The sequence below is a fragment of the Tamandua tetradactyla genome, chromosome 1 (genome assembly GCF_023851605.1).
Source record: "Tamandua tetradactyla isolate mTamTet1 chromosome 1, mTamTet1.pri, whole genome shotgun sequence".
NCBI lineage: Eukaryota > Metazoa > Chordata > Mammalia > Pilosa > Myrmecophagidae > Tamandua > Tamandua tetradactyla.
Genome location: NC_135327.1, coordinates 99,326,262 through 99,398,350, shown reverse-complemented (window position 1 = coordinate 99,398,350; position 72,089 = coordinate 99,326,262). Strand labels below are relative to the sequence as shown.

The following is a 72,089-nucleotide window of genomic DNA, read 5'->3' as shown; positions in this document are numbered from 1 at the left end:
CCATGGGTATTTGAACCACTTCCTCATGTAACTTACTTGTGCCTTCAGGACCTGCTCTGGTCCTATCTCATATATACCATTTCCATTTTACAATAGAGTGCTGCTGCACACACCCAACTTAATGGCTTGGTGGGTCAGACAATACCCAGCTCGTGATAGGCAACTCAGGTCTCATGGTAACTTGGTGGCCCATGGTTAAGCATTCAGTCTCTACTAAGGCCCAGTAGCAGGCCAAAAGCTGTTTCTCAAAAGGAGAGTAGTTATCTGCAGCAGATGATAAAGCTTTGCTCCAAAATACTAAGGGTCTGCATTGTGATTCTCATGTAGCGGCCTGTCAAAGGCTCCAAACGGCATCTCTGTTTGCCACTGACATTTCCAGCACCATTGGATCTGCTGGATCATGCTGCCCAAGTGGCATAGCAGATTGTACAGCAGCCTGGACCTGTTGCTGAGCCTCCTCTTGTTCAGGTCCCCACTCAAAATTAGCAGCTTTTCTGGTCACTCAATAATTGGGCCAGAGTAGCACACCCAAATGAGGCATATGTTGTCACCAAAATCCAAAGACACCAAGTAGGCATTGTGTTGAGAAGGGATATCTCAACATGCCCCACACCACTGCACACCTAGAAATTTCACTGAGGTGAAAAGCCCCTGCATTTTTGTTGGATTTATCTCCCTTCCTCTGACACACAAATGCCTTACCAGTAAGTCTAGAGTAGTTGCTACTTCTTGCTCACTAGATCCAATCAACATGATATCAATATAATGGACCAGTGTGATGTCTTGTGGGAGCGAGAAACGATCAAGATCCCTGCGGACAAGATTATGACATAGGGCTGGAGAGTTGATATACCCCTGAGTTGAAAGCAAACTGTTTTTAGTGGTCCTTACTAATAGCTATTGAGAAGAAAGAATTTGCTAGATCAATAGCTGCATACCAGGTGCCAGAGGATATATTAATTTACTCAAGGAAAGATACCACATCTGGAACAGCAGCTGCAATTGGAGTTACGACCTGGTTGAGCTTATGATAATCCACTGTCATCCTCCAAGACCCATCTGTTTTCTGCACAGACCAAATAGAAGAGTTGAATGGGGATGTGGTGGGAATTACCATCCTTCAAGTCCTCTAAAGTGGCAGTAATCTCTGCAATCCCTCCAGGAATCCAGCATTGCTTCTGATTTACTACTTTGCTCAGTAGGGGCAGTTCTAGTGGCTTCTACTTGGCCTTTCCCACCATAATAGCCCTCGCTGACCGAGTTAGAGAGCCAATGTGGGATTCTGCCAGTTACTCAGTATGTCTATTCCAATTATACATTCTGGATCTGGGGAAATGACTACAGAATGGGTCCAGGGGCCCACTGGACCCACTGTGAGATGGACCTGAGCTAAAACTCCATTGATCACCTGGCCTCCATAAGCCCCCACTCTGACTGGTGGATAAGAGTGATGTTTTGGGTCCCCTGGAATTAATGTCACTTCTGAACCAGGGTCTAATAATCCCCAAAATATCTGATCATTTCCTTTTCCCCAATGCACAGTTATCCTGGTAAAAGGCCTACAGTCTCCTTGGGGAAGGCTTGGAGGAAGATTAACAGTATAGATTTGTGGCAGTGTAACAGGTTCTCCCCCAAAGGGACCTGGCCTCCCCTTCATTCAAGGGGCTCTGGGTCTATAAACTCTCTCAAGTCTGAAAATTGATTAAGGGGCCATGACTCTGTGTTTTTGTAATTCAGGTTAGACTTCTGTTCACTTGACCTAGAACTCTTTTGTTTATACAGTTCAAACAAGAATTTAGTAGACCGCCCTTCTATTGTATTTCTAGGTACTCCATGATTTACTAGCCAATGCCACAAATTTCTGTGAGTCATATAATTTTGACTCCTGCTTTGAGTTTGCTGTCTATTATAATGGCCACGTCTACCCTGTCTTTGGCAATTAACTGCTGCCACCTGGCTTCTGCCAACTTGGGATCCAGTCATCCCCATTGTGTTTAAGGATTTCAGCTCTATGACAGCAGTTCCTACAGTAATATCTGACCTACAGAGAAGTGCAACTACAGAGCTCTTCAGGGATGAATGTGCTAATCTCACAAATTTATTTCCTACTCTTCTGGTAAAATGTGCATCCTCTGGACATTCCAGGGTGTAAGAGCAGGCTTTGCATAATAAGTTGACTCTAACATTCCAATCTCTCTAAGCCTGTGGGTCCCCTCATCTACATTATACCAGAGCAGTTCCGCATTTCAACCTCAAGTAATGTTGACCACCTTTTGATCCATGTTTTAACCAGCCATCCAAACAAACTGTTAATACCTTTTCTAACCCCTTGAGCTATAACATTGAATGCAGAATCTATGCTTAGTGGGCCCATATCAATAAATTCAGCCTGATCCAGCCTTATATTCCTCCCACCATTATCCCATTCCCTTAAAATCCATTGCCACACATATTCCCCTGATTTCTGTCTATATAAATTGGAAAACTCACACAGTTCTTTTTGAGTATAATGTACCTCCTCATGTGTGATACTTTGTACCTCACCTTTAGGGGCCTGTTGGGACTTTAGTCTAGTTATAGGTCTGGAAGAAATGAAGGGTGGTGGGGGTGAGCCATGAAAAGAATTAGAAATATCTTCCAGGCCATTTGCTTCAGATCATTCATTTGCAGTTACATCTGGTGAAACAGAATGAATCACTCTAGGGCTAATCCCTTCAGGAGGTTGGGTGGCCAGCTTCTCAAGGCAGGCTGGAGGTGGGGTGGCTATGTCCTCAGGCCAGACTATTAAAGGGTTATCTAGAGAAGACTTAGCATGACCTAGGGTTTCAACCTCACACTTTATTTTTCTTCGCACATTTATGTTTGAAAATTTTTATAGAAAATAATTATTGGGAGCCAAAATGTGCCAAGTAATACAAGGAAAACCATTGTGGGTATGTGACTGTCTACTGCGATGACGTAAGTGGGCTAGTAATAGACACATCTGTCCACTGCAGCCTCTGGAAAGAAGGCCATTCTAACTTGATTTGATATTTCTCAACACAACGTCTGGTTATGTCACCCCTCGTTTATAGGCTTTCCATTGCCTACAGGAAAAATTTCAAAACTCCTCAGTAAGATATAGACAATCATTCATTTTCACAAAATCATTCATTTCCCAGTGCAGCCTTACCTCCAAATGCATCTGTCTCCCTCCATGTCACATTCCTCCATTCCCAATAACTTCTCTCCACCGAATTGGCATTTATGTGGAAATGCTCTCAGGGGGATTATATCTCTACATCTTTGCTCCCTATGTAATAATTCCCCTTCCCCTTCACCTCAGCCTGTCAAACTATTAGCCCTTTAAAACCCTAATCCACAGATATCTGTTTCTCTGAAGTCTTTCTTGAAGCACCTAAGCAGAGCAGAGTCTTCCCTTTATGTTACCACTTTGCCTTATAGTTGCAAAGATTTGCTTCTTCATCAGTTTTAAATGAAAAATGCCCAAGCAATACATAAACCTTTCTTAAAAATGAAAATGTTTCCAGTGCCTGGAGCATCTTTGGTTGCTTTGAGCACTACTCCTTATCCAGGTTCTTTTCCTTCCTATATGTCTAGAGGTAACCACTCTTTTTTCTGTCCGGTGTGTGTCCCCAGAGACTTTCCCTCCAAAATTATATGTCTTAGAGATCCATGTATGTAATAATATGAGGAAGTAGATCATTCCTGTTAACTATTGCAAAGAATTCCACAGTAGGTGTACACCAACATTTTATTTAACTATTATTATATTGATGGGTATATGGGTTGCTTCTGATTTTTTGCTACCCCAACAATGCTACATTAACCATTTGGTATCTGCTCCCTTGACCGTATGTGTGTGCATTTCCCTTGCTAGCTACTGAAAATTAGAATTCCTAAATCATAGTATACATGGGAGTTTCTTGTATTTATATTTCAGCTAACTAGATTGCAAACTGTTGCATTTGTTTTTGTCACCTTAAGTTTAGCACAGGGCCTGTTACATACCTCTCTTGTGACCCTACAATTCTACTCCAAGTACTACAGGGCTCAGTAAATAGAGAATTAATCAGTGAGTGAGCAGATGAATAAGTCAGTGAATCACTTTAAAGACACTGGATTTGGCTCAATTCTTCCTAATAGGAGATTTCCTGCCCCAAATTTGAAAACTAGTAAGGATCAATTGGATGAAAAACAACTCTGAAATGATGCCATAAGTGAAGTATACATGAAATACATATTAATAGATAATTTTAAGGAAATGAAATGGTGAAGCTGCAGCTCTCAGGGGCAAGACCCATGACCCAGTATCTAACAAGATAAGGATGACAGAACCCAGCTGTGGAAAGTACAATGTGTAAAGCAACAAGTGGCCATGAGGTGGGTGCTCAATGTCCCTGGCTGTATCCTGCTACCTGGAACACCACCTCTGTTCTTTGTGGCTCTAATGCTGGTCAAGAGTTCCAAGAACAAATGGGCATGAATGGCTATTTTCTCAAATGTTCTCTGATTTTTTCACTCCTCCCGGTTATATTGTAAACATTTTAAAACAATATTTTACCCAAGAGAATGCTGATGGAAGCAGTTGATTCTTGGTGTAAGAACTACTTCAGGGCTGAAAACAGCATGCAGGAAGAGGGCACAGGGGATGTGTGGGTACAGCCAGGTGCAGAGGGGTTAGCTTGGTTTCTGCAACAGAAAGGAGTTGGGAGAAAGGCTGAGATGCCCCTGACCTGGGGAATTAGGTATCCAGTTTATGAGCTCAAGCCCTTTTCCATTAACTCAGCATTATTGACATGTTCAGCCAGATGAGTCTTTGTTGTGGGGCTATACGTTTAGCAGCACCCCACCTCAGCTTATTAGTGCCAGCAGCATACGCCCAGCACTGACAACTCAAGATGCCGCAAGGCACTGCCAAATGTCCCTGGGAGGCAAACTCACCCCAACTGAGAACCACTGCATTAACTCTATTTTACTGATGCCTTTAAGAAGCAAGCACAACTTTGACCTTATTAGTTTATCGTTGGCCTGGTATATCTCAGTTTACAAGGGAAATTTTACTATGGTTTTCTCAACAATATGTGGATGACAGTGTTTTCCATGCTTATTAACAACAACAACCACAACTGACAATATTTGTGTGATAATTTTGTGCCCGACTCTGTGTCGATGTTTGTTTTTAACTTTTTAATTGGAAAATATAACATATATACAATGCAAAGAACCTGGGCTACAAAGCTTGACTTCCCTCTCCTTCCAAACTCCAATCTTCTCCTGGTTCCTCCTATTTGGCAAATCCAACCAAGAGCCAGAAAGCAAGGGAGGTGGGGCCATACCATCTATAAATTTACCTCCCAGGACACAAAGCAGGGCAGAGAAGGTGAAGAATTGTTGGGAGGGGTGGGAATGGAGGACAACCAGCAGAAATAGATGCATATGGGATATGGGAGGACAGATGTTGGCATGGGGAGGAAGTGGGCAAGAGACTTCTGTTTGATAAGGAATTAAGAACAGATGAATGTGGACATCCAAAGGTCTCTGGAATTGAAGGGAGTAAGAATTAAAGAGAGCAAGAGACCCTGGCAGTAAGAGAAAATCAGAGATGACTTTTTTCTCATGGACACATAATTATCAAGATTTAACTTTTATGCTCAGAAAGGAGTTTCCTGGAAATCCTGAATTGAAGAAAATTCAACTGAAGAAAATTTAATTGAACCCTTTGCATGTGTCATCTGTGTCTTGCTAGACATTGAAAGCTACAGATTCTCTACACTGTAGTTTTATCTTTCCTGGCAGGGACTTTGCAGGAGTGTTAATGCCTAACAGTGTTGCAGGCTGAGCTGCTTCACTTTAGTGACTGATAAGCTGGCTGAATTTGGGATTCAAAGTCAATGGCTTTTTCAAGTATTCTGGAACAAAGCTGCTTTATAAGTACCAAGCCACAGCCAGCCCATTCCCTTCCCTTCCCTTCTCTTCCCTTCCCTTCCTTTTATTTTCCCAAATCCTTGATATGTTGACTATTTTTTATTGTGTTAAAACAATATCTGCTGGACAAGTTCTCTATAGGTGTACTTCTTTGCAGCATTTCTCTTTTATGTCTTTAACCAGTCGCTCAGAAGCCAATAATTGACCACTGCTGTTTTCTATGCTTTTTGTGATGTTTTCTCCTCCCTGAGGGAATAGTGCAGAATATGCAGACAATCGAATGGAGGAAGTTCAAGCAGTAGAAGAAAATACTGGGGACAAAATACATATCAGTTAATATTTCAGGGATATATAAAGCTATGTGCTTATTCACAGGCTGTATTGTTAGTGGGACAGTGAAGGATTATGATGGAAAACATACGGTCCAGGCCTTTGTGAGGCCGTATTCAGTACCCCCCCCACCACCACTGCAGCCAAATGAGACTTCTCTCTCTCCAAGTCTGCATACTGCACCTTCTCTTTATGGTGTTTGCTCTGCCTTGGATACCACTCATCCCATCTCTCCTGTCAAACTTCTACCATTCCTTCATGGCCCAGCTTGAAAGCCCTCTTCCTGTGAAGTGTTTTTCAATCCCTGCAGTCAAAACATTGTGCCTCCATGATCCCACTCTGTCCTCTGGTCTCATGTCATGGTTATTAGTGTCCGTGTTTTCTCTCCACCACAGTTCATAGCTTCCTGAGACTAAGTCCCATCCTGTGGATAATAGTCTCATCTCTGATGAGATAAGAGATGAGATAAGAGATGATGAGATAAGAGTATCTTTCTGAGTCCTTTAGTTGCAAGCAACACAACTCTGATCAGCTTAAGCAAAAAGTGGCATTTATTGGAAGAAACCAGAGATATCAGAGAATTAACAGAACATTTGGGCCACAAGACTCTGGCAGGGCAGCTTTAGTACCCACAGCAGCCCAAAGGGCCTCCTCTTCAGGGGCCTCTGGGAACATGGCTCCATTCCTACAACACCCTGCCTGTGTGTTGCTGGGAAGAACTTCAGTAGCCCGTTTTAGGCCAGGTGACCCATGGGTCAGCCATTCTCATGGCCAGGGAAGAGTCATATAGTGGAGAAGGGGTTGGAGCTACCTCTTAGTATTCAGGGCTCCAGCCACAAGAGGGAGAACTTTTGAGACTTTAACAGCTACTCTAAAACATGTTCCCTGCGAAGTAATTAAAGGTGAGTCAAAAAGAGTCACAACAAATGCCAAATGGGCATTGAGGCTCAGCTTAGGAGTCATCACCGTCCCTAGAGCAGATTACATCTAAGCTCTCCCACCATGGAAGGCAGGACAGTGTCAAGTGAGAGTCTAGGGCTTACAATCAGACAGACTGGCAGCCTAGTCATTAAGAAATGCACTATTCTTGGAGTATCAGGTAAGACAATCCTGTGAACACTGGCATTTGCGTATACTAGTTTTTTTGATTATCTTATTCTTTTAATTATTTTGTACATGTGTACTTACTTTGTACATGAATTTACACTGACAGGTGGTGTGCAGTGCAGAGTAGCACAAGAAGGTCTTAGGTAGATCCTCTAATTTCTAGGTCTGTGACTTGGGTAAGTCATCCAATTTCTCTGAGTTCTAATTTTCTCATGTGCAAAAAAGGGATAATGAAATATCTACCTCAAAGAGTTGTTGTGATGGTTTAATTTTGATGTCTGTAGTTTCTTTTAAAAGGCATAGTATGTCTTATAATCCCACATGTGCATAGATGCCCATTGATTGAAAAAAACATAATAACTAAAGGGTACATGAACTTGGTCATACTTTTTAAAGAACTTTTATTTGAAAAATAATAGTACATATATGTATCAGTTATTACATTCAATATGTTGAACAGTGTGTGGGGGCCTGGTGAATTCTCAGATATCATTTAATAATCTAAGACCTCTGGGATATTTGAGGGTCACAGCCTAAGTGTAATTGCCTTATACAACTTACATTGTTTATTCATGTTATTCTTTGTAGGGGAAAGTTTTCCCCTTTCCCATCTTTCCCTCAGGGCACATAAATTAGGAATTTCTCCTAAGGTTGAAGTAAACCCTCCCAGCACCTATGGAAGCTTCTATCCTTCTTTCCAGCGGTAACTCCTTCCTCACACCCTTTGGCTCTGCTACCTCCTGACCCTGGGCTACCTCCCTTCCTCTTACTATCGCTCTCTCTGAGCTGCCCATCTGTAAGCAATGATGCATATCCCATGTGCTAAGCTTTCTGAGGTAGGGTCTGTGTGCCCTACGGGTCACCTGCAGTTTTGTGGATGATCTGCCCTTTGATTTCAACCCCAAGTCCAACTGCATACTCCACTAAACCCTCATAAAACTGTTACTTGATCCCCAGCTCACTCCTGCATCCTGGTGTTATAGCAGACATCGATGGTGGCTCATGTATATCTCCTTGGCACTCATCTCTATGCCCTGAAACTGGTGACTCTCTGCTCAAGGACATTTCAGCCTGTAGATGTCCCTGAAGCAGCACTCAACCACATTGTACAGGAGTTGGTGGACAAATACTCCAACTTCTCATCACTTAGTTGGGATAAATCTGAGGTGTGTTTGCTACTGTCTCCCAGAGCTTCCCCATGAACTGAGCCCAGTTACCTACTGTGTACCTGCCTGACAGCATATACTTCATTTCCTTCCCTTTCTTACCTTGCTTCCACATGGCCCTGTTGGTATTTCCTGGGATCACCTCCCAAGCAAACCACCTACATTCAAATCCTTGTTTCAGGGTTGACCTTTGGGAAGACCAAACCAAGACAAGGGATGTGCTCAATTAGCTCCCTCAAAACCACATTATCATCCGTATTTGTCAAAATGATTATTTTTTATGCAAAAATATTTTCAGATTTAACCATTAACTTAGGAACAGAGCAAATCTAATGAAAGGGAGTTAAGTTCAAAATAATAAAAAAAGGAGGAACTAGCTGATTCATAATGTGTAGTAGAAATGAATAATAAAACCAGACATTTTCTTTCAGTGTTAGAAGCTCTAACTAACTCCCTCATTTTACAGAAAAGGAGATGGAGTGAGAGGTCCCATGGCTTTTCCATGACAAACCCAAAACTCATCCAGAGTCTCCCAGGTCTATGTCCTGCCTGCTGCCCAGACCTCAGGCCACTAGTATTGCCAGCATTGCCTGCCCTGGGCGGAACACTCCTTCCTCTGTACATCTCCTTCAGCTCTGCCAGCAGAGACCTGTGCCTGGTGCTGGGAGCATGCACTGTTTCAGTGGAGTGTACCAGCTAGGATCAGGTTGCTTGACTCTTACTAGGGGCCTGGAAGTGGCAGGACCACAATAATGCTCTCCACTTCTCCGTCAGCCCACATCCCAAAGACCACCCTACTGGTTTCTCTTTTCATTCGTGGGCTGCCTGCCCCCACCCCACAGCTGAAACTCCCAGGCCCTGACTTCCATCTTCATCTTCCCCCACCCCCTACCTCCAATCCAAAAGCTTTTAGGGGAAGCTTGCTTTCAATAGAACTCTCTTTAAAGATGCTTATCTTTATATCCCCTGAAGATTTGATGGGTTATTTAATGGGGAATTATTTAATCATTTTTTGTAGACATTTCTCTGTAAATTCATCTAGCCTAGGGAGAGTGTGCACTTTTAACCCTTTTTTGGCTTGTTCAGAACTTTATGATTTTTCCTTCCAGCTTGTTCTCTTCCTGTCTTCCACACAATGAGTAAAAGAAAATATATACATTCTTCATCTGTCATCTGTCACTCAAAAGAAGAATAAATGTGCATTCACTGTTTGTTCTGTGAAACAACAGGGATATTTGATAGTTGGCATTTTATTGGCCCCAGAGGAAAGTTGATCACCTAATTTGATTTGAGTATTTTTATTTGTTGTGTTCTTTTTGTGTTTCACCTACATGCAGAGAAGGGATAAATGAAAAATTCATGTAAATTATTAAGACTAGCATAGAATTATCTCTCAAGGCAAGGTTTCTCACATTTTGGGCCAGATAATTCTTTGTCCTGGGGGCTGTTTTGGGCCTTATATGATGTGTAGCAGCCTCCCTGGCCTCTACCACTAGATGTCAGTAGCACCCCCTTTCCCCATTAGTTTTGACCACTAAAATGTCTCTACACAGAGCCAAATTCCCCTAGGGGGACAAAATTGTCCCTGGTTGAAAACCAGTACCTTAGGACCATCTGATATTGATTGTTCTGATCACAAAACAACCCTTTGTTCCTTCTCAACTTTTCCCTAGTAAGACTAGACATTAATCAAGGATTGCCCCTTACTGATTATATTAGTCAAGGTTCTCTAGGGAAACAGAACCAACAGGAGGTATCTGTAAAAATGAAATTTTATGAAAGTGCCTCATGCAACTGTGGGGATGTACAAGTCCAAATTCCATATGGTAGGCCGCAAGCTGGAAGCTCTGGTGAAGGTCCAATGAAGGTCTTCGGTGAATTCCCCAAGAGAGGCAGGCTGGCCGAAGTAGAGACAGAAGTTCTCTTTTCTGACTGCTGAAGTCTATCACAGTCCATCCCTTGTCAACTTGACAGCTATATACATCACAATAAACCATACTTAATCTCTAAAAAGAACACAATAACAGATATATTTTCACCTAACAGTGCTCAACTGCCCTGAGTACAACCAGAAATGCACTAAATCTCTCAGAATATTGTGCAAGTCCTTGGGTAATATTCACTCTTAAACTTGTTATCCTATAACTTAAATACTACCACATGAACAATATAACTTATGTCATATGATAAGGGGATAAGATAGAGAAGAAAAGAAAGATATTTTCTTTCTGTGCAAATATACACACTCTCATAACAAAGCAAGGAAGAAATATTCATACAATAGCAGTTCTCATTTCTGTAACTGGTCCATGGTCAGGGTTCATATTTATCACTACCTTCTTCCACTACCCATTCCATGTTCCCTTTACCCTCAGCAAGGGCCTCAGATGGCTGTGATTCTTTGCCTAGTGGGGTGACCCAAACCTTCATTCCTGAAGTTTGTGGGCCATTGGTAGTCCTATCTGGATTGGGTTGTTGCAAGTTTCCATTGATTTTAATCACAGGGTATAGTAGTATTAAGAGATGTCCTAGGGGATCTCCTGTATTACAGAAAAACACTTCTTTACCTCCATTGTGTAGTTGCAGTCCTATTTCCCCTTGAGAGTTAGGATCAATCACCCCAGCCAGTACAGTAGTCCCCTTCTTTGCCTCTTGATTCAGAAGCATGAGAAGCCCAAAGTGCCAGGTGACAGCTTAGCTTCCAGTTCAATGTACTCATTGTTGTGTCTCCTGGTGGAAGCACTCCTGCTTTTGAAACTAATACCTGTAGACCAGCAGAGTTTAAGGTTGCAGGGACAATAAGCAAAAATTTTCTAGTGGATCACTAGGGGTAACAGTAAGTGGTGCTGCTTACATTTCTACCCCTTGAGTCATGGGCCTATGGATCTTGGCTAAGGGAGAAACAGCACCATAGAAAGCATACTGATTCAGGACATACTCAGCCTTCTAGAGAACATTGCCCCAGCTTTGCAAGGTATTGCTACCTAATTGGCACCATAATTGCTTTTCAAAAGGACATTCCACCATACTATTAATCCAGCTGCTTCAGGATGATGGGGATCATAAGACCAGAGACTTCCATGAGTGCACCCATTCCTGTACTTCATTTGCTGTGAAGTTGGTTCTGTGATCAGAAGCAATGCTGTGTAAAATACATAATGGTGGATAAGGCATTCTTTAAGTCCATGGATGATAGTTTTAGCAGAAGCATTGTGTGCAGGGAAGGAAAAAAACATATCCAGATTAAGTGTCTATTCCAATTAGAACAAATTGCTGCACCTTCCGTGATGGAAGTGGTCCAATGTAGTCAACCTGCCACCAGGTAGTAGGCTGATCACCTTGAGGAAAGGCGCCATATCAAGTGTTGAGTGTGGAAGTCTGCTGCTGGCAGATTGGACATCAGCAGTGGTGGTGGCCAGGTTGGCCTTGGTAAGTAGAAGTCATGTTGCTGAGCCCATACATAACCTCCATCCTACCATGTCCTACCATTACCACTTTATTCTTTTTTAAAAAATTTTTTTAAACATAACATACAAACATGAACATTCTTACCATATGACATGACCACTTTATTCTTGAGCTTATTGAATAATAACAGGAGTGGCTAGGGAAAGAGGCTGACAGGTATGCACAGAAGAGGTTATCTTATCCACTTGATTATTAAAACCTTCCTCTGCTGAAGTCACCCTCTGGTGAGCATTCACATAGGACACAAATATCTTCATGTCTTTTGCCAAGTCAGAAAAGTCTATCCACATACCTCTTCCCCAGACCTCTTTGTTGCCAATTTTCCATCATGCTCCTTCCAAGTCCCTGACCATCCAGTCAAACCAGTAGCAACAGCCCATGAATTTGTATACAAATGTACCTCTGGACAGTTCTCCTTCCAAGCAAAATGAACAACCAGGTGTATTGCCTGAAGTTCTATCCACTGAGAGGATTTTTCCTCACTATTGTCCTTCAGGGACATCCTGGAATGAGGTTGTAATGCTGCGACTGTCCAGTTTCAAGTGGTCCCTGCATATTGTGCAGAACCATCTGTAAAACAGGCCCAAGTTTTCTCTCCCTTAGTCAACTGGCTGTAAGGAACACCCCAAGAGGCCATAGCTCTGGGCTGTGAAAGAGAAGGTAATGTGGCAGGAGTGGGTGTCATGGGGATTTGGTCCACTTTTTCATGTAACTTACTTGTGCCTTCAGGACCTGCTCAAGTCCTATCTTATATATGCCACTTTCATTTTATGATGAGGATCAGACAATACCCAGCTCATGATATGCAACTCAGTTCTCATAGTAACTTGGTGGCCCATGGTTGAGCATTCAGTATCTACTAAGGCTCAGTAGCAGGCCAAAAGCTCTTTCTTAAAAAGAGAGCAGAGGATGGCAAGACTTTATTCCAGAAAGTCTTCAGTTGCAATTGTCCTACAGGGGACTGCCGAAGGCTCCAGACAGCATCCCTATTTGCCACTGACACTTCTAGCACCACTGGATCTGCTGGATCATATGGCCCAAGCAGCAAAGCAGCTTGCACAGCAACCTGAAGCTGTTACAGAGCTCTTCTTCTTCCAGTCTCCACTGAAAACTAGCAGGTTTTCTGGGCACTTAGAAAATTGGCCAGAGTAGTACACCCAGATGAGGAATACATTGTCTCCAAAATCCAAAGAGGCCAATTAGGCACTGTGCCTCTTTCTTGGTCTTAGGAGAGGCTAGATGCAACAGCTTATTCTTCACTTTAGAAGGGATGTCTCCACATGCCCCACACCACTGGATTACCTAGACATTTCAGTGAGGTAGAAGGACCCTGTATTTTTGTTGAATTTATCTCCCATCCTCTGGCATGAAAATGCCTTACCAGTAAGTCTAGTATAGTTGCTACTTCTAGCTCACTAGGTTCAATCAACATGATATCAACAATACAATGGACCAATGTCTGATTACTTTTTCAACTTTTTTTTAACAGTTGCTGAATGGGGTAATGCTGACTTTCACAGCTTCAGAGCTCTAACTCTGACTCTCAGGTATCCAATAGTTTCAGGGAATGACCAGGTTATATACAAATAGCTAATATCTCAGAGTTTAGAAATATTAGTTACAACTCCTAAATATATGTGACTGCTGTAAGAGCTTACAACCTAAGAACCTTTACAATAGGCCCCAACCTGATAAACCGTGCTCTCGACTTTAATTCTCTATTTGTATATTATTGTTAGTCCATATGACTGAGGTATGATATAATATTTGTATTTTTGTTTCTGACATTTCCTTCAACATACTGTCCTTAAGGTTCATTCATCTAATTGCATGACTCACAACTACATTCCTTAATGCAGCTGCTCAGTAGTCCACTGTATGTAAACGCCAAACTGCCCTCTTCCATTTCTCAGTGGTTGTACCCTTAGGCCACGTCCATCCATTGCGAATCACCAAAACTGCTGCCATAAACACCTGTGTGCAAATGTTCATTCATGTCCCCACTCTCAGTCCCTCCAGGTATATACCTAGCAATGGGGTTCCTGATCTTATGACAACTGCACTTCTAGCCTCCTGTGGAACCACCACACTGCCCTCCAGAGGAGCTGCACCTCTCAGCTTCCCTACTAACAGTGAATAGATACATCTCTTTCTCCACATTTTCTCTAGTACTTATTTCTCTCTGTTCATTTTTAAACAGTTTTATTCATACATCATACAATCCAACTGTTCTAGTTTGCTAGCTGCCGGAATGCAACACACCAGAGACGGATTGGCTTTTAATAAAAGGGGATTTATTTTGTTGGTTCTTCAGAGGAAAGGCAGCTAACTTTCCACTGAGGCTCTTTTCTTACGTGGAAGGCACAGGATGGTCTCTGCCGGTCTTCTCTCCAGGACCCTGGGTTCCAACAACTTTCCCCCGGGGTGACTTCTCCAAAGGCCTGGGCTGAGCTGCAAGTGCTGAGATGAGGAATGCTGAGCTGCTAGACTGTGCTACATTGCGTTCTCTCATTTAAGCACAAGCCAATTAAGTTAAACGTCACTCATTGCAGCAGACGCCTCCTAGCCGACTGCGGATGTAATTAGCAACAGATGAGATTCACCTACCATTGGCTCATGTCCACAGCAACAGAACTAGGTGCTTTCACCTGGCCAAGTTGACAACTGAATCTAACTACCACACCAACCTAAGTAAATAGCCATGCCTTCACCACTATAATATATAGGAAGACATTTCCTTTTCTTCCACCAAGAATCCATACCACTCTCCATATCCCACACTTGTTGACATTTAATTTTGGCATAATACCTTTGTTATATTCAGTGGAAGCATATTCCAGTGTTATTGTTGACTATAGACCTTAGCTTGCACTGATTATATTTTTTAAATATACCATCCCATTTTCAACACCCTTCACTGTTGATATGCATTTGATCTCCCTCATGTGAGAACGTTTCTATATTTGTACATTTAATCACATCATTGACCACTCTAGATTTTTTCAAAGTTATACAGTCAAGTCTTTGTTTTATCTTTACTTCTGGTGTCATACATGCCCCTAACCTTCCTCTTTCAACCATATTCACACTCATCTTTGTTCAGTGTACTTACGATATTGTGCTGCCATGAGATAGTATTGAGCTATCCTTGTCTGGATCTGTATAATCAATCCTGTTGAACAGTCTGTACTCCATTAGCATCAAATGCCCAATCTTCACCTTTTTTCTATCTCCTGAAATCCTGTGCTCTCAACTTTAACTCTCAAGGTTCACTCATTAATATTAGTTCATGTTAGTGAGACCATGCAATTTTGTCCTTTTGTTTCTGGCTAATTTCACTCAGCATAATGTCTTCAAGTTCATCCACGTTGTTACATGCTTCATGAGTTTATTCTGTCTTAAAGCTACAATTACAGTGTAATATTTCATCATGTGTCCATCATGTATATACCACAGCTTGTTTATCGACTCGTCCATTTATGGGCATTTGGGTTATTTCCATCTCTTGGCAATCGTGAATAATGCTGCAATAAATATCAATGCACAAATGTCCATTTGTGTCCTTGCCTTCAGTCCCTCTGAATATATACCTAGTAATGGGATTGCTGAATCATATGGCAATTCTACACCTAGTTCCTGAGGAAATGCCAAACCGTCTCTGAGAGTGATTATACCATTTGACATTCCCACCAACAGTAGATAAGTGTGCCTCTTTCTCCACATCCTCGCTTGCACTTGTCATTTTCTGTTTTTCCTATAATTCCCATTCTAGTGGGTATAAGGTAATATTTCATTGTGGTTTTGATTTGCATTTCACTAATAGCCAGTGAAGGTGAACATCTTTTCTTGTGCTTTTTAGCCACTTGTATTTCCTCTTCTGAAAGTTCATGTCTTTTGCCCAATTTTTTTTAATTATTATGATTTTATATTAACTCTTTTTTAACTTATGATCATTCCATTCTACATATATAATTAGTAACTCACAATATCATCACATAGTTGCATATTCATCATCATGATAATTTCTTAGAACATTTGTATCAATTCAGAAAAAGAAATAAAAAGACAACAGAAAAAAATTCATGCATACCGTACCCTTTGCTCTTCCCTTTCATTGATCACAAGCATTTCAATCTAAATTTATTTTATCATTTGTTCCCCCTACTATTTATTTTTAGTCCATATGTTTTACTCATCTCTTGATAAGGTAGATAAAAGGAGCATCAGACACAAGGCTTTCACCATCACACAGTCACATTGTGAAAGCTATATCATTATACAATCATCTTCAAGAAATACGGCTACTGGAACACAGCTCTACATTTTCAGGCAATTTCTTCCAGCTTCTCCATTACATCTTGACTAACAGGGTGATATCTATTTAATGTGTGAGTATAACGTCCAGAATAACCTCTCAACTCTGTTTGGAATCTCTCAGCCATTGACACTTTATTTTGTCTCATTTCACTCTTCCCCTTTTTGGTCTAGAAGGTTTTCTCAATCCTTTGTTGCTGAGTCCCAGCTCATTCTAGAATTTCTGTCCCACATTGCCAGGAAGGTCCACACCCCTGGGAATCATGTCCCACATAGAGAGGGGGAGGATGGTGAGTTTGCTTGTTGTGTTGGCTGGAGAGAGAGGCCACATCTGAGCAACAAAAGAGGTTCTCTTGGGGGTGACTCTTAGACCTAATTTTAAGTAGGCTTGACCTATCCTTTGTGGGCTTAGGTTTCATATGAACAACCCCCAAGATTGGAGACTCAGCCTATTGCTTTGGTTGTCCCTACTGCTTGTGAGAATATCAGGAATTCTCCACTTGGGGAAGTTCAATTTTCCCCCTTTATCACCATTCCTCCAAGGAGACTTTTTTTGCCCAATTTTTAATTGGGTTGTTTATCTTTTTGTTGTTGAGTTGAAGAATCTTTTTATATATTCTGGATATTAAACACTTATCTTAAAAAACTTATGTGGTTATCAAATATTGCCTCCCATTACCTAAGCTTCATTTTTACTTTCCTGACAAAGTTCTTCGATGAACAAAAGTGTTTGATTTTGAAGAGATCCCATTCATCTATTTCTTTTTTCATTGTTCCTGTTTTGGGTGTAAGGTATAGGAAACCACCTCCTATTACAAGATTTATATTTCCCTACATGTTCTTCTAACACTTTTATGGTCTTAGCTCTAATGTTTAGGACTTTGATACATTTTGAGCTAATTTTTATATAGTGTGTGAAATATGGATCCTCTTTCAATTTCTGCATATGGATATCCAGTTCTCCAAACACCATTCATTGAAGAGACTGCTCTGTCCCAGATAGATTGGCTTGACTGCCTTGTCAAAGATCAATTGTCCATAGATTAGATGATCTAGTTCTGAACACTCAATTTGATTCTATTTGTCAGTTTATCTATTTTTATGCCAGTACTATGCTATTTTGACCACTGTAGCTTTAAGTCCAGGAAGTCTGAGTCTCCCACTTCATTTTTCTTTCTCAAGATATTTTTAACTATTCAGGGCACTCTGCCCTTTCAAATAAACTTAATTATTGTTTTTTCTATTTCTACAAAGTAAATTGTTGGGATTTTAATTGGTATTGCATTGAATCTTTAAATCAATTGAGTAGAATTGATGTTGTAACTATATTCTGTCTTCTAATCCATGAAAATGGTGTGCTCTTCCATTTATTTCAGTCTTCCAAAATCATGATCTTCCATGATTTCGTTTAGCAATTTCTTTTAGTTTTCTGTGTACAGATCTTTTGTATCCTTAGTTAAATTTATTCTTAAATATCTGATTCTTTTCATTGCTATTATAAATGGATTTTCTTCCCGAAATCCTCCTCAGATTGCTCATTCCTACTGAATAGAAACAGTATTGATTTTTGAGTGTTGATCTTGTACCCTGCCACTTTACTGTACTTGTTTATTAGCTTTAGTAGCTTTGCTGAAGATTTTTTGGGATTTTTGACATATAGTATCATATCATCTGCAAACAGTGAGAGTTTTATTTCTTCCTTTCCAATTTGGATGACTTCTTTTTTTTTTTCTTGTCTAATTGCTCTGCCTAGAACTTCCAGGACAATGTTGAATAACAATGGTGACAGTGGGCATCCTTGTCTTGTTCTTGGTCTTGGAGTGAAAGCTTTCAGTCTTTCCTCATTGAGGACAATGTTAGCTATGGGTTTTTCATATGTTCCCTTTACATGTTGAGAAAGTTCCCTCCTATTCCTCTCCTTTGAAGTGTTTTCATCAAGAAAGAATGTTGAATTTTATCAAATTACTTTTCTTCATCAATTGAGATGATCATGTGGTTTTTCTGCTTTGAGTTATTAATATGGAATATTACATTAATTAATTTTCTTGTGTTGAGCCAGCCTTACATACCTGGAATAAATCCCACTTGTTGATATTGTATAATTCTGTTAAGGTGCTGCTGGATTTATTTGCAAGCATTTTGTTGAGGATTTTTACATCTATATTCATTAAAGAGATTAGTCTCTAATTTCCTTTTCTTGTAGTATCTTTACCTGGCTTTGGTATAGGGTGATGTTGGCTTCAGAGAATGAGTTAGGTAACTTTCTATCCCCTTCAAGTGTTTTGAGGAGTTTGAGCAGGATTGGTACTAATTCTTTCTTGAATGCTTGGTAGAATTCACATGTGAATTCTTGGATTTTTCTTTTTTGGGAGCTTCTTGATGACTGATTCAATCTCTTTACTTGTGATTGGTTTGTTGAAGTCATCTAGTTCTTCTCATATCAATGTTGGTTGTTCATGCCTTTCTAGGAAGTTGTCCATGCCTTTCTAGGAAGTTACCCATTTCATCTATATCATCTCATTTATTAACATATAGTTGCTCATAGTATCCTCTCATTACCTCCATTATTTCTGTGGGGTCAGTGGTTATGTTCCCTCTTCTATTTCTGATTTTATTTATTTGCATCTTCTTTCTTTTGTTTGTCAGCACTGAGGGCCCATTGATTTTATTGATTTTCTCAAAGAACTAGCTTCTGGTTTTGTTGATTTTCTCTTTTGTCTTCATATTCTCAATTTCATTTATTTCTGCTCTGATCTTCATAATTTCTTCCCTTTTGATTGCTTTGGGTATAGTTTGCTGTTCTTTCTCTAGTTCTTCCAAGTGAACAGTCAATTCTCCATTATTACTCTTTCTTTTTTCTTCAGTATAGGCATTTAAGGCAATAAATTTCCCTCTCAGTACCACTTTTGCTGCATCCCATAAATTTTGATATGTTGTGCTTTCATTTTCATTTGCCTTGAGATATTTACTGATTACTCTTGTAATTTCTTCCTTGGCTCATTGGTTGTTTAAAAGTATGTTCTTTAGCCTCCATATATTTGTGAATTTTTTTACTCTTTGCCTGTTAATGATTTCCAACTTTATTCCATTTTGGTCTGAGAAAGTGTTTTGTATAATTTCAGTCTTTTAAAATTTATTGAGACTTGTCTTGTGACCCAGCATATGTCTATCCTTGAGAATGATCCATGAGCATGTAAGAAAAATGTGTATCCTGCTGTTGTGGGGTGTAATGTCCTGTAAGTGTCTGTTAAGTCTAGTTCATTTATCATTTTATTCTAAATCTGTGTTTCCTTATTGATCCTCTAGGCATTGAAGAAAGTGGGGAATTGAAGTCTCCAACTATTATAGTAGAGGTGTCTACATCTCCCTTCAGTGTTGTCAGTGTTTGCCTCATGTATTTGGAGCACTCTGGCTCAGGGCATAAATATTTATGATCATTATATCTTCTTGTTGAATTGTTTGTTTTATTAATATGTAGTGTCCTTCTTTGTCTCATTTCATTGTTTTCATTTGAAGTCTAATTTGTCAGATATTAGTATAGCTACCCTGATCTTTTCTGGTTGTTGTTTGTGTGAAATATCTTTTCCCAACCTTTCACTTTCAACCTATTTTTGTCCTTGGGTCTAAAGTGAGTCTCATGTAGACAGCATATAGATGGGTCCTGTTTTTTAATCCATTCTGCCAGTTGATTGGGGAGTTTAATCTCTCATTGTGGAAGATGCTCCCTTATTGATCATAGATGTAATCAGCCATGGATACTATTAACTAACTGATGATTTAAGTCTATGACATGTCCTGAAAAAATGGTTAGGCCAGTGCTTACTTGACCAGACAACTGGGTGCTATCACCTGGCCAAGTTGAAACATGAACCTAATCATCACACTGGTTATCAGACATATCTGAATTCCCCTATAAATTAATATATAAATGGTCTAGTTTATAAATCAAACTATTGTTAGTTTCACTTAAGTGAATACATCACCCAGGAATACACCGTGGGTAAAATATTTTTTAAATTTTCTGAATCTGTAAAGCTGAAATTCAAAACCTGTGCTGAAGAAATTTGACTGAAAGTCCTGAATTAGCAACATAGGCTTGATCTTCTTACATACTGAATAGTAAGAGGGGGATCTAGGGAGTGAAACAAAGAATGATGACAGACATCTAAATTAAACATTAGATAAATCTATGTGACTCAATATGTATTTCCATAACACTAGCTTTTATATGAATGGTAAGTAGGGGGATGATTTCCATCATGTGGAAACTGTATTGGTTCATGTGAGATATTTTCCAAGGCCAGGTTGCTGAAAGAGAGTGGAGAGGGCCAATGGACTTGAAACTACCAACAGAAAGGAAAGAGCATGTAGTGAGGCTGTAGGACTAGAATAAATACTTTCAACTTTACTATATCATATTATAACCATTTTCCTAAACATTGGGTAAGTTTTAAATGGATTAACTGTTGGTGTAGGCCTTATAATGTATAAGCTGATGGAGCATGCTCTGGTGTTTTCTGTGATGGAACCAGGTAGAATTAGTACAGCCATACTCCATGAGGTACAGCTTGAGGGCACATGGGATGGCTTTATATGGTAAGAGAACAGTCAAGTATTCAAGAAAGAGCTACCAATGATAGCTTCCACTTGTGGAACACTTCCTATGTGCCAGCACAACAATTCTGCAAGCTAGGAGTCATTATCCCTGTTTTCTAGGAAATGGAGTCTCAAAAGGGTTAAGATAAATTTCCCCAAAATCTATACTCTGATTTACAATGTCTTCAATATCTGCTGACCATGTACTATAGAAGATGTGTATGTGTATATGTAACTGATGTGAATAGGTAAAAAGGTTGAAAAAAACATCTAAGCAGGAAATGTCATGGCAGATGAATAAACCTGGTGGTGTCAACTCCTAAGGGACCTGGTACACCATGAATAGAGTATTGACTTTCCTACTTTCTTCTGTCATACTGACTTTGAAGATTGGGCTTTAAATAAAGTTCAAGATAGCTGGCTCCCAGAAATTCACTCCTAGATGACAAAACAAACATAAGACATGATACTGTCTGAGCAGTTGGTGCAGGAAGCATGGACTCATCACTGAGGAAAAAAGGGCTTCTATGGGAAAAGGCAAGTTCATGTCTGTACCTGGTACATGTATTTTATGATGTTGACAGCTCCTGGTATGACTCTTACATGCTTTACTAAGCATCTTGTGTTTCCAATATTATGATACAGGTGGTGACAATCTGTGGCCAAGATGCTGCCTGGAGGTGACAACAGGCATAACAGAGAAGTTTCAGACAGTTCAGTGAGTATATCTGTTTTTTCAGATAAAGGGGTTGTCATCCATTTCAATATTTAAATGAATTCCTTCTGATGCCTGAAACGATCACTGAGAGTGAACTCTTGATTAGCTGACATTCTGTTAACCTGAATTCTCTACTAACTGTCACTTCTGCACATCTGTTGCCCAAAAATGACTGATGGTTATGATGAAGAACCTGTAGAATTTCAGGGGAGCCTTATAAATCATCCAAAAATGTTTAAATGAGCTTCAGAAACATTTTAGTGCTTAAGTCATTTTTTCTGGGTTCAAACTGTTTGAAAATTGGTATTTTTGGTATTAAAAAATATATACGGTGATTCTCTTTAAGTTACTCAATGGCAGAAAAGACCTGTCCAATGGTTAGGTTTATTTTAACTTGTCTATCCAAATATCCTGATATAAGCCCTAAAGCTCTACTCTTATAACCATGAAGATCATATTAAAGAATAGTAATAGTAAAATAAATGGTGATTCCTATCTTTTTGAAGGGTTATCTTGTCTCATCTTCACTACATAAAGAGGGATAAAAAACAAATACTGTTGAGGGGCTGGCGCTGCTCAGCCTGTAGCGTTGTGACAAAATGTAGAATGTGAAGGGCTAATCTATGGGTTGGGGCTTCACACATCCATCTAAGTAATTATGCATTATGTATATTGATTTTTACAAAAATGAGGCCTCTCTAGCATGTGGGCGTAGGATAGAGAGTCATCAAGAACCATTGTATCATTGACAAAGAAGAATAAGGAGCAGCAGTCTCCTCTCTCAGTGTTTGAAAGCATAATCCTGGCTCATTCCCTTATTTTTTTCCTTTATCAAGACTGGCAAATAAATGAATGCAATAAAATCTGCCACCTCAGGTCATTTGAGTCCATTTGCTATTTCTAGGCCTACCCAGTGGATTGAGGAGTAAACTAGGAATGTCCACAGGGGACCAATTTTTCTCTTTTGCCATGTAAATTTGTGGTATGGACAAAATCTTAATACTCCAGCCAAAAGACTTGTCTTGTAAGAGCTTTGGTTTTCTCCTCTTAAGAGAGGTGTACAATTATCCTTTCTGAAAGGAGAGTTCAGAGAAATAACAAACAATAAATTGTTCAGGACCTTAAGCACTAATCACGAAAAATGACAAACATTTTTCATGATTAGTGCTTAATCATGAAAAATAAAGAAATCCACTTTTAAGCATGCAGTTTTGGCAAATCAGCAGCAAAGTGCCACACTTTTGTTTTATTGTTTAAATAATGAAGGTCGTAGGTGCTCTGATAATGCAAAATAGAGGCATTTTCTTTAGCAGAACATTCCTAGAAAAAATATATTGAAAAATACTAGCTGAATCTGGATCAGAGAACAATCATACTTTACCCTGTGTCTCCTACTGCAGTTATAAAACCTGAAAGAATGTGTGGAGAAGCTAGTTAAGGACTCAGGAAAGGAAATAGTGCAGGCAGATGCTGAAGACCAGAATTCAAAGAATTCTAGAAGAAGATCTCTGCTTGTTCTTCTAGGAGCAAGAAAGGAGACTTCTAAGGCCCAGAGAATGGGAGAAATTCTGCTTTTATTTTTGTTTATTTTCTCTGTTCTTTTCAACTTCCATCCCCAATAATGACTCAAAGTGCTAAAAACTCCTTTTTCTACAATTGGAGGTGCTGTGGTCCTGAGATGGTTGGGCAATTTTCCATTACTCTTTTTTTTTTTTTTTGCATGGGCAGGCACCAGGAAATGAACCCGGGTCTCTGGCATGGCAAGTGAGAATTCTGCCTGCTAAGCCACTGTGGCCCGCCCTCCATTTACATTTTAAATATCCGTGTTTCTTTTGTTGCTTTGTCCCAAATATGAAAGTAGGCATGAGAAGTTTGGAGCAGAGCAGGGTAACTAAAGTCACAACCTTCTGGCTAGAGGACTAAAAAGGGAAGCCCAGGATACTAAGCAGAGAGATCACACAGCTAGAGGAACTTGTGAACGTGAGCCAAACTCACTGAGCTTACCCATGAAGCTGTACATATATAGATTTGATGTTAATTAGGAGCACAGAGACTTTGAGAACTGAATTAAGGAATGGACCACTGCCAGGTGTCAGACTGGTACATCAATAAATACAATTTCAGATGTAGTACAATCAGTGATGAAAGATGTCATCAGACTCAGGTTCTTTTCATTTCTCTTAGCTCTTGGCTTCAAAATGAGTCTCCTTTTTCTCATGTCACAAGATTGCAGCCAATGGAAATAGAAGCTCCAAGCTTTCTTATTTACATTCAGCAAGAGAGTTAACCTATCCTTCAACCATATGAATGCAATTTATTCTTTTTTTCAGGAGAACACATGGTCTACCCTTGTGCGGGTTTGAAATGATGTATGGACCTAGAAAAGCCGTGTTTTAATCCTAATCCCATTTTGTAAAGGCAGACGCTTCTTCTAATCCCTATTCAGTATTGTATGTTTGAAACTGTAATCATATCATCTCCCTGGAGATGTGATTTAATCAAGAGTGGTTGTTAAGCTGGATTAGGTAATGACATGTCTCCACCCATTTGAGTGAGTTGAGAAGTTTCTGGAGTCCTATAGAAGAAGACACATTTTGGAGAATGGGAGATTCAGAGAGAGCAGAGAATGCTGCAGCACCATGAAGCAGAGAGTACACGAGCCAGTGACCTTTGGAGATGAAGAAGGAGAATGCCTCCTGGGGAGCTTCATGAAACTGGAAGCCAGGAGAAGAAGCTAGCAGATGATGTCGTGTCCGCCATGTGCCCTTCCAGATGAGAGAGGAACCCTGACCGTGTTCACCATGTGCCTTTCTAGATGAGAGAGAAACTGTGACTGTGTTTACCTGTGCCTTCTCACTTGAGAGAGAAACCCTGAACGTCATCGGCCTCGTTGAACCAAGGTATCTTTCCCTGGATGCCTTTGATTGGACATTTCTATACACTTGTTGTAATTAGGGCATTTTCTCAGCCTTAGAACTTTAAACTAGCAACTTACTTAATCCCCCTTTTTAAAAGTCATTCTGTTTCTGGTATATTGCATTCTGGCAGCTAGCAAAGTAGAACAGCCCTCAACTAATAACAATTGCCAGAGGGAGTCATGGGTTGACTGGCTTGTACTAATCAACAGAGGGGAAACGTACCCCAGTGTTTTCATCCATAAGATAGAAACAGCAGTGATTTTGGAGTGGCCCAGACTAAGACCTACATTCTAATCCTGGTTATTTTGCTTACTAGCTATTTTGAAGATGATTATTTTCCATTGAAAACACATTTTTACAAGTTATGTATGTGAAGCATGTGATAGCTGGTAGGCATTCAATAAATAGTAATGTCATAATTACAACCATCCCAGCACCAGGTCTTTCAGCTGCCAAGATTAGAAAGCATTGTAGTGATGGAAACAAATACCAAGAAGAAGAAATGATGTGGCATGTATGGTAGAACTTGAAGGGGAAAATAAAATATTTCAAATTCATTACTTTCTAAGGTAAAATTTAAGAAGCCAAATAAGATATTTTTAGTCCATTAGTCTCTGCAAATTTGAGCAAATCTAGTTTACAAAACAGCTTACATAAATTGTTTTTTTTTACTAATATGTAAATAAATACATTAGTAGGGATATCTTGAAAGTATAGTGAGTCACAAAACTCTTCTTAAATAAGGAGATTAGAATCTTATTTCTTACCCATAATGGAATAAATAAATAAATAAAATGTCTACAACAGTAGTTTCCAACCTTGGCTGCTCATTAGAATCATCTTGGAAGTTTTTAACAGCCCCAAATGCCAAGTCTTATATTAGATCAGAATGGGAGTTAGGTGGCTACAATGAACAGTCAAGGTTGAAGACCAGGGCTCTAGAGATATGTGGTGCTTTCTGCTGACCAAATGTAGTAATAGGAATGGATCACAGTTTTAAACAGTTTCTTTTGAAGCCGTTGGGATGATATGTATTCTGTAAACTACTGATGACCTCAAACCACACCCTATTGGGGGCCTCAAAGACAATGCAGCTAGAGAGTGAGTTTTTAGGTGACTTGAGAGAGCTGAATTAAGATATTTCTAGTTCAGGTGATTAATTTAATATTTTCTGGCCAACAGGTATTCCATCACTTCTTCTACAACCCTTCTCTATGTGTCACCCATGAGTGAATTTCACTTTGCCAGATTTGAAGGCAGTGGCCATCCTGAGAGATGGAAAGATTATGCAGAATAAAACCAAAGGCCCCAAGATTCAAATAAGCATGTGCAAGAACAAAGAAACATTCATTTCAACAACATCAAAGAAATAGAGGGTGGAAAGTTAGGAGTCATCAGCATTTATTTTCAAAATTGAGAACCTCATTTGCATATTTTTTCTGGAGAAAATGTGTATCTTGACTTCAATATGCCAAAATAATTCAGGTCTGCCCTTTTTATTGTGAATTTAAATAATGACATCATTGGCATGTCATTTCTAACTTTCTCACTTTCACATATTTTCTGGAAGCCCATTTTTAAATTGATCAAATTTATGCCTTCTTGAATTTATACTGTTAATGTATTTTAATCAATGGTTCTTAAAGAGTTCTACTGAATTGTAGTAGTAGTTTAATTGCCTTAAATTTATCTACTGTAATAGATATATAAAGCAAGGAAGGAATAAATAGTTTATTTTTTTCTGCCAAATTCTCACAATGTTCTAATGAATAAGGTTTTTACTGTAAAAATCTCATTCCTTTAGAATTGCCCAAAACATTGCAAAATGATTTATATAGAGAAAAGATGAACATTGTCAATGGATCCTGAGAAAATACCGTGGGTTGTAAGAAGAAACTTAAAGGTACATTTTCTCATTATGAAACAGAAAAGTTATCTGAGAATCAGAAAAGAGTCATGATGGATATGAAGTCTACTGGGGAAAAATTTGATGGAAAACTTGATATTTATATAAGTCTCAAAGTACCATCCCACTTATTTATTACTTTTTCCAAGGGGAAATATAGCAGCTTCAGAGTGGCAACACCTAAACCATGTCAACAGAGTTAGCATCACCAGAAATGAGACAAATATACATCATGTGCAACATGGCCATGCACTGAGAGGGCACAGCGCCATTTCCATGGTGTTCCTGACAAACAGGCAAATCCATAAACTCAAATTCAGAGCCATTCTACAAAATAATTGATCTGCTTAAAAATTATTAAGTTCATGAAAGATTAAAGGAGTCTAAAGAGACATGACAACTAAATGGAATGTCTGATCCTGGACTGGATTTTGAACAGAAAAACACTTTACCTTTTGCTATAAATGACATTAGTTGAAAAATTGGTGAAATTTAAATATTATAGGTTAGAGAATGTGTAGTATAAATGTGATAATGATTGTGGTAATTTGTACTATAATTTAGTAGAAAAATATCCCTGTTTTTAGGAAATGCACTTTGAGATATTTAGAGTAAAGGGATAGTATGTCAATAACTTAGTTTCAAATGCTCAAAAAACATTTACATATACCTAATACAAATACATATATATACATACATATATGCAAATGTGTATGCATATGCACAGAATGAAAAAGCAAATTTGGTAAAATGCAGACATTTGGAGAATCTGGGTGGAGCCTATCAAGCCATTCTTTAATAATTTTATAATTTTTCCTTAATTTTCTTTCATTTAAATTTCAAAATAAAAAGTTACAAATTTAAGGAAGCAGCAAGGTTTCTATATTTTAAAAACAAAAAGATGGGAAGGCATATTGGGTGATCCATGTAAGCCTTAGGATCTGGCACATATGGGGAGGGTAGGAAGTTCTTGTTGAATCAGGAAGGACATTAAGAAGAAAGCTCAATCACTGCACTGTGGAAGCTTGTGAGGATAAATCATATTTTAACTCAATAAACAAGTCTCCAAGAGTTTGTTCAACATCCTGGCATTTTGGACATTTGAACTCCTGAATTGTAGCCATTTTCATTGCATTCAGCCTGGGATTTTTGGTGAGAAAGAAAATTTTGGATTTTGTTTTAACACATCCTATTTCAGTTATGTCTGTATAATAATATGATTTTGACACTGAAAATTATTTAAGGTGTTGGACCTTTATAAATAATGCCATTTGCTGTTGTTATTATTGTCTGTAAACGTCCATGTGAATTAAGTGCAAGATTCAATCAGTAAAAATGCCTTCCCAGCTAGCCATGTTCTATAGAAGTTTGTATATCCAAAGAATATATTTATCCACTCCTAGAAGTAAGCAGACAATTCAGTGTCTGACTTATTATCTAGATGCTTAGAGAAGTTCCTGTCATAGAATTGACCCTAAAATCGTTGGGAGATATTATTTCAAAGCATGCATTTCTTTGGATTGCTTTAGTGGGAAGCTGTAGAGACAGTTTCTGGACATAATAAATCTCTATCCAATAGGCAAGTGATTCAGGTGCTGATAAATTGCCCACTGATTGCAGTACCTGCACGCTCTTTTGACTTTTTATAAATTGGCAGCACCCTATCACACCTTTCCCTCTTACTCACATCTGGCAACCTCACCTCCATGTTTTGTACATAAGAATCAGATCCACAATTGGGAATATTTAATTTAACAAATATATATTGTCCACCACGTGCTTGGCATTGTGCTAGGCTGTGCAGGTGTTTATATGATATATGTTTATATTAAAAATTCATTTTACATTAAAAAGTAGAAATGTTTTAGTTATAGAATGGATAAGCTCATGTGCCAGCTTCAGTCAATGGAAATTGTACCAAAACTGTTCACAAGCCTCGTATAGAGGTTTCCAGTCAAACAATGGAAGGCAGGAGGCGGGATCTACATTAGGTAGAGAAGGGAAATGGAGGCCCACAGAGCAATGCTGCGTTCATCAACCCCTTACAACAGAATAAGAGAGAAAGTGTTCCTACAGTTATTAAAGTTATAGAAAGAACCTTTTTTTGCTAGAAGACAAAAGCTTATTTCATTGAAGATATTCTCTTAGAGTCAAATTCCACATTAAAGAAAGGCAAGGCAAGTGGCACAGCCAAATGGCACAATTACCAGTGGAAGAAATTAGGTGAAATTAGGAGAGTATTTGTGCCCTCAGATGAAACTTGAAACCTTAAGCATTTTTTCCTGGGGAGAAGATTAGGTACTCACCATACCCCCCACCTCCCCAGCGGGACCCAGTGACAAATAGGTGCTTAGAACACCAGACCTTAGAGTCAAATTGTGAGGTTATCCAGTGGGAGAGCTCAGCTCGGCTACAAAGCTATCAAGATAAATGAGAAAGAGGGAAATGATTAGCCTTCCTGTTCCTATAATATCAGTCTTGCAGGCAGAGTGTACTTTCTGGATAGTGCCTCATGCCTTAAAAACAACAAACAAAAAAATTGCTTGGGGCTATTGTGTCATCAGAAAATTATACTTAAATCATGTCATATATGATTACCAAAAGCTCTCAAGGTCATGAGCAGAGCCATGATTTGTTTACAGCATCTTTACTAGTAATATATATTTTTTTGTTTGTCACAATTTACTCTTCTATGGAAGTGCATTTTTGATAAGGGTAAACACATGATTTCATCCACAAGAAGGCTTTATCAGTGAGTTAGAAGTACTGAGTGGAAGTCCAAAATTACTCATACATAGAGCTATTGCGTTAGAAAATGCAAACCCACTCACCCGGAAAACGGAAATTAGTTTGGGCAGAAAGTCCTTCTACAGCACTAAGGCTGAGCCTTTTTCTCATTTTGGCACTCTTTTCCATTTAGCTTTAGTGCCCACATCTTTTAAAAGTTCTGTTCATTTACTTTTAAATTTATTTTTACATAAATATATACTCACCAAAATGAAATGACTTTAGTGGCTTTTCCCAGAGTTGTTTTGTTCCAATCCCGTAAAATTTCCATATGTATATACTTTTTGTGGTGAATGGCCAAATGAAAACTTTAGCAGCAGGTCGGTCTACAATGCTACAAAGTGAACTTTCTCTCCCCATCAATTGAAGAGTTAAATGTTTTGTTTTGTTTTGTTTTGTTTTGTTTTGTAACTGTGTGAAGAAGTTACCACTACCACACTTCACAATATAAGACCTGGGATTCAGTATGGTACAGAATCTTTTACAATGACAACTTTGCAGTCCTTTCCAGGAGAAACCAGGCCCTATGTCAAGAAATTGCCAAATACAGATGAATAAAAAAATATGGATGATAAATAAATAAATATTGGGGGGGATAAGGGATAAAATAAATTGGGTAGATTGAAATACTAGGGGTCAATGAGAGGGAGGGGTAAGGAGTATGGGATGTATGAGTTTTTTGTTTTTTTTCTTTTTATTTCTTTTTCTGGAGTGATGCACATGTTCTAAATATGATCATAGTGATAAATACACAACTATGTGATGACATTGTGAGCCACTGATTGTACACCATGTATGGACTGTATGTGTGTGAAGATTTGTCAATAAAAATATATTTTTTAAAAGTAAGGTAAAAAAAAATACAAGTGCAGTAAAATTAATAAAAGAAACTATCACATAAAATACTGCCTGCTCTCCCCGAAAAGGTCTATCTTTTGCTTTATACAGTGCTTTTTAATAAAATTCTGTTTTTTATTTGTTAGCATTTGCTTATGTCTTTATTTCATATTATAAAAATATGAAACAATATGTTTTCATATTTTTAAATACAAAAAGAATATGTATGTTGTATACAAAGATGAAAGATGGTCTGGATCCATTCTCATTCTCTCGAGTTAACAATGTGTTGAAAGGTCTTCCATCATGATCAAACCAAAATACAAGCATGAATCTAGGGTGAGTTGATCCTCCAAATTAGATCATGCTGTGTACACCACAGTGCAACAGGTTTCTTTCATTTATAAAATTCATGCCTATTTCCTAGCTATATGTCTAACTCATTTTTAAAATAGCTGCGTAATATTCTATAACCCAGATCTTCCATAATTTAGTCTCCATTTCCCATTGGTGAATATTCAATTTTCACTCTTCTGCAACACAACAATTTTGCAATACGTATCCTTGTGCATATCTTCTTGCATTCTCTTGGTTTTACTTCTTATATATTAGATTCTGCAAGATAGGATTGCTGAGTCAGTATGACTACTTTAGATATCAGTAAATACCTTTAAATTACCTTCCCAAAACATTGTGAGAGTTCAACATCAGTGAGCAAGTTATGACAGTATTTGACTTTTCACATCCTTGAAGTCATTGCTTATACTACCTCTACATTTTGTCCAAGTCTGGGCCAGGGAATATACCAGGTGAGCCAGAGACATCTTTATGTGCCAAAAACACATGCAAAGATGGTTTCAGAGACTAATGGTATTGCTCTGAGGGGTTGCATAAGCTGGTTTGAAGGGTCTCCCTCTGACCCAATCATGACAATTTAAGCATCAGAAAAAAATCTGTAATGGACTGAAACACATTAAATGCATAAAAACACATATGTATCTTCAATTTCCTTTTGTAAAAGACCACCAGGAACACCTGTAACTGAACAAGTTGGATTTATTTTTCCTACTCCTCACAGCAAGGGAGACGACAAGCCATGGGGACCTGGGGGTGGGTGTAGGGAGGATTCTGGGGAGCCTCCAAGGAAGCAGAGTTTGCTCTAGATTGAGTGTTGGCAGAAAGCAGAGGCAGTTCTATGACTGAACACATTAAAACTTATCCACAAAGGGAAGCTGTAATCAGTAAAGAAGCAACTGTCACACATAATAGCGGAGAGGGGAGTGTTTGGTCTTTTGTGAATTATGCAGTGGCATTGTCTGATGTGGATGTTCTGTGAGACTGTTTACGCCGAGAGGACAACATGGCTTTGCTGTGAGCATCAGATCAGTTTGTGAAAACATTGAGGACCAGCTGGGAGAGTCAGTCCAGTTCCTGGAATTCAGGGGCTGTTTTTAATCTTTCTTGATAGATTAGACAGAAAGATAGATAAAAAGCTAGCTAGATGAATAGATATACACACACACACAAAGAGAAAGCCAAATTTTAAAGAAAAAGAAGCCTTATGAGTCATCATTGGAGGTGGTTATTAGGTCTATTCCTTCCTTTGAAAATTACTTATTAAGCAAAAAGAATTAAGTATTTATCCTGCCTTTTCAGTAGGAATTCAATGAGGATAACCCAATAACTACAACTGATGAGGGATAACTCTTCTCACAAAAGAATGCCAGCTGATAAATGTTGAAAATAATCAAATTTAAAAATCACTACTGTGCAAGCCATAATGAAAAAAAAATGGATTCAAGCTAAGATCATTTGCAGACGATAAAGAGTTAGGTAAAAGATAAATGGAGAACTGGATATTTATGTGTCACCAGAGTATCACCTCAACATTTCATACTGGGGACAACTAGGGAAACAACTTTCCAGGGTAGGACCAGGTTACTGTCACCTTGACCCAATGAATACTCCTAGAATTAGTAATAGCAGATGCCAGACATTATCTGCCTTCTGAAGTGGTATAATAGACAACACACAGCACCACCTGTGAAAAATGTGTGCCTGAAGTCTTCACCTAAGTCTTATCAAGCCATTTTATAGGAATAACAGGAGAAATCATGAGGAAAACCACAAGGAAACCATACAGAAGGTGGGACATCCTGCGGTTCAATTGGCCCATTTCCTTCAACAAGTTGCTGTCATGTACCAAGCCAAACCAAACCAAACCAAACAAAAAAGGTGGAGGTAAGGTTCTATTCAAGATTCAAAAGAAATAACAATCAAATACAAAACGCAATCCCACTTTGAACAATTCATCTATAAAAGACATTTTAGGGTCAACTGGGAAAATTAGAACATAGGCTGGGTATACCGGTTTGAAACGATGTATGTACCCTAGAAAAGCTATGTTTTAATCCTAATCCCATTTTGTAAAGGCAGTCATTTCTTCTAATCCCTATTCAGTACTGTATGTTTGAAATTTTTATTAGATAATCTCCCCAGAGATGTGGCTCAATCAAGAGTGGTTGTTAAACTGGATTAGGTGGAAATGTGTCTCCACCCATTCCAGGTGGGTCTTGATTAGTTTACTGGATTCCTATAAAAGAGGAGACATTTCAGAGAGAAGGAGAGATTCTGAGAGAGTAAAGAATGACATAACCACGAGAAGCAGAGAGTCCACCAGCCAGCAACCTTTGGAGATGAAGAAGGAAAACACCTCCTGGGGAGTTTCATGAAACAGGAAGCCAGGAGAGAAAGCTAGCAGATGACGCCAAGTTTGCCACTTGCCTTTCCAGATGAGAGAGAAACCCTGACTGTGTTTGCCATGTACCTGCTGATTTGAGAGAGACACCCTGAACTTCATTGGCCTTCTTGAACTAAGGTATCTTTCCCTGGATGCCTTAAATTGGACATTTCTATAGATTTGTTTTCATTGGGACATTTTCTTGGCCTTAGAACTGTAAACTTGCAACTTAGTAAATTCCCCTTTTTAAAAGCCATTTCGTTTCTGGTATATTGCATTCCAGCAGCTAGCAAACAAGAACACTGGATATTAGATGATATTAAGAATTACAGTTAATTCCATTAGATGTGATAATGGCATTGTGTGGTTATTCAGGAAAATGTTATTTTCCTAAGAGGGGCATGTTGAAGTATTTAGGGTTAAGCAGGATGATATTCACAATCAAAAATACTTCAAACAAAAATAGATTAAATAACATGGTAAAATATTAAATTTATGTCATGGGTATATGTGTTCATTATACTATACCCTCTAATCTTTATGGTACAAAGTTAAAAAAAAAAAAGTAAGAACAGTGAAATTATATGATTTCAATGGGTTGAAAGGTAACTTATTTTCATTTGCATTTCTATTACCCTAATAAGGTTGAACATCTTTCTATAAATCACCAGCCATTTTCATTTCTCTTTGTGGACTTCTCATTTATATTGCTTGTTCATTTTGAGGGTCATTTTCTTATTAATTTATAAAAGATATTTGTATAGTGAAAATACCAACCTGTCACATGTGTGGCAAGAATTTATTTTCTAATCAATGCTTTGTACATAACTTTGTTTTTAATGTCTTCTTGGCATACAAAATATTCTATTTCTACGTAGTCAAATATGTCCATTTTTTTCTCCATGGCTTTTGGAATTGCTGCTTGGTTTAAGAAGTCCCTCCCTTTGTTATATGGATAAAATAAAAGACATTTTATTTTTAATATGAGATTTATTTAATCTATAATTTATTTTCATATAACCACCTTTATCATGCATTAAGATTCCACATATATCTGGATCTATTTCTAGATTCTCTATTCTGTTCCATGAGTTTGTTAGCCTATTCCTGAGATGATATTATATTGCTTTGATTTCATTAAGATTTTTTCTAATGTAAAATAGTCTTTATTTACAGCTTTATTGGCAAAAAGGAAGAGGGAAAATTTTAAGGCAACTTAACACAGGGCATTGTAGCACATCCCTTCGAATTAAAGAAGTGCTATTTTAAATGCCCATCTTTAGACTAATTGTCTAAAGATACACAACACTGAAACTGTATTTGAAGTTTCCTTTTTGAAGTACAATGCTCATATTTTCCATAGCCTTTTTTAATATATAAATACATTGGTAATAAAATTGCTCATTAAAAAACGCACTAAATGAAGGGCATTTTAAATTTAAATTTATGTTGTTCTTGTTAATAACACATGCCAATGAAAATCAAAACTGGAAAAGTAGTTCCACTTCCCACTTGAGTGGACAGTTACAGCAATCATTTTCTTCAATGGCCCTTAAGTTTCAATTTATCATGAAACATTCCAAATTTACTATGAGATGTAGTCAAAATCAGAAGAAAAGATGTAGGGAAAATATTCCTGTTTTGGAGAAGCATAAACCTTCTAGGATCAGCATGGGAAACAAACATCCTGCTGAAGAATTCTAGGTGGAAAAAATTAATGTAGTCAATTTCAATTCATGTAAGCTGCCTTAATCTCTTCATTGACTTATTTGATGTCATCCCCTAAATCAAGTGTATTTAATTCTTTTTCTAGTTCATCTAAGTCTTCCCCAGTAAAAAGATTTCATCAACAGGAACAGCGTCGATGGCTCCATTTTCCTGTTCTTTTCCTTCATTTTCTTCTTCTAAATTACTTCTTTCACTATTTTTCAGTCCTACCACCAGAAGCTTTATTTAATTTATTTTCATCCTGAAGCATACGTGCTGAATCTTTAAAGTCTAGCTACAAAAATACAGGTCTCATGTACATCTCTTGGGATGTACATGCTTAACTTCACAGAACCAACATCAGTACCGTGTGATGCCTGCAGGTTATGGCTTTCATCTGCTTTCTCCTGCTCATCATCAACCATTTCAGGAACAAATTCAAACACTCCACAACCACTGATCACTAGTGTTTTCCTGGCTTTGAAGTCTGCTTTCCTTGTTTCCATATCTTGTTCAAGTTTATCAATATTTTCTTGTCTTCCAAGCAATAAAATATTCTAGAGTGATTTTGGTAACATTTGGTCCTAGAGCAGAGTACTCTCCTCAATGAGATCTTCTAGTGAAATTTCATTTTCTTTCTCTTCTTTCTTTTTGTCTTTTTTCAATGCAAATTCAAGAGGAAGTGCATGACAATAGGTGCAAGTATCACCCCCTCCAGGGCATAAGCCAAACCAGCCATAATTGCTGTTTTCAATAGCTTCAAGGAAATGTTTGCACACTATTTGAGTTTTTGTTTTTTTCTTTTCTGCCTCACCATGCTTCTTGTTCACTACTTCTTCCAGCTTTTCCTCAACCCAATTATCCATGGCCTCTTTCTCAAGTTCTTCATCTCTTACATCAATGTAAATACCTCGCTTTTCACATTTTCACTCGAGTCAAGTCATGAGAGAATTTACACTTATCTCCTTTCAGTATACTGTCCTTGCTTGAAGGACATATGCTGTGCACATACCACAGATTTGGGGGTCTGCCCCTTTACTTATGTTTTTGAGCAGCAGCTATGGATTTGAACAGGTCATTCTGTTCTTGCCTTGCAATTTTTTCTTGTCATCGTCCTCAATTTCCTTTCAGCTTCACTTTGTGCCACGTGATGTGGATTTTATTGACCAAACTTAACTTGATTAGGACAGCTTTGATAAACTTCTGTTGCTTTGCTCCTTTCTTATTCTTCAGACCAAAAGTTTTGTTGCAATGATCTTCTCCTCCTTGTTTTGCTCTTCTTTTTTCCTTGTCCTACACTGAGCCTGCTTCTTGGGGGACACTGCAGAGACAGATGGCACCAGCCAGCCTTAAATGCAACTGGAAATCATTGTGGGCTGGCCCCTTGACTTCATTAAGTTTTAACATCTGGGGAGGAAAATTCAGATATTAAAAAACATTTTGTGGACATCCTCAGCCATTTGTTTTTCTACAAGAATTCTCAAATAGTTTTTATATCACTTCCAAAATAAGACTATTGAGATTATGATAGTTTCTACATTAAATTGATTTATTACCTTGGGGAGTATAGTATGCCTGTTTATGAGTTCAGACAATATTTTATGATTCCCAGATAATTTTATGATTTTTTTTTCCACATGGGTCCTAAAACTTTCTTTTTATTTAGGATTTTATCATTTCTGTCACTATACGGAACAGTATCTCTTCTCAACCCCACTTTTCCATATCTAGAGGAGATAGTTGCTATGGAATTAGAAACAGTTATCTTATTAATGTATTATTATCATTATGTTCTTTTTATGGTATCTTTCTAATTTGGATTGCTTTTAGCTTTCTGATGGTTTTTCTCAGGGAATAATATTAATGATAAAAATATAATTACTTTGTTTTCCTATATGTTTCTTGATAATTTCTATTTCTTACCTTTTTGTATTAGTTAAAACCTCCAAAAATATTAATTAATGGATGTGATAGGAAGCATATCTATTCTAGTTTTGATTTAAAATTCCCTCATTTAATGTGATGTTTATTGTCTGTATTTGATAAATGGTTTCATCAATTTTAAGTACTATAGTTTTCCTTTATTCTTGGAGGGTTTTGTTTTTTGTTTTCTTAACCAGGAATGACTTCTGAAATTAATCAAATGGTTTTGTGTGTGTGTTTATCAATCATTTAGTTTTGTCCTTTAATTTGCTAATGTAATGAATTGTATTGATTGATGTATTAATGTAGTACTGTCCTTCCATTCTGGAATACATTCTATTTTACCATGCCTCATTTTTTGATGTGATAAAGTAACATTTTGAAATGTTGATCTCTAGTCACAAATTTTATGGGTTTTTTATTTATGTTCTTAGTAAGATATTAATTTTAAGAGTAGGCTAACCTTCCTATGGTCTAAAGCAGCTTAAATAAATTTAGTAATGCTTTATCCTTGAAAGAAACTCAACTGTAAAACCATCAGGCTCTGGTTCTTTTTATAATAAGGGATCTTTAATTATGATACCAGTCTTTTAAGTTCTTATCAATCTGTTCCCATTTCTTTTTTTTTTATCAATTGAAAAGGTTTATTTAAGTATAGAAAAAGTTTGGGTGTTCTTTTTAAATAATTTTTTATTAATTAAAAAAATTAGGGTGGGCCACGGTGGCTCAGCAGGCAAGAATGCTTGCCTGCCACACCAGAGGACCTGGGTTCAATTCCTGGTGCCTGCCCATGTTAAAAAAAAAATTACAAGAAAGAAATGCAAACATCCTTCATATATGCTCATTCCATTCTACATATATAATCAGTAATTCACAATGTCATCACATAGTTGCATATTCATCATCATGATCATTTCTTAGAACATTTGCATCAATTCAGAAAAAGAAATAGACAACAGAAAAATAAAACAAAAACAGAAAAAGAAACAAAAATTTTTACATACCATACCCCTTACCCCTCCCTTTCATTGATCACTAGCATTTAAAACTGAATTTATTTTAACATTTGTTCCCCCTACTATTTATTTTTTATTCCGTATATTCTACTCGTCTGTTGACAAGGTAGATAAAAGGAACATCAGACACAAGGTTTTCAAAATCACACAGTCACATTGTGAAAGCTATATCATTATACAATCTTCATCAAGAAACATGGCTACTGGAACACAGCTCTACATTTTCAGGCAGTTCCCTCTAGCCTCTCCATTACGTCTAGTATAACAAGGTGATATCTACTTAATGCATAAGAATAACGTCCCAGATAACCTCTCAATTCTGTTTGGAATCTCTCAGCCATTGACACTTTTATTTTGTCTCATTACACTCTTCCACCTTTCAGTTGAGAAGGTTTTCTCAATCCCTTGATGCTGGGTCTCAGCTCATTCTAGAGTTTTTCTCAATCCCTTGATGCTGAGTCTCAGCTCATTCTAGGATTTCTGTCCCATGTTGCCAGGAAGGTCCACACTCCTGGGAGTCATGTCCCACGTAGACAGGGGTAGAGTGGTGAGTTTGCTTGTTGTATTGGCTGGAGACAGAGGCCACATCTGAGCAACCAAAGAGGTTCTCTTGGGGGTGACTCTTAGGCCTACTTTTAAGTAGGCTTGACCTATCCTCTGTGGGGTTAAGCTTCATGTGAACAAACCCCAAGACTAGGGGCGCATCCTATAGCTTTGGTTGTCCACACTGCTTGTGAGAATATCAATAATTGAACTTGAGGAGGTTGAATTTTCCCCCGTTCTCACCATTCCCCGAAGGGGACTTTGCAAATACTTTTCCACTCACTGATCAAATCACTCTGGGATTCATCGGGGCATCACTCTGGACAAACCAATAAAATCTAATGTCCTACCCAAGGTTCCATGTACTTATGTTGTTCAACCAACTATCTACATAAGTTATATTAGGAAATGCACAAGTCAAAATATAAATTTTGTACCAAGTAAACATTTTTTACTTTAGTCTCACACATAAGTTGAAATTTTAAAATATTAATTACCATCTATTTTCAGCACCCTGCAGTAATGACATTCCTTTGTTCTTCCTCATGCAAAAACATTTTTAAATTTGTACATTTAGTCATTTTCATTATACATTCTAGGCATTCCTAGATTATACCATCTCAATCTTTATCATCTATCTTTCTTTGTGATTTCATTTATGCCCCCAGCCCTCCTCCCTCTATCATTCTCACATTCAGCTTCATTCAGTGTTTTAACATAATTGTATCACAGTTAGATAGTGTTGTGCTGTCCATTTCTGAGTTTTTATATTCAGTCCTTTTGCACAATCTGTATCCCTTCAGCTCCAGTTACCCAATATCTTACCCTATTCCTATGTCCTGATGGTCTCTGTTACCAACAAAATATTCCAAGTTTATTCACTAATGTCAGTTCATATCAGTGAGACCATACAGTATTTGTCCTTCTGTTTTTGGCCAGTCACAGTCAGCATAATGTCCTCAAGGTCCATCCATGCTGTTACATACTTCATAACTTTATTCTATCTTACAGCTGCATAATATTCCATTGTATGTATACACCACAGTTTGTTTAGCCACCTGTCTGTTGATGAACATTTTGGCTGTTTCCATCTCTTGGCAATTGCAACTAATGCTTCTATAAACTATGGTGTGCAAATGTCCATTTGTGTCCTTGCTCTCATGTCCTTTGAGTAGAGACAGCATATAGATGGGTCTTGTTTTTTAATCCATTCTGCCAGTCTATGTCTTTTGATTGGGGAGTTTAATCCATTAACAATTAGTGTTATTACAGCATGGGTAATACTTTCTTCTACTATTTTGCCTTCAGGATTTTATATGTCATATCCAGTTTTCCTTCTTTTTACCTTTACTCATAGTCTTCATTTCCACACTCTTCTCCACACCTCTCTCTTCTGTCCTTTCATATCTGACTCTAGTGCTCCCTTTAGTATTTCTTGCAGAGCCGGTCTCTTGGTTGCAAATTCTCTCAGTGATTTTTTGTCTGAAAATGTTTTAATTTCTCCCTCATTTTTGAAGGACAATTTTGCTGGATATAGAATTCTTGGTTGGCAGTTTTTCTCTTTTAATAATTTAAATATATCATTCCACTGTCTTCTCGCCTCCATGGTTTCTGCTGAGAGATCTACACATAGTCTTATTGGGCTTCCCTTGTACGTGATGGATTGTTTTTCTCTTGCTGCTTTCAAGATTCTCTCTTTCTCTTTGACCTCTGACATTCTGATTAGTAAATATCTTAGAGTACGTCTATTTGGATTTATTCTCTTTGGGGTATGCTGCACTTCTTGGATCTGTAATTTTGAGTCTTTCATAAGAGTTGGGAAATTTTCAGTAATAATTTCCTCCATTAGCTTTTCTCCTCCTTTTCCCTTCTCTTCTCCCTCTGGGACACCCCAACACATATATTCATGTGCTTCATATTGTCTTTCAGTTCCCTAAGTCCCTGCTCATATTTTTCCATTTTTTCCCTATATTTTCCTTTTCTTGCCAGATTTCAGATGTTCCATCCTCCAGTTCAGAAATCCTATGTTCTGTCTCTCAAAAGCTACCATTGTAGGTTTCCATTGTTGTTTTTTTTTTATCTCTTCTACTGTACCTTTCATTCCCATAAGTTCTGTGATTTGTTTTTCCAGACTTTCGATTTCTTCTTTTTGTTCATTCCTTGCCTTCTTTATATCCTCCCTCAATTCATTGATTTGGTTTTTGATGAGGTTTTCCATGTCTGTTTGTATATTCTGAATTAAATGTTTCAGCTCCTGTATGTCATTTGAATTGTTGGTTTGTTCCTTTGACTGGGCCATATCCTCAATTTTCCTAGTGTGATTTGTTATTTTTTGCTGGTGTCTCTAGGCATTTAATTACCTTAATTAGTTTATTCTGGAGATTGCTTGCACTTCTTTTACCTAGGGTTTTCTTGCTGAATGAATTTGTTGTCTATCTGTTCTTTGACATTCAGCTCAGCTTTATCTGGACCTCTAGCTTAAGTTTTGTTTAACAGAGGAGAATTTTTCAGTTCTTGTTTTCTTGTTTCTTGCCCTGCTTGAATGGTGCCTTTCCCCCACACACACTTTGGAGGGTCTACTTAGGTATTATAGACTGCAGCCAGATTTTCCCAGACCAAACTGGCCTCCTATCAGGAGGAAAGAGTCACCTGCATCGGTTTTACCCGAGGGTGAGACCCAGCAGGTTGAAAGACTTTCCAGTGAAGTCTCTGGACTCTGTTTTTCTTATCCTGCCCAGTATGTGGTGCTTGTCTGACTGCAGGTCCCACCAGCATAAGATGATGCAGTACCTTTAACTTTGGCTGGGGGCATGGTGGAGTAGAGGAGAGGTTGTAGGCTGGTTTTAATGGCTTCAAATTACCAAGCCCTGGCATATGAATTCCTTGAGAGAGGGATTCCACCTGCGTTGGGCTTCACCCCTCCTCTGGGGTAGGCACAAGCTCCAGACAAGCTCTCAAACGAGTTTGTTTCTGCCTATGCCTGGGGCAGTTGCAGTCTGAGGAGCCCTGCCACTGTATTCAAAGGCAGTCAAGCCTTTGTACAAACACAGCCACAAAAACCTCTGTTTCCTTCTCTTTTTTTTTTCCCCCTTTTTCCGTCAGACCTGTCTCCTTGGCCCCGGGGCAAAAATGAGTGAACTCCGCTTTGACCAGGTTCACCTGAGCTGGGGGCCTATTTTTAGTAGTTGGAATTTGTTCATTAATACCACAATTGGCATTTGGTTGGGCTCAGCCCCTGCTGCTGGTAAAGTCTCTTTCCTTTCCCCTCTGGGAAGCAGCCTGTGGGGGGGGGGGGGCAGCCAGTCCCTTGGGGAATTCACAGTTCTGGGGAAACTCGCAGCCAGTCCAGCCAGTCCAGACTGGGATACACTGTGTGTCCAGTCACTCATGTGGCCCCAGAAGCTGTTCTGTACTGTATCTGGTTATTTAGTAGTTGTTCTGGAGGACAAACTAAAGTGTGCACATTGTTAAGCCACCATCTTTGCCCAGAACCTGTTCCCATTTCATTTTGTTTCTTCAGACAATTTTGAAATTTTAATTAAAAATTAAATTGATAAAAAATTATCAATTTCCTCTAGAATTTTGAATGTATTACTTTCACTCTTCACTTACTATTAACTTTTAAGTTTTATAATCTCTTCAGGATCCATGATTCAGTCTGCTTTCTCACATAGTATCCTCTTTTTTTTAATCCTCATTCAGACTTGCCTGAAGGTGATCTGTTTTGTTGGTCTTCCCAGAAAACCAAGTTTTGGTCTTATGTTTCCTTTCTACTATTTTTACCTTTACTACTGCTTTTATCTTTACTGTTTACCATATTCTAGTTTATTTTTGTTTTATTTGGCTGCCCTCTTTGTAACTCCGTATGGTTGAATAGTTGGTTAATTTCCTCAGTTTTTTTTCTTTTTAAAATACCTTTCTAAGGAGGACTTGCAGCTCTAAATTTTCCTTGTTTAGAAATTAGGCTGTGCTGATAGCCTTTGCTATTAGCAATTTACACTTCAACTCCTTCTAGATCTAATATAATTTTAGTTTTAATTTTCTCTTTCATTCAGGGGTTATTTCTCTTTCAGATTAATTCAGAAGTTCTGCTGTGTTGCATTTCTCCTAATGGATTCTTTTTCATTAACTGTCAGGATTTAACTTTTATTTCTCTGTTAATATAGCAAAAATACTATTATCTAGATTTTCTCTCCAAGAGATTTTCCCCTTCCTCACTCCTCTCTACCTTATTTCTTTCCTACTCATTTACAAAAAGTCCCATCAACAACTCAAGTCACAATCTTTCCTCATCACTGTTCCTGGGAGCAAAGATTTAGGACAATTATAAGTTAATATGCATGAGCTTTTCCTGTGGCCTCCTTTCTTCATGTTGTCATGCCCTCCCTTCCTTCTTACCTGTTTCACCCATGTTTGGAAACTTGGAAATATCACTGACCTGTTTCTTTACAGAAGAGAATAGTACTTATGACGCTGGCAGAGAATCAAACTATTTGGGCACAAGTCCAGGCTTTGCCTTCTGTCAGCTCTGTGAACCTGGAGGATAATATTTTGAATTATTTATCTAGGTTTTCTTCTCTACATTTGTGTGTGTGCAAATGTGTGCATTGTACTAGTTCTACCTCTGCTGCCCTTAGGATACGTGTTCAGAAATGCAGAGATTGATTTATTCAACAATATTGATAAAATACCTACTGTGTTAGATGCTGATTTAGGTGCTAAAGATACAACAATAAATAAGACAAAGTCCCTGCTCTCACGGATCATATAATATAGGGGAAGATAGATGATAGATAGATGACATGTAGACAGGGTAACTAAATAAACATAAAATATGAGAGAGTGATCAATGTTATACAAAGATGAATGTTATACAAAATGTAGTCATTGAGATAGGTGTTCTAGTTATCTATTGTAATTTTCCCAAATTTGGGAAAACTACAACAATTTTATTATTTTACAATTTTGAGTGTGAAGAATTTGGGCAGTGCTGGGCTGGGTGGTTCTTCTGCTCCACATGATGTTATCTTGGTGGTATTCAGCCAATGGATGGTTTTGTGTAGATCTTTGGTAACTTGATCAGGGTGGCTGGAGAGCTGGGCTCAGCCAGGACAGTTAACTGGAGTGCCCACAGCGTGGCAGTCTCAGGGTAGTCAGCCTTCTTACATGGAAGCTATGGCTCCCAGTGGAGTGTCCCAAGTGGACCAGGCAGATGCTACAAGGTATCGAGCTCCAGAAGGCATAAAATGTCATTTCTACTGCATTCTATCGGCCAAGCAAGTCACTAAGAGCAGTCCAGGTTCAAGGGGAAGGCAATCATACTCCACCACTTTGTATATATATGAACATATGTATGTGTGTATATGTGTGGATACATATTTATATATAACAAGACGCACCCTTATATTTTCAGCTTAAGGCTTAAACAGATGTTAGCTATTAGGATCACTATTAAATGAGGGCTTATACTTCCATTTAAGGCTCTCGGGTTGCATTCTTGCCCCCTCCATTATTATGTGAGCTCGGACAATTCTATAACCTCTCTGAGTTTCTCTTGTCTTTTCAGTAAAATGGGGACAATAATACCTACCTCATGGTACTGTTAGAATTGGATGAGTTCAAATGCAATGCTTAATAAAAGTGGACCTCAGTTAATTATTATATTCCTCTGTATATTGCCTGCAGTGCCACCTCATAGTATGGTTGATGGTTTTGCAAACAGTCAAAGAAATATCTGCAATAGTCATTATACCACCAGCTGGCCATACCATGTGCATTTCAAAGATTCCTCTTTAAGGAAATGTTCAATCTCTGCTCCTCCCTCTGCTTATGTTTCTTTGAACATTGCTGTTTTCACTTATCGGTGGCAACAGAGTCCATCTGGATAACACTCACATTTTCCTAAATATCCCTGCTCCTGCAGGGGCACTAATCACAATGTCTTTCCCAAAGCAAGGATATCAAAACATGAAAATGTTGATAATGATGGCAGTGATCATTTGTGCAATCAGATTTTCAGGGGACAAGTCATTCAAGCAATGTGGTTACCAGAAATATGGGTTATCCAAGCAGCATGACCATTCATATAGATATTCAAAATGTATTGAATCATCTAATATTCCACCAGGAAGGATCTCCTGTCCATAGTTTTAGGTTCTGTTAAAGTCATCCCCACCATACTAAACAGACTTAAAGTCCCCTTTTTAGTAATTTTATAGCTCATATTTTTCCCTCTTTCTAATTTCTTCTGTGGGTTCAGTAGTCCTCATAGAACTCTGGGGTCTTGTTCTATCCTTTCCATGACAGCAAATCTGCCCAGGGTAGGAGACAATGATAAAGAAAACCTTCTACTTCTACAGTTGTCATTTTGTTTCCCAGCCAAAAGGTCAGTGTTTGCGAAGGGGGCCACATAATACAGGTACAGGCTTAAGGGTAGCTGAGCAGTGGTATGTACTGGTAGTGGCTCCTCTTGATTGCATTATCCATCGTTAAGAACAGAGCTGTATCACAGAGCTGGTAAGGCAATATTGATTTTGTTCTGTTCCCCTCGTGCACCCTAGAAACAAGTGAGAAACTTAAATTTGGGACCAAACTGATGCAGGCATGTAGATCCATTAGGATCTTGGCAACAAACAGAAAACACATGTAAATGGGGAAATTAGGAGAGTTTAATAAAGGAACAATTGACATAGATGCAGGCAAGATTAGGTGAAACCAACAAGGGATGATGCAGTACTCCAAGGCCAGCAACAGTGATGCTCTTAACACAGCTAGACTGAAGGGGAAGAGAAAAGAGGTGTATTAATTAGTTAATGTTGCCAGAATGCAATATGCCAGAAATGGAATGGCTTTTAAAAAGGGAATTTAGTAAGTTACAGTCTAAGGTTGAGAAAATGTCCAAACTAAGATACCAATAAGAGGTTACGTTCACTTAAGAAAGGCTGATGTCATCTGGAACACCTCTGTCAGCTGAGAAAACATGTGGTTCGCATCTGCTGATCCCTTGCTCCTGGGCTTTGTTACTTTCAGCCTCTGTTTCCTGTGGGCGTTCCTCACTTGGCATCTGTGTGACTGTACTTTGCTCCTCTGGGACACAACTCTGGGTTCTGGCTTGCTTAGGATCTCATGGGAAGGCACATGGTGACATGTACTGAGCCCTGCATCTCCAAATATCTGGGTCTCATTTGGGGTCTGTCAGCTCTGTAGCAACTGTTCTCCAAGCACCTGCATCTGCTCTCCTCTCAGCTTCTTCCAAAATGTTTCCTCTTTTAAAGAACTCCAGTAAACTAGTCAAAACCCACCCTGCATAGGCAGAGCGACATCTCCATCTAATCAAAAGGCCACACCCACAAGTAGGAGAGTCACATCTCTGTGGAGACAATCTAATCATAAGGGTTTCCACCTTACAATATTGAATCAGAGTTAAAGACATGGCTTTTCTGGAGTATACAACACTTTTAAACTAGCACTGGAGGGATATCAGAAGCCAGAGAAAAATGCCTATAGATCTATGGGAGAGACACCTAACAGACACTGAGTCTTCAGTAGAAATGTCTCCATTTGTAGCGACTGGCAGGGAGTGAGCTAGAGGAAATAAAGACCTTGACTGCTCTCTTTTATCAACTTATTACTCCTGTTAGTACCTCCTGTTGGCTAGACCCAAGGGAAGCCAGAGGACAAGGGTGTCTGTTCATGCAGTCCATAAAGTTCAGTATCCCTGGGCACAAAGCAGAATAGAAAAGGGTAGAACTGAGTTTGGAGAGGTAAAGGAGAAATGTCTAGCATATCAGAGTTCCTAGTTTAGATCCAACTGACTCTGATGGGTCAAGAGGCAGGCTTGCCAAGAATCAATTTGAATGGATTGATTTAGTGATTGGGATTGAAAGAAGAGAGGAAATGAGCATTAATGAGGAGAAAGCAGATGGGGATGGAAGGGTATAGAATCTGCCTTCTGGTTTCCTCTAGCTCAGCCCATGGTCTCAGGTCTGAACCTTAAAAGAAGAAGTTGTTAGAAGAATCCAAACTGACTTTTCACAAGGAAACCCCTCCCTCCCTCACCTACTTTCTCCCCCTTCAAACCCAACTCCCCTCTTCCTAAGCCCTAATCCCCAAATTGACTGAACCAAGGAAGTCTAGCTTCTGGACCCTTGGTGTAGAGTGAGGGGGAAATATGCTCCCTGCTTCACCAAAGCAAGGTGGAGAATTTCAGGGAACATAGAACTTCCTTGACCAAATGGGTATTGGTAACTAGGTTCCCAAAGAAAGTACCCAGAGTTGGGGCAGCAGTGGAACATCACCCTCCAGAGGTTTCGGAACCATAGATATTAATGAGTGTGGCCAGAGAGGAAGAACTACAGAACGGTTTAAGAATCCATGTAAGATACTTTCAGGAATTTCCTCCCATTAAAAGCAGATTTGGGGAAAAGTGGGAGAAACTACATTAGCTAGGAAATATAAGGGAAATGTGGCCATTACCATTAGTGTGACCCTATTTGTACCTACAAGCTAATGATGTCAGAAGCATTACAGTTAGATTGAAATAAATTTTGCACACTGGTTTATGTTTAGTTCTTTTGTACTACAGTTAGCAGGATTATCTAATTTTAAAGTATGTTTCCCCCCCACCTCTTTCATATATGTATTCTATAATACATGTAATAAATCACAGTTATTTATAATACCGCTCTGGTTTTTGCCCACTTTTATAGTTGAAGGTAATACTAAACTTTAATTAAAAGGTTGTGAAAATAAATATGTATTTTTTTCATCCAAGTTTGTGGATATCCTGAATTCTGTCCACGGACCTCCTACTAAGAATCACTGCTAGGATTTCCTCCATTCTCCACCTTCTAAATCCGCCCATAACTGAAGCAAAGGCAGTATGAGACTAAAATTTTCAAATGCATAGTCTGAGGAGTCTGATCTACCCCATCCTCTGACTCCTCCCATTACCCCATAAGAGATTCTAGATGAAAAACAAACAGTGGAGTCAAACCATTCTGAGAGATGGGAAGAACTGTCTAGGGGACTCCAAGAATCCCACAGGGCTGACTTAGCTCTAAGCTTTCCCTGAGGCGGTGTCTGAACAGGACCACACACCTCCCAGCATTGAGCCCCAGCAAGGTCAGCCTATTCCCACTGAGCATCCAAGCAGTGCCTCTCTCTGTCAACCCTCCAATAATCTGCCTTGCTCCCTGATTTAATTTCCCAGTTGCTAAAACATACAATGGGTTGGCTTAAACAATAGGAACTTAATGATTCCTAGTTTTGAGGCTAGAAGTCATCCAAAATACAGGTGTCAGCAAGGTGGTGTTTTCTCCCCAAGGACTGTGGCAGTTTGGGGCTGGTTGCTGGCAATCCTTGGCCCTTGGCTTTTCTTCCATATGGCAATGCATATGGCAGCATCTTCTCCTTTCTCCTTCGAGTTCTGTTAACTTCCAGATTCTGGCTGCTCCCTGTGGTTTCTCTCACTCTGTTCAATTTCTTTTGCTTATAAGGACTTTGGCCATATTCAGTTAAGGGCCACTCTCATTCAGTTTGGTCACACCTTAACTAATAATATCTTCAAAGATCCTATTTACAAATGGGCTCACACCCACGGGTTTAAACATGCCTTTGGTGGGGGACATGATTTAATCCCCAACAGTCCCCTACACCTCTTCCAATGAGGAAGAGAGGAAGGGAGAGTCCTGTCTTCTATCAGGTCAGACTAAACAGAATGTACTTGACCAACTACTTCACACCTGTCTTACAGGAAAATATCTATAGCAAAACAAAAGACGCCTAGGCTGAAATGAAGTCCAAGGAGAAACCAAGGACAGTGGTCGTAGAATAATGTCTGAAAATTAACCATAACCCCCCAAATGGGTAACAAGTAATATAAAAGACTTACAGTAGATGCATTTATTTGCATACTCAGACACTTCCATCTTAAATAATACCACAGGATTCCAGACAGTTAAGCAAACCGTAGAAGTATTTTGTAAAATGATGTAGGTGCTAGAGTTGCAGGCATAGGCATGGAACATGCTTTATGTCAACTAAGTACTGTGGCTCTAAGGCCACTTCCTGGGCTATGCTAGGCCAAGAGGCAAGTAAAATGCAGTAAATAATATGAATGGCCTGATCTTCAGGTTATTCCTAGTGGTCCTAGAGAATTCACAACTACCCAAAGGAGGAATTATGGTTCTAACAACAAAATTGGGACTATTTCATACATTTAAGGCAAAAGTCGTATAGGGGCAATGAGAAACATAGTTTACTGCAAAGGTCCTAACCTCCCATTACATTTGCCAGCTATCCCTGACTAGTGCTGGGAGGTCCCAGGAGATGACTAGGAGAGAGGGGAAAATGAGGATGATGACAGCATGGTGGGGTGTTTTCCAGGCCCAGCTTATCTGAGTACCTGTATTAACTGGGTGAGAGCTGTTTTAACAATAAACTTTTGAGATCTTAGGCAAGAGGGAAAAACAGAAGATTCTAGCCCAACTCATCTACTTTATACACAAGAAACTGGGACTCAGAGAGGTGAAGTGATTTGCTTGAGATGAAGGAAAGTTCAAGACTAAAATGCAGATTTTCTGATATCTGGTCATTGTGTTGTATCTGCCATTAAGAAAAAAAATCTCAAGCAATGACAAACACTGTTAACACCTTAGTTAACATGTGGTAGTTGTGTTCTCTCAGTGCCAAGAGAGGAGATGAAGATGAAACATAGAATGAATAGAACTAGATGTCAGAAAGTCCAAACTAGTAGTGGTTACACTGTCAAAACCCATTTCCACCACCGTTCATGCCTTCCATTACCATAGAAGCTAGAATGCTAAAATTTACCTCCCTATACTCCTTTACAACTAAAGGAGACCATGGAAGTTCTGATCAATAAGACATAAGTTCAATTTGGCTTCCTCTTTCTTCCTGCCTAGAATTCAAGTTTGATACTTGAGGCTCATCATTGTTTTGGTTTCCTAGGCTGCTCAAGCACCTTAAACACGTTAAACAATGGGGATTTATTTGCTCATAGTTTTGAGGCTAAGGGACCATCCAAATCAAGACAACATCAAGGCGATGCTTTCTCCCCAAAGACTGACATTCTTGGGCTGGCTGGCTGCTATCCTTGGTCCTTAATTTGTCACACGGGTGGGCACATGGCCACATTTCTTGGTTTTTCCCTTCTCTTCTGGTTCCATTGGTGATTAGCTTCTGGCTGCTCCCTCTGGCTTTCTGCCTCTCTGTCTGAATTTCATTTTGCTTATAAAGAATTCCAGTAATAGGATTAAGACCCATCCTGATTCCATTGAGCCACACCTTAACTGAAGTAACCTCTTCAAAAGGTTAACAATGAGTTCACAACCACAGGAATAGAGTACGTTTAAGAATATGTCTTCCTGGAGTACATACAGCTTCAAACCACCACAATCAATCATCCTAAAGATGGTGGGGTGGGAGGATAAAGAACTCAGTGCCATGGTGGCATTTTTGAGTTGCTGTAACTAACCCTGATCTTAAACTTATACTTCTTTTCACCTGAGACAAAGAAATCCTTTCCTTTGGTAGCTCTGTGTTCATCAGGTTTTCTTGTACTCATGTTGAATATAATCTTAACTTACATCTCAGTCTGTGAAGTAAAAGTGGAAGCAAGGGTGGAAAAGATATGCCAAACCAAGTTTCAGTAGGGAAAATTCTTAGGCTAATCTGAGGCCAAAGCTAGCATGAGCTAACAAAGAGGCCCAGTTGAAGAAGGTAAGAAAACAGTCTCAATGAAATACTGAATGAACTTTTTTTATTTCTATGGACAGTTTTGAAAGCCCAGAATGTGACCTGTGAATAGTTAGTTGTGAAGACTTAGTTAGTTGGAGAGTACTCTCCAACATTAATTAATCGAGGCACAATGATTCAAGGAATTCATTACTATTTTTTAGGCACTTATCTTGGTTCTTTCCAAAGAGTCAAATAAAATGGCCACCAGAAGATGTGGGGAAATATCTAGGCAAAAACATGTCAGCAAGCCAGACTGTTCTATGAATGGTGGTACAACAGAGGATAAAGAATAAGGGGCCGGCATCAGTACCAACCCTTAGGATGAGGTTGGGAGAACTTTAGTTTCTTATCTTAATTGCCTCTCAATGGAGACAATTACCTTTCAAGGTTATATTAGCTGTAGTATTGAAATTTAAAGGAGAAGGTTTTCACAATAGGCTGCTGTAAATTTCCTAGTTAAAGGAGATCTTCTGAAGATTTTGTAAGAACAGCTGAAAGTACATAGAAGGTATGTTTAATTCAATTATTCCTGAAGGGCTCCTCACCTAGATTGTTTTAAATTATCTCTACCGGGACCCAAATAGAGGGAAAAAGGAATTTTAATTGAAAAAGGGAAAATGAACAATTAAATGTTTCCAATGCAAAATTGGGCACTACCTTCATTTCTCAAATAAGAAAAAGGGCAATTAAAAAAACAAAGTTATCAATATCACATTCCTGGGAAAGCTAATAAATTGACTCATACTCAAAGGTGCCAAAATATATTTATAAAACCTAAGCCATTACTTCCAAAATTGCAAAATCTTCAGAATTCCATCAAAGGGAAAAGTTGTATTTCAATATTTGAACTTTAAAATTGTTTGAGGATAAAAAGACCTTTCTTTGAACTAACACTGAAACAATTACAGCCAAAGCTATTCTGAGAAAAAAAAAACTTCTGGGGAGCTCAGGGTTGTAAAGGCCCATGAAAACAGCCTTTCCATTATTCCTAGCAGTTTAAAAGAAACAGCAGGAAATTGGCTAGATTCATTTTGGGTGCATTCATTAACCTGCTCTGCCTTCTAGCTCAGTTAGTTTTCACTTCCTTGAATTTCAGTCCTGATATGTAGCAAAAGTTATGTGGGGCACAAACAAATTTTTCCTCCGGAGATTCCTTTCTATCAAGTCCTGAGGCCAGTTGGAGGTACCAAAAATCTAAACAGGCACATCCATCTGTCTGTGCCCAGTTGCCTTTGCACTATCATTCACTGAAGTAGCTCCTGTACCTCTCGCACAAAAGCACACACCCTCTCTGGGGAAATGGATACTCTCATATATTATAAATGATACAATATCTCTTGAGAGGGCAATTTGGTATGTGCTATCAACATTTTAAATGTGCACTTTCTATGACCAAGAAATTCCACTTCTAGGAATTCAACAGTTATTTGGCACACATCAGCAAAGACAGATGTCCAGAGTTACTCATTGCCACATTTTTGGTAGTAGGAAGAGACTGGGGGGAAAATGTGCATCAAGAAGTAACAGAATCCTTATAGAAGGATTTCCACTACTGCTTATGATAGAATAGTTTATCGTAAAAAAAAAACCCTCTAGTTAAAAAAAACTAGTAAAGCTGAATAAAACAACTAAAACAAATTAAAATAAAACTATAAAACATTTTAAGGCATTTGGATGGCCTCCAAGGCAACCAGGAATGTAAAAGCCAAATCTCCACAAGAAAGGGGACTGCCAGAATGAGTAGTTACCCTCTGACATGCAAAAGCCTTACCAATAATTCTAGAGTAGTTGCTATTTCTTGCTCACTAGGTCTAATCAGCATGGTATCATCAATATAATGGACCAATGTGATGTCTTGTGGGATGGAAAAACAATCATGGTCCCTGTGGACAAGATTAAGATATAGAGCTGTAGAGTTAATATACCCTTGAGGTAGGACAATCAAGTTATACTTTTGACCTTGCCAGCTAAAAGCAAACTGTTTCTGGGTAGTCCTTACCAACAGCAATTGAGTAAAAATCATTTGCTCTTAGGAGTGTGGATTAACTAATAATGGATGTGAGCTGCTGATAGATATTCCAGCTTTCTTACCTTAAGCGGAAAGCCGGCAGGCATTTGTGGATTTGCTGTGGAAAGGGGCAGCTGAAATACCCAGTTCCACAACCCAAGGTCATTCCAAGTGGGAGCCTAGAGGCCATAAGACCCATTAGGTCCACAAGCAGAGTCTCCACTGAGATGCACACTGCCCACCCCCCAGCCTTGGGTCCACAAGCAGAGTCTCCGCTGAGATGCACACTGCCCACCCCCCAGCCTTGGGGTTGGTGGCTTTCAATGTACACCAGGACCAGCGGACCTGGCTGGAATTGCACTAGGTCTCCATCCAGCTCAACTTGCTGCTAATCAGGGAGAGGAGGGCCTAACAGAAAAAGGACATACAAGAGCACTATTTGCTGGGAAGACAGAAAGTGCAGTCTGTCAAACTGCCTAACTGTCTAGCTTCAAACAGCTCCTCAAATGGAGTTGTATCCCTTGCATAAGGTCCAGGCCTTGGTTTGGCAGGAAATTACTGACAAGCCAAGTACAAAAGGTGACCTGCAATGCAAACCCAAGGAAATACAAAAACTTAGGTAATGGAGGGAAATCAACTTTCAAAATAACCCTATCAAGGCAATCAAATGCCTCAAAGCCAACAGAAAATCACAAAACACATGAAGATGCAGGCAGATATGACCCAGCCAAATGACCAAATGACTGTAGGAGACACAGACTTTGAAACAACTAATCAAATCTCCTAAATAGTTCATTGGGTTGGTTAATGACATAAAGGATATCAGGAAGATACCAGAAGAGCATAACAAGAATTTGAAAGAATGAATAGAAAAATAGCAGATATCATAGAGATAAAGATACTGTAGTATATTAAAAAATATGCTAGAGACACACAAGAGCAGATTTGAAGAGGCAGAAAAAATAATAAGCAAACTAGAGGATAGGATAATTGAATTTGAACACACAAAAGAACAAAGGTGAAAAAAATAAAAGATGTAATCGGATCTCAGGAAAATGATAGACAACATGAAGCGTGCAAATATGAGAATCATCAGTGTCTTAGAAGGAGAAGGAAAGGGTAAAGGGCAAGGAACAATAGTTGAGGAGATAATGGAAAATTTCCAAACCCTTATAAAAGGCATAAATATGCAAATCAAAGAAGAACAACAAACCCTAGATAGAATAAATCAAAATAGGCCTATTCTGAAACACATACTAATCAATCTGTGAAATGTCAAAAAAAAAGCAAAAAGTCCTTAATGCAGCAAGAGGAAAATGGCTCACCATTTTTCATCACAAGGAAAACCACATAAGACTGAGTTCAGACTACTCAACAGGTACCATGGTGATGAGAAGGCAGTGGTATGATATATTTAAGATCCTGAAAGAGAAACACTTCCAGCCAAGAACTTTATCCATCCAAGTTGTCCTTCAAAAGTGAGTAAGAGATTAACACTTTCACAGACAAAGGCTGAAATAATTTGCCAATAAGAGACCAGCCCTATAAGAAATATTAAAGGGGGTATTGTCTGCCAAAAACAGAAATAATAGGAGAGGGAGGTCTGAAGCAGGGCACAAAATTGAATAGTGCCAGTAAAGGTAACTTCAAGGATAAAAAGAAAAAGAGGGAAAAGAATATATAGATTTGATAAATTAAAACCAAAGAATAAGACGGTAGATTCAAGAAATGCTTTTACAGTAATAACTTTGAATGTTAATGTACTAAACTCACCAATTAAAGATACAGATTGGAAGGATAGATTAAAGAAATATGATCCATCTATATGCTGCTTACAAGAGACTCATCTTAGACCCAAGGATATAAATAGATTGAAAGTGAAAGGATGGAAAAAGATGTTCTAAGCAAGCTGTAACCAAAAAATAAAAAAAAGGAGGAGTAGCTATAATAATAACAGACAAAATAGACCTTAAATGTAAATATATCATAAAGACAAATAAGGACACTATACATTAATAAAAGGGGTAATTCACCAAGAAGAAATAACAATCATAAATGTTTATGCTTTCAGTCAAGGAGCTCTAAAGTGCACGAGGTGAACATTGGCAAAACTGAAGAACAATAGACGTTTCAACAATAGTAGTAGGAGACCTCAATACACCATTCTCCTCTATAGATAGAACAACAATATGATAAATGAATTAGACCTTACAGACATATATATATATCATTACACACCAAAACCCCAGGATATACATCTTCTCTACTGCTCATGGAATATACTCCAGGATAGGTCATACGCTGGGGCACAAATATGTCTTTATAAATTTAAAAAGATTGAAACAATTCTAAATACTTTCTCTGATCACAACAGAATGAAGATGGAAACCAATAACCACCAGAACCAGAACTTCCACAAATATATAGAGATTAAATAATGCACTCTTAAAAAATCAGTGGGTAAAAGAAGAAATTGCTGGAGAAATCAGAAATATCTGGAGATGAATGAAGATAAAAATACAACATATAAGAACTAATGGGATGTCACAAAGATAGTGCTTAGAAGGAAATTAATTGCCCTAAATGTCTATATTTTAAAAAAAAGAGCAGAAATTGAGGACTTAACTGCTTACCTGAAGTCATTAAAGAAAGAACAGTAATATAATGCCAAAGCAAATAGAAGAAGAGAAATAATAAAGATTAAAACAGAATAAATGAATTGAAAAAAAACAATACAAAGAATCAATAAAATGAAAAATTGATTCTTTGAGAAAATCAATAAAATCGATGGATTCCTAGCTAGGCTGATAAAGAAAAAAAGAGAGAGGATGCAAATAAATAAAATCAGAAATGAGAGAGAAGTCATTATCACAGACCTTGAAGAAGAAAAAATCATAAGAGGGTACTATGCACAACTATAAACCACCAAACTGGACAACTTAGGTGAAATGAACAAATTCCTAGAAACACATGAACAATATATACTGACTCAGGAAGAAATAGAAGACCTTAACAAACCAATCACAAGAAAAGAGATTCAATCAATCATCACAGATTTTCCTACAAGAAAAGCCCAGGGCCAGATGGCTTCACAAGGGAATTTTACCAAACATTCTAAAAAGAACTAACAACAATCCTGTGCAAACTCTTCCAAAAACTTGAGGAAGGAGGAATCATTTCCTAACTAATTTTATGAAGCTAACATTACTCTAATATCAAAACCAAGTAAAGATGCTGAAAGAAAGGAAAACTGCAGGCCAATCTTTCTAAAGAGTATTGAAGCAAAAATTCTCAATAAAATACTAGCAAACCGAATCCAAAAGAATTATACAGTATGACCAAATGGGGTTTATACCAGGAATGCAAGGGCAGTTAAACACAAAAAATCAGTCATTGACATAGCACAGTAACAAATCAAATGGGAATATCACATGAGCATCTCGATTGATGCTGAAAAACCATTCAACAAAATTCAGCATCCTTTTCTGATAAAAGCACTTCAAAAGGTAGGAATTGAAGGAAACTTCCTCAATATGATAAAGGGCGTATATTTCATATATGAAATACCCATAGCCAACATTGTATTCAATGATGAGAGACTGAAAACTTTCTCCCCTGAGACTGGAAATGAGACATGGATGCCATCTGTCACTACTGTTATTCAACATTGTGCTCGAAGTTCTAGCTAGAGCAATCAGGCAGGAAAAGGAAATAAATGGCATACAAATTGGGGAGGAAGAAGTAAAACTTTCATTATTTGCAGATGACATAACACCATACTTAGAAAATCCCAAGAAATCTATGAGAACGCTTCTTGAGCTAATAAGCAAATTCAGCAAAATGGTGGGTTACAAGATTAATGTGCAAAAATCAGTAGTGTTTCTATCCACAAGCAATGACCTAACTGAGGAGAAAATTAAGGAAAAAATTCCATTCAAAATAGCCACAAAAAGAATCAGGTATTTAGGAATAAACTTAATCAGGGATGTCAAGGACCTGTACACAAAAAACTACAAAACATTGCTAAAAGAAGATCTAAATAGTTGCAGAGACATTCCCTGCTCATGGATAGGAAGGTTAAATGTAGTCAAGATGTGAATTCTTCCCAAATTGATCTACAAATTCAACACATGCTAATCAAAATTCCAACAACCTATTTGAAGACTTGGAAAAGCTAGTTATTAAATTCATTTGGAAGGTAAGGAGAGGTCAAATAGCTAAAAATATCCAAAAAAAAGAAGAATGAAGTGAGAGGACTAACATTTCCTTATTAAAGCCACAGTGGTCAAAACAGCATGGTACTGGCACAAAGATAGAAGTATTGATCAATGAAATTGAATCAAGACTGTGGAGATAGACCACCACATCTATGGTCAATTGATTTTCATGAATGTTCCCAAATCCACTGAACACTGGGACAGAATATCTTCAATAAATAGGCATGGGAGAACTGGATACCAGCAGGCAAGAAAAAGGACCCTTACTTTACACTCTATAAAAAAATTAACTCAGAGTGGATCAAAGACCTAAATATAAGAGCCAGTACCATAAAGCTCCTAGAAGAAATTGTAGGATCTTCAAGACCTAGTAGTAGGAGGTAGCTTCCTCAACTTTACACCAAAAGCACAGGCAATGAAAGAAAAAGAGATAAACTGGGAACTCCTCAAAATCAAGTGTTTCAGTGCCTCAAAGGACTTTGTCAAAAAGATGAAGAGGTAGCCAACTCAGTGGGAGAAAATACTTGGAAATCACATATCAGATAAAGGTTTGATATCCTGTACACATAAAGAAATCACAAAATGCAAAAACAAAGGAGCAAACAACCCAATTTTTAAATGTGCTAAAAATATGAATAGACATTTTTCTGAAGAGCTGATGCAGATAGCTAAAGAGCACATGAAAAGATGTTCATTTTCATTAGCTATAAGGGACATGCAGATCAAGACTACAATGAGATATCACCTCACCCTTTAAGAGTGGCTGCTATTAAACAGGAAACTACAAATGTTGGAGAGGATGTAGAGAAATTGGAACACTTATGCACTGCTGGTGGGAATGTATAATGGTTCAGCCACTATGAAAGATATATTTGTGATTCCTTAGAAAATTAAATATTGCATTGCTCTACAACCCAGCAATACCACTACATGGTATATACTCAGAAGAACTTAAAGCAGTGACACAAACAGACATTTGCACACTGATGTACATAATAGCATTGTTCACAATTGCCAAAAGATAGAAACAATCTGAGTGCCCATCAACAAATGGGTGGATAAACAAAATGAGGTAAATGCATATGATAAAATATTATGCAACAGTAAGAAGAAACGAGGTCCTGAAGTATATGACAGCATGTATGAACCTTGAGGACATAATGCTGAATGAAAGAAGCCAGACACAAACGGATAGATACTATATTGTTTACTAAGATCATGATAGAGGCTTCTAATATAGAATATAGAGGACCTAGAGATACACAGACGCTAGAGATGGGCGAACAATTAGCTAATGAGGTTAAACTAAAATGTAAGGGAATGGATAGTAGTGAAGGCAGTTCATTGGTAGATTTACAGTAAAATTGCCATATCGAAGGTGAACATGATTGAAAGGGGTTGAATAGAACCATATATTATACCAATTAACACTACAAATATAAATACGTTCTTGCATGAACTACTTCAAAGGTATGAATCTTGTACAAAGAGTCAACAATAGAGGGATATAGTGAGAAAATTACTATTGCATTCTATGGTCTATACCTAACAGGAAAACATCAGCAGTACCACAGCAACATCACGGGTAAATAATTGGGGGGAAGGATAAGAGTTAAGGGGAGGTTTGGACTTTCTATTTGGTGAGGATGTGTTTATCAATTATTTTTCTCTTTGGAGCAATGAAAATTGTCTAAAATTGAGAGTGTTGACTTTTGTGCAACTAAATGAGGATAATATGAGTTATAGATTCTTTACTTTGGACATTATCCGTGATGCCCAATGGATGGAGGTGGTTGAAGGATACACTGACTGAGAAGTAGAATGGTAAACTAAGGTGTATACATATTATGGAATATCTTACAGCTACAGAAAGGAACGAAGTTGTGAGGCATGCAATGGGGTAAAGAACCTTGGAAATATTATGTGGTACAAAATAAGTCAGAAAAAAAAAAAAAGAATAAATGCGGTAGGTCTCTTTTACAAAATATTTATAAGAAAATTTGGGGCCTAGATGGTAAACTCCTATAGCAGTCACATTTAATCTGGAACTATAATTGTTATTTTTAGATTTTGAGATGCTGTGCTATATATGTATAACCTGGCATCTCCCTGGAACTTTAGTTACCTGTGTGACACTGAGGACTCAGAGTTGGAGCTTTGCAGCTCTGAAAGTCAGCATTACTACATGCAACAACTGTTAAAGAACCCGAGAAAGAGCTCAGGCTTCAATTACAGATAAGAACAAAGGCAGTCTGGTCAGGATATAATATTTGCATTTTAGAACTTTACCTACTGTATAAGACCAAAGGAAGAGAGGCTTATTTTGTCCAAAACCTAAATTTTCAATAGCATATAATTTAACTCAGCAGGTCTCATTAGCTCATTTAAACAAAACCAAGCCCAGGAACGCAAAATGGGAAAGAGGACTTATAATTCTGAACAGCTTAATGTAATATCCAGACACATCCCAGAGTATGTTGGGCAGATAATTAAAAAGTATTGGCAAAGTCCCTTGAGGGACTTGAGAAAAAATACAGAACTATTAAACTTTAAAATCGGTTATCAAGCATTAGGCACTCCCAAGTCCACAGGCCAAGCCCTTGATCTTGAGGTTTGTTCTTATGAAGTTAAACTCCTGTAGTTGAGAAGCAATGCCTACTTATAGCTATGCCTAAGAGTTATTTCCAAAAATCCTCCTTTGTTGCTCAGATATGGCCTCTCTCTCTCTCTCTCTCTAAGCCCAACTCTACAAGGAAAATCATTATTCTTCCTGCTGTGTGGGACATAACATCCAGGGGTGAAAGTCTCCCTGGTAACATGGGACATGACACCCAGGGATCAGCCTGGTCCTGGCACTGTGGGAACAACAATGCTTTCCTGACCAAAAATGTAACAAACAAATGTAACAAAATGAGGTATCAGTGGCTAAGAGCGTTCAAATAGAGTCAAGAGGCTATTCTGGAGCCCATTCTTATAAGCTTCAACTAGATATTGCTAATTACCACATTTTGCCCAACCCTAACAAAAACCACTCCTGTTATTCCTGACACCTAGGGCTCTATCTGAGATTTGACAAAGGTTCCATGCACTATGATTACTTTCCAGAAACCTACAACCTCCAAATGGTTCCGAGGCCAGAAAAGTCCTGAAACCAGATGGGCCAGCCTCTCTAAGAACATCAACTAGTTCCATCCCCCTATCCCATATTGTAAACACCCATTTCCAACATGAAAAAGTAGAAATGGGCACAGCCCAAATAATCCTAAAGATTGGGAGAAGGATCAAAGGAGAAGGAGGAGTTATAACAGAGAATACAGGATTTAACAAATGAGTATGACTACTAAATTGTATTGATATTTCTTTTAGTCTACAGTGTCTTGGCGCAGCTAGAAGGAAAACCTAAAATTGTGGAAGTCTAACCCATACCAAACTTTGAAATCTGTCTATAGCTACTTGTTACAATGTACTTTGATGTATATTACTTTTTTGTATATGTGTTATATTTCACAATACTGGGTGAAAGAAGATAAACACAATATGTAAAAAAGAATGCATAGTGTATTGTGTAGGTATTGCATATATGCATAAAATTCAAAAATTCTGCCAAAGAACCTGGTTACCAGGAGTAACCCCAGTCAAAAGCAGCAGAATCTGAAATCTTCCACCAGGGCCGTCTGTTCCAGAAACACACAACCTCTGCTCAGTGGGGGCACATAAACAAGAGAACTGAAGCAATTGCGAGGATGCCTACAGCCTCTTTCTCTACTGGTCTGACTTTTGTCCTCTCATAACTGTATTAGTCAGGGTTCTCTAGGGAAACAGAACCAACAGGAGAGGTCTGTAAATATGAGATTTTATAAAAGTGTCTCACACAACTGTGGTGACTCATGAGTCCAAATTCTGTAGGGCAAGCCCCAAGCTGTCAACAACTATTAAGGTCTTTAATGAACTCCCACGAGAGGCTGGCTGGCTGAAGTAGAAATGAAAGTTCTCTCTTCTGACTGCTGAAATCATCACCTCTCCCTTGAAAGTCTTCAACTGACTGGATCAAATCCCACTGATTAGATTCTCTCATTGTGGAAGACACTCCCCTTAGTTGATTGTAGATGTAAACAGCGATAGATGCAATCAACTGACTGATGATTTAAGTCCATGAAATGTCCCCACAGTAATGGTTAGGCCAGTGCTTGCTTGACCAGCCATCTGGGCTCCATCACCCGGCCAAGTTGACACATGAACCTAACCATCACAGTAACTCAGCTTTTTTTGTTTGTTTTCACTTTTTAAAAATGTTTAATAATATACACAGAGAAAATTGGACATCTGGTTAATATTATAACTCATTTTTGAATCATGTCTTGAGCAAGTGTATCTGATCTCACTGACTTCTGAACCCCAAGCTATAAATGAGGCTGGGAAATAGATTGCTGCTTTCCAGTGTCCGCGGTCCTAGGAGGCTGGGGGGGTCTTGCTATGGGTCTTAAGGGACATCTAATCCACAATCTGCACAGCAATACCAGAGACTAACTGTTCTCTGAACTCATCCCTATCAGAAATGATGATAAAACTCCTCAGTAAGACTGCAGGGTAGTCAGTGCTATCACCTGAGAGGCATCTTAGCCATCTACATAGCAGGAAATCAATAACTTCTTTAAAAGTCTGCCTTCAATGTGACAAAATGCACTTGTCATTCCTGCAATCACATGTAAGGTTCCATTCCCAGTATAATCACCATTCTGCCATTGTTTGGGTTGGTGTGACTAGCCGCATTGGAGTTGAGCTAATAATACAAATCTATAACGAAGAACACAAAGCCAGACTCAATTCAGCAGTATGGATGCTATTTCAGAATCTTGTGTTTGTGCTTGCCCATGCAAAGTGGAGGACAGAATTGGTGCCATTATTAGAATAGTTCCAAATTAAAAAAACCATATTTTCCTGTAATTATTTGAATGTTTCTGATAAATTTGGGAGTAATTTTAGTCCAAATAACCTTCATAATTGCCTTGGTTCTCTTGTATGTGTACTTCTAGACACTGCTAAAAATACATAGCAGTAGAAGTAGAGCTGTCAGTAAATCCTGTTCCAATCTCACAGCAAAGCTAGAAAAAGGTTATATAGGATCAAGAAATCTCCTTTCTCCCAAATTTAAAGAAATGCATGAAGATAAATAAGAATAACAAAGAATAGGCCAGAAGCATCCAAACCAAAGAAGGCATACCACCTCATACTGCCACAATTTAAATATTTCACTTACAAAGGGAGGACTCTGGAAATTGATTGTAACCTCTACCTGACTTCTCCAGAAGCAATGCAGTGACAAAAATATGAGGAAATATGATTCTGAAAAATTTCACTGATACACCTTAATTTGGAAGGAAGCAGGCAGACAATGTGGGAATGGAATCTTGAGAGGAAGCACAAAATAAAATATTCAGGAGTCTCTCTAAACAGTTGCTTCTTTCCACCATAACAGAAAAAATAGATATTAATTCATTAAAGACTGGAAGGGCTACTAAGAACTGGCGTTTTTGTTTTTTGGTGTGTGTAGGTGTTTTACTAGCTGGGAGAAACACATAATACAGGCAAGGAAGGGAGAAATGTGGAACTTCTGCTTAACCTATATATTTTTTCATGCTTTTCCCACCTATATCCCAAAAGGGATCAGGGAAGACAAGCAGAGAGAAGGAAGGAGAGGAAATAATCATCTAAGTTTACATGTCTTTCCCGCAATTGCATTTATGGTTCTATTCCAAGTAAAATCAGCATTTTGCCATTGTCCAAATTGGTGTGACTACCAGCACTGGACTTGAGCTACTCATAAAAATCTATTTTTTATTAGCAGGGCTAGGTTCACCAGGAAGCTGGTGAACAATCTGAAATCTAAGGACTTTCTTACTGGATCATCTCTATCTCTAACTATAAAGAGTACACCTCATTACAGAACTTTAAAGTCAATTACAAAGAAAGTCTTCAGTAACAAAATCCCCTAACTGTGATACCTCAGAGCCCTGCTTCTTACCCTCCTCTTCAAACCCCACTCTTTGATACCCTTTCATACAACAAAGAAAAAGCAGATGTAACACAAATCACAAACAACAGGTCCAAATTAGCTCTCATTTTTAAAAAAGTGACAGAGGGAGCCCAGATAGTATGGGAGAGGAATCAAGGAAAATTCACCACAGATAGAAAGATAAATACAATGTTCAGATAGAAGTTTCATGTATCAAACAATAACTAATCTGAAAATAGAAAGTAACAAAACAGCAAAAGTAAAAGAGGGAAAAAAGTAAAGAAAGAACATTGATAAACCAAGAATTGGAAGTTTAAGTAGTTTGCCAATTAGGAATGCTTTGGCTACAAGAAGCAGAAAAACAACTTAATAGCTTAAAACACATTGCCATTTATTGTATACTTTACAAGAGGTTCACTGGCAGGTAGTCCCCAGACCATTTTGGCAGTTCGCTGATTTCATCAAGGACCCGGGGCCTTTTGATCTCTGCATTCTTCCAGTCTTATGGCAATGGCAACAATAACTCCTTATGACCTCAGCTGGCCATCTCAGCATCACATCTTATCCTAACAGCATTCTTGGCAGAAATAGAGGGGAATCATCACAAAGAGCAGTCTTCTTTCTTTACAGGGACAAAACACTTTCCTAAAAGCCTGGAGCTAACTTATCCTTATGCTTCATTAGGCAGCAGGCTTGCCCCTAAACCAATCACTGGCAAAGGTGAAAGGTGTATAATTCAGCCCCTTGGCTTGAAATATTGGCATCAGAATCAAATTGAGGTGTGTTAGCAAAGGAGGGAGTGCGAACTAGGTGGGCAGCCAATAATGACAGCCATTGTTCAATTCAAATCATTCAAATTTCTTAAGAGAACCAGTAGAGGAAATAAAAATAGATAATATACTTTACACATTGCTAGAAGAAATGAAAAAAGACTATCAGAGATAATAAAGTAAAAGAAAATAAAGGAAACAACAAGGCTCTACTGAAATTAACAAACAAAAAAAACCCATAATGTAAAATAAGATGACAGAATTTTATAGCTATATCTATCCGTAAAAAAGAAAGAAAGAAAAAAAATGATTGCCAATAAATCAAAACCTCTGAAAAGAGAGAGCAGAGATGGGAGGTGGGAGCAAAGACTTTACTGCTTATTATCCGTATAAGCAATACAGTACTGGGGCCAGAGGAATGAAACAGAAAGTCTAGAAATCAACACAGACACTTATAGGAGTTTATTACTGTATATGCTAAAGTTGTCACCTAAAGCTATGGAGAAATTAGGAACTTTTCAATAAATGATCTTGGGACAACAAACGGATAATCTAGAGGAAAAGTTGAAATCTAACTCACTCTGTCTCAAGACTAGCTTTCTCTCTTTTAGTCCAGATTCATGTGTACAACTAACATCTCCCCCTGGGGTCTAACAGACATCAGAACCTTAATGTATCTTCACCTGAGTTTCCAATCCCAACTCCCAAACCTGCTCCACCTGCACTGATGCCCATTACTGTCAGGGGAAACTTTAGCCAAAAAAGCTAGAGTCATCCTTAGCATCTTTCTTTCTCTCACATCTCACGTTCAATCCCTCAGAAAACCCTATTTGATCTACTTTCCAAATAAGTCTACCATCAGGATGAAATAATTTCTTTCATAGAGTCAGTATCTAGAATACAGGTTGCCAGAGGATGGGGTGGGGGGGGGTGGGCAAGGAATGGGAAATAAGGCTTAAAATGTACAGAGTTCCTATTTGGAATGATGGAAATGCCTTGGTAACAGATGGGGGTGACTGTAGCACAACATTGTGAATGCAATTAACAGCACTGAAATTTATATCTGAATATGATAAAAAAGGGAAATATTAGACTCCATATACGATAACAGGATAAAAATCTAAAACCCATGGAACTGCACTGAAAACAGTGAACCCTAAGTTAAACATGGACTTTAATTAATAATACAATTAGAAAAATGTGCTATCATCAATTGTAACAAATGTTCCACACCATTACAAGGTGTCGGTGGTGGGTGGTGTATGGGAATCCTGTGCTTTATGCAAGATTTCTCTGTAAACTCAAAACTTCTCTGATAATAAAAAGGAATAGTTTCTAACTGTTAAAAAAAAAGATTGGTGATGTCTTCTAATCTTTAATCTGGAAAAATCTCCAGGATTTGGTAGCAAATAATAAAACGAAGTACAGAACAGAGTGTATTATATGTTCCTTTTGTTTATAAGAAAAAAAGAGGTATAAGAACATATGTTAATTCTTGCTTTTATTTACATCAAGTCTGAGCAGATGAATAAGAAATTAATAAAACTTATCACCTGGGTTGGGGGCAGGAAATACGGCAAATGGTAGCAGGGGATGAGAACAAGACTTTTCATGTTGTTCTTTTTAAAATATTATTTCTTTTTTAAATTATGTGTATACAATACCTAATTTTAAAATTAATTTGAAAAACACATAAAATGTAAATACTATAAAAATGTCTAAGAAAAAATAACTCTTTATGTTCTTATACTCCTCTTGGTTCTAACACCAAAACTAATTGTGCTGTTCCCCTAACTTAATTCCTTAATTCCTTCTTAATTCCTTATTCCACTGAAAGATTTCCCAACCCAAGAGAACTTTGCAAAACTTGGTGTTTTGTTTTTGCAAGGCTTTCTGTGATCCATGAAAAATAAAAGTGTTGAATAAAAGTAGTGAACTGATTTTATTACTACTTACTAAATTGTGGAGTAGTTATTCTTTTACATTATTTGAATGCAAACATCTAAAAGAAAATGTTAACACATAAGTTATAAGCATGCTGTTTGAATAAACATGTGTTAAATGAAGCCATTCAATATAATTCTAAAAAGGAAACAAAGCTTTTAAAAATTGTTTTATTAGACTTTCTTGAAGTAAACATTTAAAGGAAACTAGATGTGGTAGTTAGATTCAGCTGTCAAATTGGCCAGGTGAACGTGCCTAGTTCTGTTGCTGTGGACATGAGTATGTGAATGTCATCTGTTGCTGATTACATCTGCAGTTGGCTAGGAGGTATGCCTACTGCAATTAATGATGTTTAACTTAATTGGCTGATGCTTAAATGAGAAAGCTCAATGTAGCACAACCCAAGCAGCTCAGCATACCTCATTTCAGCACTCGCAGCTCAGCCCAGGCCTTTGGAGATGTAGAAAGGAATCACCCTGGTGAAAGTTGTTGGAACCCAGAGGCCTGGAGAGAAGGCCAACAGAGATTTTCCTGTGCCTTCCCACATAAGAAAGAACCTCAGATGAAAGTTAGCTGCCTTTCCTCTGAAGAACTAATGAAATAAATCCCCTTTTATTAAAAGCCAATCCATCTCTGGTGTGCTGCATTCCAGCAGCTAGCAAACTAGAACAGATCTGGTACCAGGAGTGGGGTGCTGCTGTGGTTTGCAAATAACAGATATGTTGGAATGGTTTTTTGGATGGCTAAGGGGAAGATTTTGGAGGAACTGTGAAGAGAATGATGGAGAATTCCTGGAGTGCTTGACAAGACTGTTGGTGTAAATGGAACTACTGCCAGTCTGGACAAAGGGGGATACAAAGGGACAAATTGGAGTTTGCAGAGTGAGAACCATGGAAACTCGGGTCTGAAGCCAAGGAATGTCAGCCAGGAGAGTGGACCCACCCATATACATGGAGAGAGTGAGTTTGCCCTGAGGGCAGAGGATGAGTCTCCCACCTTGTTGCAGTGGAAGAGTTGTGCAGCCTTAGGCCTTGAAAAAGGTATAGCATGATCCTTGGGGACTGGGGAGAGTCTGGCTGCCACCAGATGGAGGGGTTGAACATGTGCCCCAGAAATGGCAAAGAGCCCAGGGGAGGTCCTGATGCCTGGAGAGAGTGGAGCCGAGAAAAAGGTGGTCTCCATAATGTTCCCCAAGGTTTATTTAGAAAGAGGCAGGCCACTGCATAGACCCTTGGAAAGGGTGAGACTGCCACGTTCTAAAGCCAAAGGATAAATGACTTTCAGACTTTGAAATCCAATGGTCTTTGCCCTGCAGGCTTTACATCTGTGTTTCTTCCAATTTCTCCCTATGGAAATGAAAACCCGCATCCTGTAAATATCCTCCTTTGCATATTGGCACCAGACAACTTGTTTTGAGATTCACAGATCCACAGCCAGAAGAGAATTATTTGCACCTTAATATTGTTTAAGGTGATGCATGTAGTTGCCAAGTTGACAAGAGGTGGACATGTGGTAGTTAGATTCAGTTGTCAACTTGGCCAAGTGAAGGCACCTAGTTCTGTTGCTGTGGACATGAGCCATCTGTTGCTGATTGCATCTGCAATTGGCTAGGAGGTGTGCCTGCTGCAATGAATGATGTTTAACTTAATTGGCTGGTGCTTAAATGAGAGAGCTCAACGTAACACAGCCCAAGCAGGTCGGCATACTTCATTGCAGCACTCGCAGCTCAGCCTAGGCCTTTCGAGATGTAGAAAGGAATCACCCTGGTGAAAGTTGTTGGAACCCAGAGGCCTGGAGAGAAGGCCACAGAGATCATCCTGTGGCTTCCCACATAAGAAAGAAACTCAAATGAAAGTTAGCTGCCTTTCCTCTGAAGAACTAATGAAATAAATCCCCTTTTACTAAAAGCCAATCCATCTCTGGTGTGTTGCATTCCAGCAGCTAGCAGACTAGAACACTAGAGTTGGTTTGTTTCCAAAATACAAACTGAGAATACTTTATTCCATTTCCAGAAAGGTGGTGACTAACCCAAAGTCACACAGTTAATGGCAGACCTAGTATCTCCTGGTGGTCCAAACTTGCTTAGGATTGGGTGGGCAAGTCAGTTACATTCTGGAATAAAGTATTAGCAAATCCTCCATTGCTATAGAGCTAAGGCAATTTCTCCAATCCAGGTTTTACCAGTGATAATCTGGTATTCTAATCTCCATCTGTCTGACTCCTATCAATCAGTTTACATCTGCAGTGCTATTTGTTGGCCCTCTAAGACCTAACAAGCTGCAGCCACAAATAGTATATATAATGACTTTCCAAATCTCATTTTAATCCAACAAATTTTTATCGTGCTCCTACTAAGAGTCAAGTATTAGTCTAAGTATTAGGAATATAAAGGTGAATAAAACATACACCCTTGCTCTCATGGAGCTTACATTTATAAAACATTACAAACATCAAACAAATACCACCTGTGATTATGTACTTGACTATACAATTACAGCTGTCAAAGAAATTTTAAAGGAAAGTTTTAGGGTCTATGGGACCATACAATGGGTGGGGTGGAGAGAAACCTAATCTAGAGTGAAGGATCATGGAGAAATGACCCAGAAAGTGAAATTCCAAAATTAGTGGGAGTTTGCTAGGCAAAGAGTCAAGGGAAGGGAGAGAAAATAGCATGTGCAAGGTCCAGTGACAGGAAATAGGCACATTATAGTTAGGGCAAGTCAAATTGTATGGAATGTATGTGTGTGAAGACTTCTCAATAAAAATATTTTTTTAAAAAAGGAACATCTTTAAAAAACAAAAAAACTTTGCTATGAGACTTCCACTCCTTATTAACATGATGAAATAGATAGCAGATTTATCCTCCTAGCTGAAACTAAAAAACTAGATAATATATAAGAAATAATGACAAAACTAGACAATGTATATGAAAAAAATTGAATGTATTAAGCAAAGACATTGAAGGTATAAAAAGATTCAAATTGAACTTATGGAGATGAAAACTATATGGTTTGAGGTACAAACTACAATGGACAGGATCAATATTAATTAGATGCTGCAAAAGAAAAGCTTAGTGAACTTGAAGACATAGCAATACAAACTATTCAAAATAAAATACAAAGAGGAAAAGATGTGTTAAGAAAACAAAGTAAAACAGATTTTCAGTGAACTGTAGGACTGCAGGATAACATTCTCCTGTTATATGACCCAGTCTTTCAGCACCTAAGCATTATATCCATACAAACACTTATAAATTAATGTTCACAGTAGCTTTATTTGTAATAACCCAAACTGGAAACAACCCAAGTTAAGTGGACAAAATAAAAAAAAAAAAAAAAAAATTGAGGGTTATCCATACAATGGAATACTACCCAGCAATAAGAAAGAATGAAGTACTGATACATTCAACAACATAGGTGAATCTAAAAATAAAGATGCTGCATGAAAAAAGGCAAACCAAAAAGGTGTGTGTGTGTGCATGTATATATATACATCGGGATTATATTTATAAACAAATTCTAGAACATACAAATGAATCTGTAATGACAGAAAGCAGATCAGTGGTTGCCTAGAGGAGGAAGGCAAGGAGAGGTGGAAGGGAGGGGAGAAGTACAAAGAATCAGGAGGAAACCTGAAAATTTTAGAGGTGATGGTATGTTTCTCATCTTGACTTGGGTGATGGATCCTAGGCTGTATATATGTGTGTGTATGTCAAAACTTATCAAATTGGATATTTTAAACTTTTGTTCCTTATTGGATCTCAATCATACCTTAATGAAATTGAAATAAGTAAATAGATAATAAATTAATAAGACTTTGAAACAAAGGAAAGAAAAGGCTCAACAGCTGGGAGATGCTGGGTTGAGCAACCGTTGTTTTTGTTTTTGTTTTTCTGGGTCTTGGTTTCGCTTTGTGTCTTTTCTGGTACAAATCCAAGCAAGTTTGTAAACTGAGGGAGGGAATAGGAAACTAAATGAAAAAGTGGAGGTAATTGATGGAGCAAGGTTCTGAGAGAGAAGAGATAGAATGTTCAGAGAAAGGCAAGGACTAGTTTGGACTAGAGAGGAGGGTACTATTGTACTCCTACCAGCAGGGCTCCCCTCGTGGTTTTTTTATCCTCCATTTGCTGAACCCTGGGAATAAGTTCTCATTCTTGGATACCAGTGACATTATCTTAATCTAAATTAATTGAAGTTGCCTAGTTCTTCCCACTGGAGAGTGACATATGTCCTCAGAAGTAAGTTCTCCCAAATTCAATGGTTCCTTCTAGGTCCAGGCTTAACTCATGTGAATCTATGACACACTCTAAAACTAAGATTATTTTTTGGAAAAGTGGACTGTGCCTTTCCATTTGTTAAGAAAGAGCCCTACAGTGAATGGTGTTTTGCTGTTTTACCAGAAGTTCTTTCCGATGAATGCCCTCTGAGCTCCACTGAGAGCTGCGATCTTTGTGTTCCTGTCACTTTATGTGGAACAGAGAAATTATATGGAAAAGGAAGCAGTCATCTGAAAGAAAGCAATCTGGGTCTTCAAAATTTATAATCTGGTTGGTTGTGTCTGTGTGTGTTAGCACTGCTCAGTGCGTAGTAATTGATATTTAATTCAGTGCTCTCCAAACAATACAAAAACAAAGTGGCCGTTTAACGAATCCCTTGTTATTTAGCATTTAAACAACTTGAACAAAGTTTTGATTTCCTAACATCGAATCTTAGTAACAGTCAACCTTCTAGGAGTGTTAATTTCAGAACCTTAAGACCACAGTCTACTACATAAAATCCTGATCCTTTAAAAATAGTTTCTGTGGTTTTTCATGTTCATTCAACAAATACTGTGTGCAAATTAACGTTGATTGTTTTTACCTGTTTTCATTTCAGTTATAACTTACATTCTCATTCCACGTTAATTGAACATACTTAAGACTATCCTGGCTCTAGCAAATAAAGGAGAATTTGCTGCTCATTTAACTACCGGCCACTGCAGACCAAAATTTTTCTAGCGATTGCGCTGTACAGGGTCTCCAGACTCTCGAAGCATGGCTCTTTTCCAGCAAATCGGGGAAATGAGTTTACTGTATTTCGCTTCTGGAGTTCTGAATCTCCACACCCTTAGGGGTGCCGATCCAGCCGGGCTCGCTGCATTTGGGCGAGAACTTGAGGAAAGCTGGTCTCCCAGAATAATTAGCTGGGGAAAGATGCCAAAGAGGCCGAAGTCACGGAAGTAGGTTCTCAATCTCTCGGGGGGCGGCATTTGGACCCTCTAGCTCTGGACTTCAGGTAGCCGGGATTGACCTGCATTAAGCGCAGGAAAATCTGTTCGCCTAGTTGCTACTTCCTTCAAAAGCGCGGAGTTATGCCCGGAGTAGCTGCCGAGTGGCTCCTGGAGCTGCTCCACCCAATTGAAGGGCTTGGGTATCCCTGTTCGGGTGTCCAAACGGTTGGTGGTCTCTGGGACCGCGACAAATATGACCTGGGCTGCGCCTTGCCTCACGGCTACTGATCTCGGCAGGATTAGACGGGCATGAAAGAAAGAGGGGTTTGGGGCTTCGCGGACAGGCAGGGTTTTGAACTTTAGTGTTCCCCGGAGCCTAGGAGAGCGCGCGCTCGCTTGCATCTTCAGCGACACCCCCTTCCCTGGGCAGGGTTGAGGGCGGCGGAGTTGGAATGTGAGGAGTGACTCCTAAGGCGAAGCTTGTGCGGCTGCCGCTCCAGCCCCCTCCCCCCGCCGCGAGTCGGAGGCGGGAAGCTGCGGGGTGGGAGTCACCCGAGCGTAATTGCCCAAGGCCCCTCCTGCTGCGGCGAGGAAGCGCCATAAAAGCCCCGCTGCGACGGCTCTAGACATCCGATCCACCGGTTCACACCCCTTGGAGAGGCGCGCCTGACAGCAGAGCACTTGCCGCCCATCCTACTCGCGACCACCGGCCTGCCAGCCACAGTGAGTGTCCAACCCCAGCCTGACCTGGAGCTGGAGCGTAGGGGGCGCCCATTCACTTGCCCCTGGTGCTCTGTCACTTTTTTGCGGTGTCCGGGAGCCCCGGGGATCCTGGAAGAGTCGCGTCGGGCTCCCCGGCCCTGCGCGCCCCTCGAGCCCCGACACGCGCCAGTCCATTTTGATTGCTAAAGTTCACTTGCTCCTTCGGATCCCCTGTGATCGTCCATTCTCTCTTCTCCCTGGCTCTCCCGGCTGGGTGGTCTTTTGGAGTAATCTTTTGGCGGCAAGGAGGGGAAAATACGAGACCCTCATCCCAGAGTAGGTGGCGGTTTTCCTGGGGGTCGCCGCCAGAATTCCCAGAGAGCGGCGCGTGGGAGGGAGGTTCCCCAGGCAACGCCCCTGAATGAAGAATCCCGGGCACTCGGGGTGCTGGGAATCATCGGGATCCAAACCGAGACTGGCTATGCCAGGGAGCAATTCTCCCCCGATCACCTCCATCCCCACCCTACCTCCGCCCCTCGCAAATCTGCCACCCAAGGTAAGCTCAGCCATCACTGTCGAGGTTCCTCCCTGCACAAGAGGGACCAGAAGTAACAGAGAAGAAAGTTTTATCCACCCACATGGGTTTGGAGATGAGGGTAGGAAAATAATCATCCTTCAGAACACGGAGAGGAATTCTAATTTTGTTTAGAAGTATCCAAATCGGCGCCAGGGCCTCCACCCTGAGCCGCGCGACTTACCACTGAGTTGCAGAGTTTTCTGGAGAAGCCGAGGGCCCGGCCAGGGCAGGTACCTGAGAGTCCTGAGCCGGCGGGACGGAGCTCACCACGCTCGGGTTCCCTCTGCTGGACTAGGTCAAGGGCGCGGATTGGGGGTCGTGGTTGGTAGCAGCCCGAGGGACTTAGTGGAATCAGAGCAGGGAGGTGCGCGCGTGGGACCTCGGAATTCCGAAGCCCCTTCCGATGCGCCTTGTGTCACAGATGCTGGGTAGCAAGCGACTGGGGCTGTCCGGACTGACGCTCGCCCTGTCCCTGCTGGTGTGCCTGGGCGCGCTGGCCGAGGCGTACCCCTCCAAGCCCGACAACCCTGGGGAGGACGCGCCCGCGGAGGACATGGCCAGGTATTACTCGGCGCTGCGGCACTACATCAACCTCATCACCAGGCAGAGGTGAGTGGACTCGACGGTACCCGGTCCCAGGTGCATCTCGCTTGCACAGCCTGAGACTCTGGGGATCTTAGGAACCGGGACCGTTTCTTTTTCTTCGCTGTATCCCAGAACCAGGAACAATATCAAACGCAATCAAGCTATTCACTAAATGTGCCCGTGGGCCACTAGGTACTGCACTTGCAGTTTGAAACTACAGTCGCAAAATCGTGATTCCCTGTTTCCCCAGACTGTGTGTCTGGCCATTTCCTTTTACCTGTCACCCCCGTGCCAATTTTGT

At 39.0% G+C, this 72,089-nt stretch overlaps 1 protein-coding gene and 1 pseudogene across 2 annotated transcripts in view; one reads left to right on the top strand and one right to left on the bottom strand.

Annotated features, from left to right (window-relative positions):
- Positions 1-33,856: 33,856 nt before the first annotated feature.
- On the bottom strand, positions 33,857-42,415 carry LOC143678797 (zinc finger CCCH domain-containing protein 15 pseudogene; annotated as a pseudogene).
- A 28,107-nt stretch (positions 42,416-70,522) lies between these two features.
- NPY (neuropeptide Y) overlaps positions 70,523-72,089 on the top strand; it is a 7,641-nt gene continuing 6,074 nt past the window's right edge. The window contains exons 1-2 of one of the 2 annotated variants that reach the window (XM_077162971.1): positions 70,523-70,647; positions 71,625-71,812. In XM_077162971.1, the coding sequence (XP_077019086.1) occupies positions 71,625-71,812 (188 nt within the window). In that variant the 5' untranslated portion in view covers positions 70,523-70,647. Of the gene's footprint in view, positions 70,648-71,060; positions 71,183-71,624; positions 71,813-72,089 lie in introns of those variants that run through there. The other variant, XM_077162967.1, reaches the window with a different exon arrangement.